This window comes from Euprymna scolopes, chromosome 30, assembly GCF_053919585.1.
Source record: "Euprymna scolopes isolate OS-2025 chromosome 30, ASM5391958v1, whole genome shotgun sequence".
Lineage (NCBI taxonomy): Eukaryota > Metazoa > Mollusca > Cephalopoda > Sepiida > Sepiolidae > Euprymna > Euprymna scolopes.
This window is the reverse complement of record NC_136511.1, coordinates 40041614-40113702: the sequence shown is the minus strand read 5'-3', so window position 1 is coordinate 40113702 and position 72089 is coordinate 40041614.

Here is a 72089-nt window from a genome sequence, read left to right as displayed (position 1 = left end):
AAGAAAAACAACTCCATGGCAGATTCATAAGATTGACAAAAGATGAGAATAACGAAAACACCTGAACATGGATGCGAAAAGGACATATAAACCGAGAAACTGAATCTCTAATAACTGCAGCACAAGATAACTCGATAAGAACCAACCATATCAAAGCAAAGATTGATAAAACACAAGAAAACAGCAAATGCAGACTCTGTGGACAAAGAGACGAAACGATAAACCATATAGTAAGTGAATGCAGCAAACTGGCATAAAAGGAATACAAAAACAGGCATGACCAAGTGTGGAGGGCGGTGCACTGGGAATTGTGCAAATGACTGCATTTTGAATGTACAGACAAATGGTACAAGCATAAACCCGCAACAGCACTCGAAAACGAGAACCACAAAATCCTATGGGACATAAACATACAGATGGACAAACCCATCCAAGCAAGAAGACCAGATGTCATAATAATTAACAAGAAAGAAAATCTTGTCAAATCGTAGACTTTGCTGTTCCAGCTGACCACAGAGTGAGTATGAAGGAAAAGGAGAAATGAAGCAAATACACAGAGCTAGCCTGAGAGTTAAAGGAGATTTGGATGATGAAGAAAATCAAAATAATACCGATAATAGTAGGAGCACTAGGAACAATTCTGAAAAACTTTGAAAAAAGAATGGCAGAAATTGGAATCAGAGGAATAGCTACAAAAATACAATGACTAACAATAATGAAAACGGCTGAAATATTAAAGAAAACCTTTGAATGCGGAGAATAATACAAGAATATAATATAACGAAGAAGCGTTACAGGGAATGAAGAACACCGAAGCTGCATATGTACAAGTTCTACACCCCCATCATGCACCCGCTTCCATTGTCTCATCATTCGTTCCTCCCAATAGAAAAGTGATATCAAAGAGCCAAAAAGGGTCAAGGAGGATGGAAAGACCAAGGAGAGAGCGCTGACCAGACCTCCGCTGGACAAGCACGAAGAGAACTGGGACCTTGGGAGGCTTAGTGCCACTTAAATTTCAGTATAGACCAATGGCCACTACCAGCGAGAAATTAATGGTAAGAGGCTGTTGCGATGACGCAAATTTATTTGCAAATGCTATCGAAGGAGGTGGAGAGAGCTGGACGTCTGGGGAGACTTGCTGTCACTCAACTTCCAGAGAACACCACAGGTTTCCAATCAGATCGTTTGCTGACTTGTATGAAAGGTTCATGTGAGCCAATAGTAATAAGAATTGTAGAATTAATAATAATAAAATAATAAAATAATAATAATAATAATAAAAATAATAATAATAATAATAATTTCTCCCATTTTTTTTCAACGGTTTCGGAATAATAATAATAATAATAATAATAATAATAATAATAATAATAATAATAACAACAACAATAATAATAATAATAATAATAATAATAACAATAATAAATAATAAATAATAATAATAATTATATAATAATAATAATAATAATAATAATAATAATAAAGTTAATCAAAATTCAGAAAATGTTAGTAATTCCCCCCCCCCAAAAAAAAAACAAGTAAATACAAAAGTCAAAATAAAGGAAGCAATCAATTTATGTAATGTGTTTTAATCAAAATTATTTATCGAAAAAAAAATGCAATCACATTATACCAAAGATAAAAAAACAAACTTAGAAAGACTTTTGGATTATACACAAAATATTAATAAAAGCAGAAACAAAAACAAAAGAAAATGATGCACACATATATAGTTAATACAACCTGAAGAAGATATTCAAAATTAGCAATACGGTGTTATGCAAGCATAGTTTTTATATTTATGCATACAAAGATGAACAAACGCACAAGTGCTATTCGGTTTGGCATAGTAGGAAAGCGGTATTGTAGGAAAATATATACTTTTGCAATATATATATATATATATATATATATATATATATATATATATATATATATATATGCATGTATATTCTATTCTTTAATTTGCAAATCTTTTTAGAATGGAAGCTCGATGATTGTCAACGTAAAACAACAGAGCATATATCAATAAACAACGTTAGACTACATTCTAGTGACCAAGATTTTATCAATTTTACTGATCATCTTTTCAAAACCAGAACTTCAATACATTTTTACGAACTGTTTCGTTTACAGAAGTACACGCAACATTACAAGGTCAATCTTGGATCTTTTACCTATGGCCTCCTCAGAGATCAAAATTTTATCCTTCAGAAAAATACATAGTGAAGCAGTAAAGCAAAAATCGCATGAAAATAAATAATTTACATCGATTAAATGTTTGCACAAGAATGCCTACTGGAGAGAACTTCAATGCTTACTAGACACTATCCTCGAATGTCCAAGGTCATGAAGGGAACCACCATCTGAATAGACTCAACCACAGTACATATATACCGAAACGTTTAACGATCCCAGGTATAGCTGTAGTTCCGGAGTTAACCTCATGTGCTCGGTGGAACGTAACACTCTTTTCATTTTGTAACCATTTGTTTGTCTTTCGTTAATCCACGTCTAAACTTACACCATTGTTCTGTTTTCATTGTGACGAATACCAAGCCATAACAGGTTTTTCTGTACAGGGGTGTGTCAGAACAACCTGACATGAGGATACCTTTCCCTACAAGTAAACTCTGGCTAAATATTCAAAACTCATTTGTAACCCAAATAAGATCTGCTTGCTATAATTAATCCGTACTGGCTTTTACGAGGAATGGTGCAGTCGTGCACCTTCTCCAAGTGATGTAACTTCAAGTAACAGCATGAAGCTGGATATTCCACCAGACTAAATGAATTCTTGTCCTGGAATCCAGTCAGATCAAAAGACCACATATTTAAATGGTCAATTAGGGAGAGGAAATTTATGTTCTCAACTTCTTTACTAATCAGTGTTTGAGAGATAAAGAAGAACTGTAATGGAATGTTCGAATATCTATGTATCTCATATAGAAATCAAGTGTTAGCCCCAAGAGTGGATCCCCTTGATTTCAGAGAACTTCGACTGAAGTAAAATGAAACAAAAGTAATCACTAATCAAAAAGCGCAGCCATTGTGATTGGCATACTAATGTTAGTTGTTTTTCTGTGAACGAAACGGTCCCTGAAAATGTAGCAATGTTCTGGTTTTGAAAAGATGATCACTATAATGAATCAAATCTTGGCCACTGGAATGCATCCTAATATTGTTCATATATCTATATTATATTTCTTTTAGTCTGTCTGTCCTTTCCACTTTTCATATGAAACTATTGCGCCGATATTTTGTATGGACCTTTGTTATGATAATGTGCAGCAAACTAAGTATTATCGTATCTGTTCAGAGCACAGTTAAGGATTAATAGGGATTGTTATTTCATTAAAAAATGAGCACAAATTTAACCATATTCAACCATCGATTTGGCATAAAGCACTCCAAGCCAACGGACTATTACTTTTGCTTTTAAACAGGCTAAAAATTTTAGTATATACATACATTTACACACACACACACACACACACACACACACACACACACACACACACACACACACACACACACACACATATATATACATATATGTACATATGTACATGTGCAATATATATATATATATATATATATATATATATATATATATATATATATATGTATAAATGGTGCCTGTGCACACACACACACACACCACACACACTCTTTTCATTCTGTAACCATTTGTTTGTCTTTCGTTAATACACGTCTAAACGTATATATATATATATATATATATATATATATATATATATATATATATATATATACTAGCAGGGCACCCCGCGTTGGCCTGTTGTAAAATATGCTTAAATATGATATTTTCATTCATGCAGAATTTGTATTTATTATCATAGAGTCAATTCTCTATTATTATTATTATTATTATTATTATTATTATTATTATTATTATTATTATTATTATTATTTATTGCACTAAATATATAGTAGTGATTTCAAAAAATAAAAATGAGTTGGGTGTCATCGACCCAAAACACAACTTTTCAATCTGATTCCTTAGCATGTATAAATAGTAAAAAAATAATGTTCTTTACGCTATGAATGTAGATTTGTACATGCAAACAGGTTTAGTCGACTACTCCTGCCAAGGTCAACTGTTTTGCTTTCAACTTTGATCCCTCAGCAACAATTTTTGCTGGGTAAAAATCGAAATGAAAGTGTACTACAAGTTCAAATACTCTCAACTCTGTGTACCAAATATTAAAGAGGAGTTTGGTAGAGAGTTTTCACACACACGCTCATTTTTCAAAGGAATATGTGAATTAGTTAATCTTCATGTAGTGGCTTGCATATCCATGACTGAATATATTGAATTGTTTGTTTTAATAGTTTTTAAATAGAAATAGTAGGCTTTTAATATTAATGTCAGAGTGAGAAAAAAAAACTCAACTTTTATGTATAAAAGTGACCTTGTCTGTATGCAGAACGGTATCTACCAAACTATTCTGACAATTTTTGGTCTGCAGACTTGAAACTTGATATATAGGGGATTCAGAACTATGGAATACATTCAATTTGATTTTTAATCAGTAAAAATAGCTGCTAAAGGATCAAAATGGAAAAAATCGGAACTTGGCAGGCGTAAGTCGACTAAACATGTTACTTCTACATTGTGCAGATATACAGGTATACCTTTAACAACGTTATTTTTGAAGTTTTTATATGTGTATGGACTTAACTCAGGCGGTAAGGAATAAGGCTAAAGAGTTACATGTTTTGATTTCAATTCTAGTTGATGGCACCAAGTCATATATACTTTTTCACTTCTGAAATCATTACTATATCTTGGGTACAATATAATTAAAATATATTTAAAAGTATTTTACCACCGTTAGTATATATATATATATATATATATATATATATATATATATATATATATATATATATATATATATACCACAGGCTCCTTCAGTTTAGTCGAACTATGGATAACCACCGTAGGAGTGCCTGCGCGTGAAATTTTTGTGGCAGGAGGTGCGCAATCTCCAGCCATGCCTCTCCTGAGTCGACATTGTTAAATACCAGTGGCAATAAAGTGCAGAACCACTAGAAACAAATGCCGAGATAAGCAAAGAGCACATATAGTGCCTAGAATTCCCAAATGGTTACCCATCTGGTACTAACCAGGCTCAACGTTGCTTGACTTTGGTGATCTGACAAGAACCCGTGTGTCAATGCGATCATGCCGTACTATGTATATATATATAGCAATTTATAAAATATATATGGCGATTAAGCTACACTGAATATTCGGCATTTCATCCACTCTAGGATTCGTCAGGCTTATGCGCGAATTCTGTGGTTGTTTCTCGTTTTTATATGGTCCTCTTCTGTTGAGGATTTTAGTTAGCCAATCAGCTTTCTAGTATCCATTGCGCCCCTTCCTATCAGCCAATGGGCACGCATTTTATCGAACAAAGGATCTGTTTTAGAACTAGGTTAGTGGTTTAAGGCAGCCATTTTCCTTCTTTTTTTTTTAATATATATAAATACACATATGTGTACATGCATATATGTACATATATATACATATATATATATACATACATATATGTGTGATCGTTTATGTATATTCATGTTTATTTATAAACAAATAAATAAATTAAATAAACATGAATACGGATACTATTCTTTCTAGTTTTACATTATCTCTATCTCGATCTTTTTTTTTTTTTTTTTTTTTTTTTTTTACAAAGGCATCACCACATTATCAAGGCCCAGAGGCCACTCAAGGATAAGGGTTAAAGAGTGTACAGTAGAAGTTGGTCAATATAGTAATCATTAGTAATGAAAATTTGGTAAATTTAATGACTTATATGGAACGGCTCATCAAGAACTTATTTACTTTAGACTTGAACAAAACCATATTGTAGTCAGCCGGAAAGCAGGAAAACGGAAGACAATTCCACAGGCGTGCAGTTCTAAGAAAGAAGCTTTGTTCATGGAATCTACGTTTAGGTTTAGGGACAGATAAAGAGTGGGGGAAATTATTGATAGTGTTTACAGCTAGACGAGTGTTTCTTGTGAAAGTTTGGCGAGGGGGGACCATAGATTGAAGCTCAGTTGAACACTTTCCATGAAAATAACGATACATCAGAGACAAACTCGCAACATCTCTTCTGTGAGATAGAGGTTGCAAGGAGGAGAAAAGGACATCTCCTACGAGGCTACGAAGTCTATTTTGAACTCTATCAAGGCAGGCCAAGTCCTTTCTAGCAGATCCTGCCCAGATGTGGCAACAGTATTCCATCCTTGGACGTACCTGGCTCTTATATAGATAGAGAATAGCATCAGCAGTGAGATATCTACTGGATCGATAGAAAGATCCCACCATTTTTCCAGCGGCCTTGGCAACAGATTTGATATACGTGTTCCATTTAAGATCAGGAGTAATGGTCAAGCCCAGAAGCTTGTCAAAACTTGAGGCCTCCTGAAGACGAGAGCCATTCATTTCAATTGATGACAAATGTGGATTAGAATGTTGATGATGTAAAGAGAGAAGCTTGGTTTTAGATGCATTAAAAGTAACCAGCCACTCCTTTCCCCATTGTACTACGTGCTCAAGATCAGAGGAGAGAGAATTGGAGAGAACTTGCTCGTTTACTGTCTTAGATGTGGTACCATAAATGGTAGTGTCGTCAGCATAAATGTCTACAAATGATGTAAGGATATGATTTGGAAGATCATTAATGTAGATCAGGAAAAGAGTTGGGCCCAGGATGGATCCCTGAGGGACACCGGCATTAATACTGTGAGCTTCTGATTTTTGCCCCTCAACTACTACTCTTATGAACCTATCAGAAAGAAATGATTTAATAATTGAGAAGACTTTTCCAGCTATACCATAGCTAGCGATCTTATGAAGTAAACCTTTATGCCATACCCTATCAAAGGCTTTAGATATGTCAAGAGCAATTGCCCTAGAAAGATTGCCACCGTCGAGAGATTTGCTAATCCTATGCGATATAACTGTAAGGACATCTGCTGTAGATCTAGCAGAACGGAAACCATATTGAGTGTCACTAAGAAGGTTATTTTTGTTGAGATGTTTGATTACTTCTGTATTTAATACAGATTCTAGCAACTTACTCATGACGCACAGGAGACTTATTGGCCTGTACTGAGAGGGGGATGAGCGATCACCTGAATTCTTAAATACAGGGCATACTGATGAGATTTTCCAGGGAGATGGGAAACTATTCTCCTTAAGACAACGTTTAAACAGTTTTGTAAGTATGGGCGCTAGTTCAGGTTGAAGTTTTTTGAGTACTATAATTGGAATACCATCAGGGCCAGTTGCTTTACTGGAATCAAGCTTTTTGATTAGCTTGGCAACATCACGTACAGATATACGTATATCACATAGCGTGTTTTCTGATACAAGAGGAAATATTGGGGGTTGGCGGTCTTGGTCGCAAAGGGTAGAATTAGCTGCAAAGTTCTTGACAAAGAGTTTGGCTTTGTCTGATGCTGACGAGATTACCTCAGGTCCATTGATAATAGTTGGGATGGAGCACACGCTTCTGTTCAGGATTCTGTTTGCTATTTGCCAAAACTGGTGGGAACCAAGCCGCTGCTCAGCTACTTTGGACTTAACAGATTGAGCATATAACTCTCTTGCGTTCCTTATTACTTTCTTACAATGGTTGCTGGCAGTCCTGAAAACGGCTTTAGTTTCCATACATCTATTACGTTTGAAGCAGTGGAAAAAGTGATTTCTGTGCGCAATGGCAGCAGCACATTCTGGAGAGAACCATGGCTGGCTGTTAGGTTTTTGCTGAAACTTTTTAGAGGGTATGAAATGGTCAATACCTACAATTAACCATTCAGTTAGGTCTAATACTATAGAGGACACATCCTTTTTAAACATGGAATGCAGAGGTAGATCAGATATAAATGTACGGAAGCTATCCCAGTCAGCCTTAGTGTATCTTTAACCCTCTCCTTTCCCTTTCATTCCTATATCTCAACACAGACCCTAATCTGCACTCCTATTGGGTCTTATTTACATACGACCAGATCTTATCTTTCAGAACATTTGACGAAATGTCCTAATATTTTCATTGCAAACTTTGCTTTAGTATAAGCTGTATCGCCTGAAGAGGTCTCTGATTACTGGTAACTAGCTGACCGAAACATGTTCATGACTATGTAGCAAAATATTATTGTTTATGTAAAAACAAATAAAGAGTATATATATATATATATATATATATATATATATATATATATATATATATATATATATATATATATATAATTTAATCACATAAATTAATATATGAAGATATACTTTTATGCGTAAATTTTCAGTATTTACTTCAACAGTGCTCGGTACATACGTAGAGCTAGGTAATAATTTATGACAATATATATGGTAATTAAACTACACAAAATATTTCGCGTTTCATTCTCGCGAGAATTCGTCAGGCATAAGCCTTTTCATAACTTACTATATATATATATATATATATATATATATATATATATATATATATATATATATATATATATATGAGCAAACAGTTAATAAAATATGTTAAAAACACTTTGAAATGAGTTAAAAACATATTTCTTATTTATATTTATGTTTCGGAAGTAGAGTGAAAAGCACATCTTATTTTTCTTTTATTAATATTATTGGAATCTTTTCTTTTTTCCTTGTACACATTTTTGTGAATTATTCCATGGATTTCTGCCTTTGGATTATTATGGACCATCTTCTTCTAATTACGGGATTTCCTTGGATTTCACTTGTACAAATGGAAATTCTTTTAACTTTCTTGAAGTTTTACATTTGGATTTTACCGTCACTGGATTTTTTATCTTCCACCAGACTATCCATTCATGTGTAATCACCTTTTTCTTCACCATATTCCCTCTGCTTCACTTTTTTTGTTTTCAAGTAAGATCTTTGACTTACTTGTTGTTTCATCAAATACTTCTGCATGCAAAATCCGATCCCGCATTTTGCTAATTCCTACCCTCTGATGAGAAGGAAAGTATTTCTTCGAAACTCCGCGGGTTAAGGACTATCCACTTATCTAGCGTTTCCTTTTCAGATTAAATATGTTTTTAACTCATGTCAAAGGGTTTTTTGACATATTTTATTAACTGTTTGCTCATATTATAAGCTCTATTTTCTATTTGGTTTTATCGAGCTTTTACATCTGGTTGAGATAATTTTATAAATATTAATTCTTTAATATTTATAATATACTTTAATTTTACCATCTTGGATCATTTTGGTAAATTTAATTGTAATATATATATATATATATATATATATATATATATATATATATATATATATATATATATATATATATATAATAAGTCTTGAATCTTTGTTTATAAATAATAAATTAAAAGAAAAAATGATATATGTATGTGAGTTTTTATTTTCGATTTTTTTTTCTTTTCGAGGAAGAGAATTGACTTTGGTGAATCAAATTTCGTTCTCGCAGCAACGGTTGTGTGCAAATTGTTTTGTATTGAAGGTGCTAAAGTGAACAAAAGAAATTTCCATAAAGATAACTGAATGATGCTTGCTGAATGGGTCTGAACGTGAACGCTGACGTGTCGTCTGTTGCCTTTTCATCGATATTGACAACACCTGTTGTTCAAACACACGTACACAAATACTTTGAAGTGTCGTCTGCAATTTGGCAAGGCCGACATGGCAATCGGAAATGATAACAGCCTTTCAATTAATACTACATTGATATGATTTAATAAACAACTAGCCTATATCTCCCCTCCCCATCGTTTCTCTCCATCCCTCTCTTTATTTTGTCGCTTTCTTTTCTTTTTCTATTTTCTTTCTCTTTCATTCTTTTTCTTTCTTTCTTTCCTTCTTTTTATTCGTCCCTTTCTTTTCTTTCTCTTTTTCTTTCTTTCTTTTTCTGTCTCTTTGTTTTCTATCCCTATTTCTTTTTTCTTTCATTTTCTCTTTTTCTTTCTTTCTTTGCTTTCTCGTTTTCTATTTCTCTGTTTCTTTCTTTCTTTCTTTCTTTCTTTCTTTCTTTCTTTCTTTCTCTCGTTATCTTTTAATTTATTTATTTCTCCTTCTCTCGTTCTCCTCCTCCTTTTCTTTTCGCCTCTCATTCTTTTCTTCTCTCTTTTTCTGTTTCTCTTTCTTTCTCTTTCTCGCTCTGTTTCTTTTTTCCTCTCTTTTTTCACTCTTTCACCCCTTTTCTCTTTTTCTCTTTCGTTTTTCTCTCTTTCACCCATTTCTCTCCTTTTTTTCTCCCTCTTTCTTTCTCTCTTTTTCTCCTCATTTTTCTATCTCTTTCTCTCACTTTCTCTCTATTTTTCTAAAATATCCTAACGTTATTCGAGCTAATAATTAGGTTTTGAGTTTCAGTTCCGAAAGAAATCATCACGCTAAATGATGAATTCATATTAAGTTTCTTCTTATAGTCAGTGCAGATCTAAATTTGGAAACACAATGTCAAGAAACAACTAGTCAACATGCACACACTACACAATGAACAATAAAATTATCACCATAGAAAAGACGACATGATTCCATTTCCGTTTGATGAAAACTGTTTTTTTTTTTTTTTGTTGCAGATCATCTACTAGTTGGCCAGTTGTGTACAAATCCCAAGAGCGATAGGAGTTTACTATCATGTCTAAAAGTGACACAATGTTCAACGAGCGAGATCGGAGATGCGTCGCTGTACAATTTATGTTCTCTACCGATCCAAGTTATGAACAAGACCAATTCCCAGCATCCTCAAAATGCATCGCTAGATTGCCTCAAATAAAAGGGACGTGCTCAAGGTGATGAAAACAAAGTTTCCGGCCACGATTATGGTCTTTGGTGTGGTTTCAAGTGATGCCCACATTATGTCACCTCACATCTTCGAAGTCGGCTTGAAAGTCAACACCAAAGTGTACCTGGATGTTCTCAAGAGTGTGGTGATCCCCTGATGCAATCAGGTGGTCGCTGACAGACCGTGAGTATGTCAGCAGGACTTGGCGTCAACCCACAAGTCCAAAGAGACCCAGGCTTGGCTTCAGAAAGAGTGCTACGACTTTGTACTCTTCTCTCATCCCCCACTCCTTCTTGAACCTGAACCCACTGGACTACTTCATTTGGTCAAAAACATCACAAACATGACCTCCCACAACACCAAAGCCAGCCTGATCACTGTCATCCACTGAGTATTCTCTGAGCTCCCACCGTGCTTGTGGAAAAGGCATGCTCCCAATTCCAGACCCATATCGAGGCGGTGATTGAGGCTGAAGGCGGCTACATTGAATAGATATTAGCTCTACTACATAATCAAGTTACCTGAAATGAATTTTTCAATGAAAAAAGTTTTAAAATAAAACGATAGCGTTGTTATCTTGAGGGCGACAACTTTATTGTTCCACCCTGTATATATATATATATATATATATATATATATATATATATATATATATATACACAAGGGGCATTCCAAAAATAATGCTCCCTATTTTTTCTTCCATCCGAATAGATCAGAGGAGTTTGCAAATTGTACTGTTTTGATGACTGAATTTGTGTATTCATGATTTGAAAGTTTCATTTCTCTGTTGCAGATATTGACGGTGCGAGACTCTAAGAAAGCAATCCCTGCCGTGAACGAACGTTAGAAGTAGAGATGCATCATTGAATTCCTGGGAAAAGTCACTCATTTTAACGGTAGTACTCCTGTCTTTTTTTTTTTTTTTTTACATTGGCATCACCACTTATCAAGGCCCAGAGACCACTCGAGGATAAGGGTTAAGAGTGTACAGTAGTCGATTGAACGATATAGTAATTGTTAGTAATAGAAATTAGGTAAATTTGTTAACTTAAGTGGAACGGCTCATCAAGTACTTGTTTACGTTGGACTTGAAGACAACCAGATTATAGACAGCTGGAAAGCAGGAGAATGGAAGACAGTTCCACAGGTGTGCAGTTCTAAGAAAGAAGCTTTTTTTCATGGAATCTACGTTTAGGTTTAGGCACAGATAAAGTGTGGGGGGAATTATTGATAGTGTTTTCAGCTAGACGAGTATTTCTTGTGAGCACTTGCCATGAAAATAAACAGAGACAAACTCGCAACATCTCTTCTATGAAATAGAGGTTGCAGAGAAGTCTATTTTGGACTCTATCAAGGCAGGACAAGTCTTTTCTGGTAGCTCCTGCCAAAATGTGGCAGCAGTACTCCATCCTTGGACGTACCTGGCTCTTATATAGATAGAGAATTGCATCAGCAGTAAGATATTTACTGGATCGATAGAAGAATCCCACCATTTTTCCAGCGGCCTTGTCGACAGATTTAATGTATGTGTTCCATTCCAGATCAGGAGTAAAGGTCAAGCCCAGGAGCTTATCAAAACATGAGGCCTCCCCAAGACGAGAAAATTCATTTCAATTGATGCCAGATGGCGATCAGAACGTTGATGATGTAAAGATAGAGTTTGGTTTTAGATGCATTAAAAGTAACCAGCCACTCCTTTCCCCATCGTACCACATGCTCAAGATCAGAGGAGAGAGAATTGGAGAGAATTTGGTCATTTACGATTTTAGATGTGCTACTATAGATAGTAGTGTCATCAGCATAAATGTCTACAAATGATGTAAGGAAGTTATTTGGAAGATCATTAATGTAGATCAGGAAGAGAGTTGGGCCCAGGATCGACCCCTGAAGGACTCCAGCATTAATACTATGAGCTTCTGATTTCTTCCCATTAACTACTACTCTTATGAACCTATCAGAAAGAAATGATTTAATAATTGAGAAGACATTTCCAGCTATACCATAGCTGGAGATTTTGTGAAGTAAACCTTTATGCCATACCTTATCAAAGGCCTTTGATATGTCAAGAGCAATTGTCCTAGAAAGGTTGCCTCTGTCGAGCAATTGGTTAATCCTATGAGATATAACTGTAAGCACATCTGCTGTAGATCTAGCAGAACGGAAACCATATTGAGTGTCACTAAGAAGGTTATTTTTGCTGAGATGGTTGATCATTTCTCTATTTAACACAGATTCCAGCAACTTACTCATGACGCACAGGAGACTTATTGGCCTGTACTGAGAGGGGGATGAGCGATCACCTGAATTCTTAAATACGGGGCATACTGATGAGATTGTAGCTTTTAAACTGTTTGAGTTAAAAAAAAGTAGGAGGCATTACTTTTGGAATGATCCTTGTATGACAAAGCATACTCCAGACGCTAATGGACAGCCATAGTTTATCGCTGGCAAAAGTGCATTGAGAATGGTGGTGACTATGTAGAAAAATAAATTCTGGAGCACAAAACATTGCTCGTTTTAATGGTATCACTCCTGTCTTCGTAGCTCTTCAACTTTTTTGAGTTAAAAAATAGGAGGCCTTACTTTTGGAACGACACTCATATATAACCAAAAGTTTTATAAAGATGCATTTTCTCTCTATATTAGAGCTGGATGGGACACTAGTGAAGTCAGTAGTCAGGCTTTTACACCTAAAAATCTCTGGCCACTTGGAGAAACTGTCCACTACTATGAGGTAGTATTGTCCATCAAGTGGTCCCACATAGTCCACGTGTATCTATGACCACAGGTAATCCACTTTGGGCCACGGGCTAAGTTGAATTGGTGGAGCTTTAGCAACTGCATGTTTTCACCTTTTCTTCAATATCCTTGTCCATGTTTCTCCAATACACATATGAACACATTAAACTTTTCATCCTGGTTCTTTTTCTTTTGGAGGGGGGGGGGTCGCTGGAACTCCTACTCTCTTCTGATATAATTATGTCTGATCGCATGTTGAGAAAAGCTCTGCTACTTGTTCATCAGTCTGCAGTTTTTCGTTGGTCTCTCTTATAAAAGTCGTCACTTTCAGCTTTTCCTTATATCGTCTAGGGTAACAGCGAGTTCTTTAACATGTTGCATAGGATCGAACTGTAATCTCTCTCTGATCATAGTGATGCGATCTAACTTCTTTGACAGAAGGAACTCCTTATCAAAGTCGTAATTCAATAGGACTGTTCCCCATCTTTGGAGTCTGTTTGCTGTATGTGTAGGCAACCATTTTTTTTGAGTCAAAGATAGAGATCAGTGGCTCGTGATCCGTTTGTAATTTGAAGTGTCATCCATGCAGGTATCTGCGGAATCTTGTTATCGCAAAAATGATACTTAAGGATTCTTTCTCTATTTGGGAATAATTCCTTTCCACATTCCACAGGTAGTAAGGGTTCTTGACACATGTGCTATAGCTTTTGTAGATCCGTCCAGCATTTTATGCAGTATACATGCTCCGATTCCATATATGTTCGCATCACTTGCGACGATAATGTCTAAATCTGGGTTGTAGTGAGTTAGCAATAGTTTCGATGTGAATGCCTCTTTCAGCTTTTCAAATGCCATCTTGCATTCTGTGGTCCAGTTCTAAATCTTGTCCTTCCTAAGTAATTCGTTTAAAGGTGCGCGTAATGTGTGCACATTGGGAATGAAGGATTTGTAGTAGTTCGCTAAGCCTAAAATCTTTCAATGTTGTTATGTATATATTATATAGCAATGGCCATAGACTCTTTATCTGAAAGTACATCTTTTAAACTCCTCGGCCTAACGTTCACAGGAAACATGAGTTGAAACAATTACATTGAGAGCATTGCCAGGACCACTGCGAAAAAGGTAGGTTCTCTCTACCGTGCTAGAAAGCTACTAACACCCGAAAGTATCCTGTACCTCTATAAGGCCACCATTCGCCTATGTATGGAGTATTATTGTCATATTTGGGCTGGTGCATCTGCTACTAGTCTCTCACTCCTAGACAAGGTTCAAAATAGAGTCGCCAATCTGATGTCCTGAGCCTCTGTCCCATCAACAAAATGTAGTATCTGTCTGCCTGTTCTATAAGTACTTTAACGGTGAACTGCAAGCACTTGTATCCCCTCAACGTAAATACCCCCAACAAACCCAACAAGCAGCAAAATCCCACGCCTTCACAGTAGAGATCTCTAGATGTAAGAAAGCCTTCTACTCCAGTAGTTTCTTCCCCAGAACCTCTAGACTTTGGAATTCCCTTCCGGGTTCCTGCTTCCCCAACTGTACTGACATGCAGAAGTTCAAGTGTAACGTGAACAGACATCTTGCTGCCCAACTCCCCACATAGTACCCCTGTAGCTTATGTCCGTGATAGTAGCCCCCTACATCAAAGTGGCAATGTGCCTTGTTTGGGGTGAAAATGTAATAATAATAAAAAAAATATTGTGTTGCTAAGGCATATTTTTTATTGCTATGGACCTTTCTGGATCGGATCTTTCTGGATTGGGCTATTATATGCCCTAGGTACGTTATTTTGTCGATTGTGTCCATTCAGTCTCGAAAGACAATGGATAATCCCTGTAATGAAATTGTGAGGCAACCGGAGCGCAATCTCCAACCACACCTCTCCTGAATCAGCACTGCTTGAGTCCCAAGCAGTGGCAAGAATTCCAGGACAACTGGAAACAATGCCGAGATAAGCAGAGAGCACATACAGCATCTGGAAGTCCCAAATGATTCCCCATTTTAGTACTGACAAAGTTCAACGCTGCTTAACTTCAGTGATCTGACGGGAACCGGTGTGTCGATGTGATTATACCGTACAAATGTTTATATTGATCAAATGATAATACAACATGGAATGTCGGATAAATAATCTCACTACTCCTCCAGACAACGCTGGGTAGCCTTTCTAATTACTAAATAAATAAATAAATAAATAAAAAAAGAAGAAGAAAAAAAGAAAAGCAAAATGAGCATAGACACTGACACAGATGAGTGTACTCTAACAATCGAGAAGAATTAAATAATTGCAGAAACTCAAAGCCAAACAAAAGGAAATTGTACTAAATTCACTTTGGCAGACGTTAAACGCCACATTTTCGTAATTCACCTTGCACGATCTAACTCGATTCCAAATTCCTATTTATAGGCTGTGAGACTTAGAAGGTTCTAGATGTACCTCTGACCCGTTGGGCCACAACCACTACCACTACCACTATTTATTCTGCTTTGCTTTCATCAAAAAAATTGGTAAACCTATGATATATTTAAAACATTCTTCTTGCATAGAAATGTGAGATTCACTTTTATATATTAGAAGTAAACGAAAAGGTTCAATTCAATTTATTTGGCAAAAAATAAAAAAATTGTACTTCAGTGCCATGTCGAGAAAAGGCGGTAAAAATTTACGCAGAAGAGGACACAGTAGTCAAGCACCTGTTTTAAGTTTACCTTAAATTATTGTGTTTTTGTTGCATTTGATAGTTAACTTGGAAGTTAATTCCAAGGACCAGGGGTTCTCATTCAGAACACATCCCTCTTTTGTTTCAATCGAAAGCCGTGGTAAAAAAGTTTCATGTACTGTTCATGCAGACCTCTTTCCGGTGCCGGAGTGAATAAAAGATTCTGAGATATAATGACCAGAGGAGATTGTAGACCAAAATCAGGTCACCACATAATCGTCGGCGCTCAAAGGAAGAAAAGGTTAAGCTTTTTGAGTTGGTTATCAAAGAGCAGATACGATGGACACTGCACCATTCGAGTAGCCAATCTTTGGATTCTCTCCAGATGATGGATATCATATATTAGAGTCCTGCACGCTATAGGCTAACAGTGGCCTGATGAGGCAGACATAAAGAGGGAGAAATATTTCAGGGGTGAGTTTGTAGAAAGAATGTTGTATAAGAAATAGGATACTCCTTGATTTATTAGCAGCCTGAATGCAACGTTACATGGGAAGAAAAACAAAACTCCTTTTAACACAACAACGAAAGGATTTATTTATATGGAAGAAAGTTGAACAGTGTCCAAGAGAAGAAAGAAAAGTTCTTTAGGCTGTCACAGGTCGGTTGGCAGTTATACCCAAGTGAAGATCGTCAATGAATCTGAGTTTTTCCTTGTTGCTCCTAGAGTTCTCTCTCTTCAGTGACCATAATTCTGCAAAGGGGCTGAAGTAGTTCGTCAGAGGACAGCTGAAATTAATGCATCCTGCAAGTTGATTGGTTGGTATTTAGCTCAATCGCCCTATGCCACGGCCCTGTCTACAAGGACCTGTGACGTAGTGGAAAGATTTGACAAATTACACCTGAATAAGGTCGGAGGTTACATCGACTGAAACGTTGTGGAAATAATACTAAAAATGAAAAAAATAGTCTGAAGAATCCAAATAATACAAATAATCAACCCTCATCTAAAAAAATTCAGAACTGCCCTTCTTTTGTTGAGATGAAATCGAAATCCAGCGTCGCTGGAAAGATGGTGGGATCCTTCTACCGCTCCAGAAGATATCTCACTACTGATGCAATTCTGTATCTATATAAAAGCCAAGTACGTCCAATGATGGAATACTGCTGCCATATATGGGCAGGAGCTGCTAAAAACAGCCTATTCTGTCTTGACAGAGTACAAAATAGACTTCGTGGCTTAGTGGGGGATGCCCTTTTCTCTACCCTGCAACCTCTCTCCCACAGAAGAGACGTTGCGAGCCTATCCTTGTTTTATCGTTATTTCCATGGCAGGTGCTCGTCTGAACTTCAATCTCTGGTCCTCCTCGCCAATCTTTCACGAAAAACACTCATCTAGCTGAATCCACTGTAAAAAATTTCCCCCACTATTTATCTGTGCCTAAATCAAAACGTGAATTCCATGAACAAAGCTTCTTTCTTAGAAGTGTACGCCTGTGGAACTCTGTTCCGTCTGCCTGCTTCCCACCTGACTACAACTTGGATGTCTTCAAGTCCGACGTTAACAAATTCCTAATGAACCGCCCCCTTAAGTAAACACTTCATCAAATCTCCACACTAACGTACTGTACTTGCAATAACCCTTATCCCTGAGTAGCTTCCGGCCTTGATAAGTGGGACCACTGTGTAAAAAAAAAAAAAAAATCTTTTGTATTTGACCGCAGAGATGCTGACTAAACGTTGATGTGAGAAACTCATCCAAACGTAGATTTGATTTCCTGTTTATATTGTTCTATGGCAGCAGAATCAGGTCTTTTCACACCTTTTGCTGCTCAAGTGAAGCTGGTCTTTAGAGGTAAGCGTGACGAGTCACATCATCATCATGATTTCCAACCATTTAACACTCTCCAATGTCTTCTTTGAGGATTTTTCAGATGCATTGCTATTTGGGTCTTCAAATATTTATTCATGATGCTTTTTTTTTTTAAACTGCATATCAACTTTTTTTTTTTTCATTTTTCTTAAACTTTTTCTTCTAGGGGATGGGACATCCAACCAGATGTCTGACATTTACCCCTATTTTAGTGAGTCCAACCAAGAGATCTTTTCAGGATTCTAGCCGTCCCTTTCAGTGCAATCGTTTGTATTTCACTTGCACTTGGTTCACCGGGTATGCTTGCTATGTACTTTTTAAAGTTCTTTTTCATAAGCCCAGTTGCTCCTATGATGACTGGTATAATTGAAGCGTCTTTTAATTTCCAATTTCGTTTCATATCATACATAAGTCCTTGATACTTTGTAATCTTTTCCCTCTCAACTCTGTTAAGCCCTGTATCATTGGGTACACTGACCTCTATTACGGTCGCTTTTTTGTTTGCTCTGTCCCAAATCACTATATCTGGTTTAACAGCTGCATTTTCAAGATATGTAGCAGTAGGGATTATGTAGTCATAGTGAATAGTGTAGTTGTCATTCCCAACTGTTCGTTCGGGTATATGTTCCCAGGAGTTTTTACTACACTGAATGTTGAGTTTCTTACATTTTGGCTTATTTAATGCTAGATCAAGTAATTTTAGAAAAAGTTTTAATGCTTCAAGTTCTTTATATCTTCAAATATTTATTCATGTGTCTTGTTTGTTTGTTTTTTGTTGTTGTTTTTTGCTTTTTATGGCATATCAATCCTTTTCAATCATTTTGGTAAAAGTTTTTCTGTTTCATGTTCTTTATATTTTCAAATATTTATTTATGATGTTTAGTTTGATTGTTTTGCAGAGGAAAATTGTTATCTTTGTTTTTGACTTTGCATTACATAATTCACTTTTGCATAAAGAATAATAATAATAATAATAATAATAATAATAATAATAATAATAATAATAATAATAATAATAATAATGCCAAAGTTTTGTGCATTTTAGGTCAGGAAGCCAGTATCTTCAGACAGCCTGATCTGGTAGCACCAGACTACAGATTGGAATTCCTTGGAAAGAAATTCGGGTAAAAAAGGAACGTTTTTTGTATTGGTGGTAGGAAGACAAGTTATTGCTGTGAATATCTTAGGAGGAGGAAATAAGAAATTGAAGCTTTAAAATCAGCTTTGTCAATTCCATGATTATCGCATATACCTGTTTTGCTATTCATGAGTCGTTGGAATGCGAAGCTAGTATTGATTTTTATTGATTGATTGTTTTTTTTTTTTTAGTTTTTGCTGATGCCAAAAGATGTTTAGAATTTACGTGGTGTTTATCTTTCATTTGATGCAAAATGTCAAAACATATCAACCATTCGCCATGTAATAAGTCTATGCGGCAGAATCCCATTAACACACTGGTTTTCATTAGATCATAAAAAGTTAAGCAATGTTGTAACTTGTCAATACCAAATGGATGACCATTTGGGAATGTCAGGTATAGTATACGGGGGAGGGGGGGACGACACCTCCTTGCAAAAACAAACAAAAATAAAAGCTACAAAAATGAATGCTGTCAAAATCATCTTCTCTGATTGAACTATTCATGTAACCAGGCATGTTGCAATATTTCATAATGGGGTAGATATTTATCTGCTGTCCACTGCAGCAAAATGTGGCACAAGGCTGGAAGGTGGAGAGTAGGCAAGCTCTCCTAAAGGAGGGGCACTCTTGCCTCATCAAAAATTGCCTGGACACTCCTGTTGGCATTCACTGGTAGGGGCGCCTCAAGCCGGGTAGCAAAGCCTGGGAGGGTGGACCTCCTAGGTGATTTCCAAGCGGTGTACCTCAGTCCAACAGGTGCCCGGCCGGTTCCTGGCCCCTCACCTCTCAGGCTGAGCGTCAAGAACGAATCCTTGATGAGTACTCTACCTTGTCTCCCTGCAGCCAAAGCCGCTAGGAGACATATCCCATCATAAGAGTTTCATAATAGGTTATGATCCCACACAGTCGGGCGATTCTATTTATAAACGATGCTGCTGGGAACTGACGAATTGAATTAATTCCCATTCTGCTACCAACCAATCAGAAATCAGAATTGCTCCATAAATATTAAATCTGTCTGTAGCAATTTCGCATATGTTTTCTTCGTGTCAACACGGGGAGAATTTTTTGCTCTGTGGATTCCAACTCGAGAACTGTCTACAGCGAACCAGTCACCTTCCAGGACTTGCATAGAACAACAAACCATCGGAAACTGTTCTGAAACTAAACATGGCTTACACTTCTAGATATACAAACTAAAATTTAGTTCTCTCCACTGTAATAACTTAGACACCAGAGTCGGAAAGTGGGATTAAGAAGTCAGCGCCTCGAGGAGGGGCAGTTTAACCTGCAAAAAGTGCCTGAGCAGCCCCTTCGACATACCCCAGCAAGGGCGTCTCAGGCGATTAGCAATAAACTAACTCCTTCTCAAAGAGAGAAGGCAAAGCCTGGAAGGTGGACCTCCTAGAACTGCACAGAACTAAACGCCCACCGCAAAATTAACAGGGACTGGATGATTAAAGGAATGGTCTAATCTCTGCTGATTTTGGGGTCCAAGGATTAAAATCTGTAGCTGAACGAACTAATGTGGTGATGTATGGAAATTAAACATGCCCAACGAGGGTTAGAGATATGTGTTGCATGCAGAGAAATGATATGAGAATAATATGATAGATATGTAAGTCTTAAGGACAGGCTTAGATCTGATGACATTTAAAAAAATTTTTTTTTTTTTAAAGAAATCGCTCTAGACAAGGCTGGTCGCAGGTGACGACTGACGTGGGTCGATAATCACCGGATGTAAAATGCTCTTTAAGTGTTAATAATAAAGTAATTTTATTTTTTTTTTATAAAAACGTCTTTGTTTGCTGTTTTGTACAAGCGTTCGATTTCAGCAAGCAGTCCCTGCAATCAACGACGATAGACTGCTGCCTGTAATTACGTTAAAAAGATCAACCAGTAGATGTAGCCGACGTTAAGTCAACCCTAATCATCCTAATGGTTCATCTTCGATGTTATCGTCCACATTTTATCGTTTATTCTCACGGGGAGCTGGTGTCATGCCAGGACGGAACAATCGTTCCAAAAACGTCTCCACGACACGGACACACCAAGTAACTAATTCCAAATAGTTTATTTTACACATATCCGGTTAGTAAATATCAATAAGATTGTATAAGGATCTACTTGGTAAATTAAACAAGCAAGAACCATAAATCAATACTAGACGTACCTGTTATCCGTTGGGTCACAAGAACTACCACTATTTATTCTAATTTGATTTTATTCGAAAATTCATAAACTTATGCCCCCCAAATTAAATATCTTTAAAACCCATAACTTCAGTTATGTAAATTCATCTTTTCACCATTGCCGTTTTTTTTTTCTTTTTTTTTTTACAATTTATTTATTGATTTGAAATGTTTTGAATACTTGTTAGTCCAATCAGTGAACTATTATCCCGGCAGGGGCTAAAGGTGACCCCTCTTGTAGACATAGGTCAGGATCCTGTTCAGACCTCGTTTTTCTCTCTATGGAACTTCTATGTTCCCAACCGTGTAGATAATTGTGAAACCTTTTCATTCAATAATTGTATTACCTACACAATCAATCTAGGAAAAGTGATAAAAAAAAAAAAAATAAAATAAAAAAAATGCGGATGCAAATTAAAATAGGGAAGAAATATTTTTTGAAGTCAATTGAGTTTTGGCTACTTTGTAAACACCGGAAATCGGTAAGTGTGTATATTACGAACCAGAGTTCTTGTAAATGTCTGCTCAATGTCGACTGGCGCCTGCCGTCGCCGCCGGAATATGTATAAGCCATTAAAAACGTTCAGAAACCCATTCAAATTATTGCTTTGCTTTTTTTTTAAAATAATATTTTCAAGTAAAATTCTATTTTTACGATATTTTTTTAAAATTAAATTGTTAGGTGAAAGTACAGAATAGTTACAAAACACCTTTCCCTCCACATGTTAAGAATGGCTTTCTAAATACTAACGTTATTTCAGCGCGGTAACATAGATGCACAAATACCCACCATTGTTGATCCAGCCATGGATATTTATGAGAAACCCGGTTTGCAATGTGCAACAGTAACGTAACGACATCCGGCCGTACAATGCACCAGTACTGAATTTTGATAACAGGGAAGTTCATTCCAGTTTGCAGAGGGAATCTAGCAACAGGTTCCCTCTCTTTTCTCTCACAGCATTATTCTGCCTATTTCACATTTCTGACATTCAAGAAAAGTTAACAAATCAGGCTATAAAGGTCATTTTTGATGGAAGTATCTGTCAATCAAACAGTTTGATAAACTAAAAGACACAGTGCAATCTTAAAATAATCAGCGAATGTGTAACAGTGCAGACACGCGTCTGGCGGCTGTATGCAAGGAAAAAGAATTCTATATATCTATAAAAGTGAGAATGTGTGTGTGTGTGTGTGTGTGTGTGTGTGTGTATGTGTGTGTGTGTGTGTCAGGGCACTTCTCCACCTACATAATCAACAAATTTTTGATCTACAGACTTGAAATTTAGTATATAGGGTATTCAGACATGTAGAAAGCGTTTAATTCTTTTTTTTTATCTCGAAAAATGTGCTGCTAAGCTACGGGGTCAAAACTGAAAATTTCTTACGTTGAAGTCATCGGATTTTTATTTGCTAACTGTTTCATGAATGTGCATGCGCGAATAGTTCACAATACGGATTACTTATGTTAAGAGTAACTAGTTTGAAAACATCTTTAAAAGAGCATGCCACGCTGGTGTAATGGTTATTGTACTTGATTCAGTCTTTAGGTTTCAGTTTCGATCTCAGCTCGAGTATTTTTTTACTTACAAGAAGTGAACTATTAAGAAAAAACATAATACTCGCATGCACATGTCTTAGTTTCTTTCCGGTTTTTACTACATTTTTTAAAAAGAAATTTGATATTATGTTTAATCCCGGGCAATGCCAGGCACATTTGTTAGTAGATTATAAAAAAGAAGAACGAACGTGTGCACAGAACAGAGATCACGATCACAATCACGATTATGGTTGAGATCATGTTAAAAAGGTGGAAATAAATGTCTGTTGTTTAAACCTGAAACAGCAAATTGAATTTATTTCCTATTTCTAGTCTTTCCCTCCTTTGTGACAGAATCTACAACGTATAGGGTCCCTATATGTTAACACGTGTGTAGACATATGTAATGTTACAAATGGATCAGAATCGTTCTTTGTGGTGTCTGGAAAATCTTAAACATAAATAACTTTTGCGCATTGATAACAAAAATGATGTGCAGTATTTGTTAAGTTTGTGAGAAAGTCATTAAAAAAAAAAACAGAATTATAATCTTGTTATATGTAAATACGTAGATGCCCCTACCCGACGTTGCCAAAGATGTGATAAAAATGAGAAGGAGGTTGATGTAACACAAGGGTCGGAAAGTGTGATTTGAAAAATCAGCACCATAGAGGAAGAGCACTCTGGCCTGCAAAAAATGCTTGGGCAACCCTGTTGATATTTTCCGGTAGAGGAGCTTCAGGTGATTTGCAATAAACTAACCCCTTCTCAAAGGAAGAAGGCAAAGCCTGGGATGGTGGACCTCTTAGAACTGCACAGGACCAGAGACATGCCCCAGTCAACATGGAACAAGCTATTTCAACAACGGCCTAGACTCTGTTGGCTTTTGTGTTGAGGAAAAATCTCTATGCTGAGAAGAGGCCATTAGAAGAAGGAACCAAAAGAAAAATAATGCAGTAATGTTACTTTTGACTTGACTTGAAGTGACATTCACCCAAGGTGGGTTGAGCCGGCTTTTTCCATAGAACATCCTGTGTCCCGAATGAACGTAGACCACACATGACAATGGCTAACATTAGTAGTGGGCTGCCAGTTACGGGACCAGTAGCTAACACTGTAGATATGTGAACCGGAGCTAGGTAAGTATAATGTCAACTTTGATGGTGTATAAGCACGTCTTTAGCTGGCCTCCTAGCCGTCTTTGTCAACCTTGGAGTGGTCCTGGATCTATTGCTTTGTGGATGTACTCACATACAGTGTAGCTAAACCAATAAAGTCTCTTCTTTAAAAGAGATTGGTTGAAGAAGATGATTCTGCATCACATCCCGATTTGGTTATTGGAGATGGGTGCCAGAATTTGTCAGAAGCAGTATAGGTCGAACATATTTAGTCTTTATTGTCACTGCTGGTTTAGTATATTAAACTGGGCTAATGTTAAGGAGAGATGGAAAAACATCCCAGATTATTACAGCAGGAGTAAAAAAGAAAATGACTGATATTTTTAAAAACATTTTTTTTACATGGAGTTCACCACTTATCAAGGCCCAACAGCCACTCGGGGATAAGGGTTATTGTGTGTACAGTAATCAATGGGATAGTGTAGCAATAGTATTGGAGAATTGATAAGGTGTCATTACTTAGGGGGGGCGGTTCATCAGGAATTTGTTTGTGTTGGACTTGAAGACATCCAGGTTGAAGTCGGGAGGGAAACAGGTAAGCAGAGCAGAGTTTCACAGGTGTGCACTTCTAAGAAAGAAGCTTTGTTCATGGAATCTACGTTTTGATTTTGGCACAGATAAGGAGTGGGGAAAATTATTGACGGTGGTTTCAGCTAGTCGGGTGTTTTTTGAAAAAGATTGGCGAGCGGGGACCAGAGAATGGAGCTCAGACGAGCACTTGCGATGGAAATAACGATAGAACAAAGACAGGCTTGCTACATCTCTTCTGTGGGAAAGAGGTTGCAGGGAAGAGAAAAGGGCATCCCCCACCAAGCCACAAAGTCTATTTTGTACTCTGTCAATGCAGGATAGGCTGTTTTTAGCAGCTCCTGCCCAGATGTGGCAGCAGTACTCCATCTTTGGACGTACTTGGCTCTTATATAGATAGAGAATTGCATCATTAGTGAGATATCTTCTGGAGCGGTAGAAGGATCCCACCATTTTCCCAGCGACCTTGGCCACAGACTTGATGTATGTGTTCCATTTAAGATCAGAAGTAAAGGTCAAACCCAGAAGCTTATCAAAACATGGGGCCTCCCCTAGACGAGAGCCATCCATTTCAATTGATGCCAGATGGGGATCAGAGAATTTATGATGTAGAGATGAGAGCTTGGTCTTAGATGCATTGAAGGTAACCAGACACCTCTTTCCCCACTGTACCACACGCTCAAGATCAGAGGAGAGAGAATCAGAGAGAATATCATCATTTACGGCCTTTGATGTGTTGCCGTAGATGGTCATGTCATCAGCATAGATGTCAACGAAAGATTTTAGTATGTGTTTTGGGAGATCATTGATGTAGATCAGGAAGAGAGTTGGGCGCAGTATGAACCCCTGAGGGACTCCAGCATTAATACTGTAGGCCTCCGATTTCTGCCCATCAACCACTACTCTTATAAGCCTATCAGAGAGAAATGATTTAATGATCGAGAAAACATTTCCAGTTATACCGTAGCTGGAAATCTTGTGCAGTAGGCCTTTATGCCAAAGCTTATCGAAGGCCTTTGATATGTCAAGAGCAATTGCCCTAGAAATGAAGCCTTTGTCGAGAGATTCACTAATCCTATGAGATATAACCGTTAGAACATCTGCTGTAGATCTAGCAGAACGGAAACCATATTGCGTGTCACTAAGAAGGTTATTTCTGCTGAGGTGGTTGACTACTTCTCTATTGTGGATTCCAGCAACTTACTCATGACACACAGGAGACTTATTGGCCTGTACTGAGAGGGGATGACTTATCACCTGAGTTCTTAAATACAGGGCATACTGATGAGGTTTTCCAGTGTGTTGTGAAGTACTTCTCCTTAAGGCAACGCTTAAACAGTTTGGTAAGTATGGGGGCAAGTTCTGGTTGTAATTTTTTAACACTATAATTGGAATACTGTCAGGACCAGTTGCTTTACTGGAGTCAAGGTTCTTGATTAACTTGGCGACCTCATGCACAGATATTTGTATGTTGCATAGCGTGTTGTCTGTTATAGGAGGGAATATGGGGAGTTGATGGCCTTCGTCGCACAGGGTAGAATTTGCCGCAAAGTTTTTGGCAAATAGTTTGGCCTTGTCGGATGCTGTCGAGATGACCTCTGGTCCATTGATAATGGTTGGGATAGAACGCACGTTTCTGTTCAGGATCCTATTTGCTATTTGCCATTGCTCAGCTACTTTGGATTTAACGAATTGAGCATATAGTTCTCTTGCATTTTTTATTACTCTTTTACAGTGGTTGCTGGCGGTCCTGAAAGCAGCTTTAGTTTCAGTGCATCTATTACGTTGGTAGCTATGGAAAAAGTGATTTCTGTGTGCGATGGCAGCAGCACATTCAGGGGAGAACCATGGCTGACTGTTAGGTTTTTGTTGAAATTTTTTGGATGGTATGAATTGGTCTATGCCTACAAGTAACCATTCGGTCAGGTCTGATACTATAGAGGACACATGCTTTTTAAACATGGAATGGAGAGGTAGATCAGATATGAATGTACAGAAGCTATCCCAGTCCGCCATAGAGTATCGGTATACAGTACGGTGGAGAGGTACGTCTGTAGACTTATTATATTTCATTTTTATCTTAGCTGATACGATGCAGTGGTCGGAGGATCCTAGAAGAGATAGAACGGAACATGAGCATAGCTCAGGGGAAGTGGATAGAAAAAGGTCTAGAAGACTTGCGTACTGACGTATCGACCACACAGGTGGGCTCGCGGACAATCTGAGTGAGCTCATAGGCAATGGCAAAATCATGACAGAACCTCACCTCATCATCTGTCTTATTTGAGTGGGTCAGCCATTCCACATTATGGACATTGAAGTCACCGCAAATGTGAATGTTAGCCGAGGGATGAGCAGACAGGATGTGGTCAGTTTTCTCTGATATACTCTTAAAGGCAGTAACTCCGCTGTTGTGGGGGCGATAGAGGGAAAATATAAATTCGGTGGTGTAAGCAAGTGCAACCCGCAAGCACATATAAGGTAGATTCGGGTCTTCTCTAGAGATATCCCTGCCACATGGGAAGCCATCTTTAATGTAGGCACATATTCCATGCCCGTGGCGATCTTGGGGGTCAGATTTAGATGTTAAGTTAGAGTATCCTTTAATTATGAACTCATCTAGGGAGGTGGTCGCCCCTATTCCAGTTTCGCTTAGAAAGAATATGTCAGGTTTCGTCTCCTGTAATTGGGTTTCAACCTCTGGAAAGTTAGAACATAGACCCCTGATGTTGGAGAAGGAGACATGGTAGTAGGGGTCTATGTTGGAGGATGGGGTTCTAGGTTTATTCGTGTTTTCTTTTTTGAGATATTTCATGTTGAGGATATTGGGATTTGTGGAACAGGTCAGCATACTTGGTTAGAGCAGAACAGAGAGGGGAAAGTAAGAGAGGAAAGACGGGAAAATTCTTTTTTTTTTTTTTTGTAGCACATAATAAGGTAAAGCCGTAACAATTATCCACTAGTATGGCATCGAGAGGCCCCACCAGAGACTACTGCATGGTCCAGAATCCATTCACCAAATGGCAATACAGCAGCCTCAGTACTTTGCACCTGCTGATAGGACAGCCTCCTTAGTGGTTATTCCAAGGTTCGGATCCCTGACTATCAGGCGGTTAACGTCAGCCCATATGAAAACGTTTACCTCCAGCACCCTTACTAGTGACATGGCCGCAAGGATAGACATAGAGACAGAAAATTTCCGACATCTCAGACTACTGTTCACGAAGTACTACCGACCTGGGAAGCAGCTTTTTCTTCACCCTTTGTCAGAAACATCACCCATTAGAAATGAGGACTGAGGGACAAAAAAGGAGAAGCGAGAGTTACTGGAGCTGCCGATAACACATCCACTGCAGTATCTACTCTGATATGTTTATGAAGAAATAAAAATGGAAATAAATTTTGACAGTAGCTTTTCTTTAATCTGTTTCATAAAGTAAAAGTGAATGACTCCACTCTAACAGTTTTCTTAGCTGGAATATGTATTTTCAGAAAAAAAAACAAAACATTGCAGTTTAATAACATATATATGTGCCAATGACATAGTGGCAGGAAACCCCGTCTATTTAAAATACAAAAATCATCATGTCAGATGGATTGCTATTTGGGTTTGACTTTGAAAATCCTACAAGATAACTTTATATGTTAGATTATTCAATATAATAATTAAATTGTATTGAATTTAGCCAAAACACAGATCCTGATTTATACCTATAGATGACATTTAATTGTTTTGGGGCCAATGTCGATAAAATCTAACATTTATACAGCTTTATAGAAAGGATAGAAGTCAAAAAGGCCGGGGTTAAATGGACATTCAGCAGTGACGTGCAGAGAACATTTTAGAAAAAAAAAACAAAGCAAAAAAAAACACAAATATATAGCAATGGTAGGGACCAGGCCTATAATATATTCCTCTAAAAAGGACATTTTCAAAATAGGAGTAAAAGAGGCAGGTACTTGGGCACCCCTAGAACCCTTCCCTCTTTGCACATCCGTCACAGGCAGACTACTTTTATATTATTTGGATTCTTCAGATTACTGTTCTTACGTTTTGGTCGATATAACCTCCGACCATCTTCACGTGTATATTATTGAACTCGGGAATCTTTCTGTCATACTTAGGAATCTGCATGGAATTTTGAATCAAAGGGGGTAGCATGTTCTCATTCCGTCAGCAATGACTGAGTAGAAGTCGTAATTGTATTTTGAGTATTGCCTGCAATAAGGCTTGAACCATCAACCTCCAGAAGAGTGTCAGTTACCACTGAGTTTTGCCAAGTACTTTATCCGTTACAACATGGGTCCTTGTGCAAGGATCTTTAATGTAATATTGTAAAAATAACACTCAAGATGAGAACAGTAGTCCGAATAATTCAAATAATACAAAAACATTAGTTGTGGTAAATACATGATATGACCCTAGCACCATTGTAAATTTTCCTTTTTTCTTCCATATACTTAACATCAAATAGAATTTCCATGGACAAAGTTTCTTTTCAAGAAATACTAATCTGTGGATCACATTACTACAAGACTGCTTCCCTGCATGGTCATCTTCAAACTGAATATCAACAAATATTTCACAAGTAATTAGATGTTTTTTCTATTTATCATTTTCGCTCTTCATCTCAATATATGATGGACGTTACAAAAGTAATGCCTCCTATTTTTTATTCCGCCCGAATGGATCAGAGGGGATTGCAAATTGCATTGTTATGATAATTAAACTTATGCCTTTATGACCTGAAAGTTTCATCTCTCTGTTGCAGATATTAACAGTGTGACACTCTACGAAAGTAACCCCTGTCATGGACATGTGTTAGAAGCAAAGATGTGTCATTGAATTCGTCCATGCAGAAAAAAATTGAACTGGTCAACATTCATTGACGCCCGGTAAACGTTTACGAAACCAATGCAGTTGATGTCAGCACAATTAGGAGATGAGTTTGTCGATTTCAGAGTGGTCACAAAGATATGAGTGACAAAGCATGCTGTGGACTTTTACGGCCTACATATCAAAAAAGACTGAAAAAAGTGAATGGTGGTGACTATGTAGTAAAATAAATTCTGGAGCACAAAAGGTTGCTCGTTTTAATGCTATCACTCCCGTCTTCATAGCTCTTTAAAATTTTAGTTTTTGAGTTAAAAATAGGAGGCTTTACTTTTGGAACGACTCTCATATAATTATCTATGGATTGGTTGAACTGCAAGAGACTCCAATGTGGCTGACCCCCAGACATGCAGCATCCAGGCCCACCGGCATGTGGATATGCCCTAGTGCCTATGAACTAACCACTAGCTATTGATAAATAGCTCCACTACCTTGTGGATGCTTTGGGAAAGGCAAACGCTAAAGGAGTAATCCCACACAAAAATCTGGTTTGGAGTCCTGATAGGCAAATGGTGAAGTCTGTAACACCTTTCCAGAAACTCCTGTAGCAGCACTGGCACTGACTGTATTGGTTTGACATTTTGAGAGGAGGACTCTGGAAACTGGACAAACTTAGGTCTCTTTATAACCTGCCTAGGCCTGCACCTGGAGCGATCAGCTTTGCTGTATCAGAGAAAAGAGAATCTGCTGCCCCCATCATCCCTACCACTGACTACACCTGCAGTAAGTACTAACAAGGCTGTGAATTTAAAATTGGACTATATAGTCACAGCAGATGCTGTAGTGCACCAGACTAGATGCAGAACGCCATTGTCTGACACGACAGAAGGCTGCCATCATCATTTTTTTCTACTCAATGACACAACGCATAATCATCATCATATTGTATGAATCCAAAGATTCTATTGTTACCATTGGTTTCCCCGATATTTTTCTAGCCATTGGTTTCCCCGATATTTTTCTAGCCAGAATTTTTTCTAGAAATGCATCAGATACTTACGAGAGGGACCACAAGAAATTTGCCAACATCCTAAGTGAAAGTGATTTTTGGAACGAACTGAATTCGAACTTGGAACATCCAGGTCGTCAGCCCATGTCACCTCCCACGGCAGATAAATATAAAAATAAAGAAAAAAACTGGCTAAATAATATTCACCCCCAAAATATTATCCCTCACAAAGCTAAAAATAAAGAGCATATTCTAGAAAGTAGTCAAACGTTCGTGTAGTGTATATTTGATGTGCGAATTAAGTATTTATTAAATTTAGCAATTACAATTACCGTTATCCAGTATATGTTATCTACTATATTAATAGTTTGGAATGTAAACGAACCGAACACTCTCTTTGACAAATGTTTCGCACTCATCACTTATAGTACTTCATGTTCTGTGGAATTATGCATACATTCCATCCACGTTTACAAACTATTACATTTAATCCAAACAAAATGCCCCTCTCAATCACATATTCGCATACAGAAGGTAGCAAACGGTTTTGCTCTCTATACATTAAGTCCTCTCACACCATTCACATCACCAGGTTACAATATTATCATGTATACTTATTTTAGTGTAACCTTTGCATCCACCAAGTACTTATAACACACTACAGCATATTAAGCACGTAAAGAATAGACGCTCCTTTTATACTGTAGTCACTATATATACCATCAGGCTGTTTTGCTGTATTATATCCCTCCAATGCAGCTACACTAACAGCCATCCCAAGCTAAGAATGGAACCTGAAACTATCTAGTTCTACTAACTGAGTCATGGAATCGACGCTTGTAAATGATGACTCCAATGTCACTTTTAAAGTGCTCCATTTGTTTATTTACAAACAAAAAAACTTGTTTCACTCTCTATACATTTAGTCCTCTCATACGACTCACATCACCGGATTGCAATATTAAAGGTATACTTATTTTTGTGTGACCGTTATTGTTTCCTTCTCATCCTCCAACTACTTATAACATATTACAAGATTAAGAACATTATTAATAGGCACTCCTTCCAATTCAAATAGAATCTATCTTGTGTCAGACTTGTATCTTACTATTTCAGTACAAACCTCTAACAATTACTAATACTTTCAGACATTATTCAGAATAGCAGAATGCTTTACACAGCACCCCTGATTGTATTCAAAATATCGTATATACTGACTGAAACATATTACCTTTTTCAAAAACAGTTTCGTTAAACAACTTACTTTGCATGTTGTGACTGTTATAGTGAATATATACTAATTAGGTTTGTTCCAGATTTCTTAACAGTGTTACTGATAGCAGGTAGAGAACTTGTGACTGTTATGGTGAAAGGCCCTTCCACTCCCTCTACAATATTGGTAATCAAAACAAAAAAATATGGTTAGATTACATATGAAATCAGATAAAATGGAATGCACATATTTTTTAAAGCGAAAATGAATGGCAAAACAGTTTTTTTTTGTGTGTGTGTCATGCTTGGAAGGACTGTACGATATTATTGACAATATATAGTGTTGCAATATTTTTTATATAATATAAGGGTATAATTCAAGAAAATTGCAAAGTTCTATTTAGAGACACTAGTGATAGGAACTGAACAATCAAATGGAGTCACGTTCTGCAACAAACCAGAAACTGGAATCGCTCCATAAAAATATTGGACAATGTAGAATTCTCGCACATCATTTTTCATGTTCACATAAAAAAGAGCTTTGCTTTTTTGTCTGCAAACTTTTAAACTTCAAGACTTATACAGATCAGCTACCCACCAAAAACTCGTTTTCATCTCCAGAAGTTATACAGATTAGCTACCCACCAAAAACCCGTTTTCATGTCCAGGACTTATACAGATTAGCTACCCACTGAAAATTGGTTTTCATTTCCAGGATTTATTTATTTAGCTACTTACCATAAACTTATTTTCATGTTCAGAACGTTTTTGTGTGCGGGGCGTTTGCTCAGTTGGTAGAGTGCTTGCCTCGCATGCAAGAGGTTCAGGTTTCGAATCCTGACTTTGGATATGTCGAACTGATTAGCCCAAATGAGGGCGAAACTCGAGTCTTGGACTCCTGGTTCGTTGACTGTCACAGCTCTTGTGGGCTGCGACATTGTTTGGCTGTAGAATTTATTATATATAATCTCTCACATTCTGAAAATCATATATATATATATATTCTCGACAATACAACAATTAGTTATCCACCGAAAACTTTTTTTCATCCCTAGGACATACAGATGAGCTACTCATCGGAAACTCTTTCAATTCAAAATACTGGGTGTCCCAAAAATCAACTATTCCGAAATATAAATATCAAAATAAACGATTAATTTTTAACCTGAACCCTGTCCATTTCATTCTCTTTTCCAGCATTATTTTATCCGGCTTTCTGTTGCGTGATTAAATTTTTGTTAAAATTATGCTTCGCCATGGAATTTCTATTGGTCATTTTAGCATAAGTTATTGATGTTCAGTTTTTCTTTGAGTCAGAAGCCTTTGCATACATGAATTTCCATCATCTGTGCAGACCACAACAATCATATTAGAAAATTCAGTGAGTTGCCAAAGTAAAATCCTCGTAGACATCATTGCAGATTTAACTGCGGCCCACATGAAACGTAGCTGGAACTTGGTAATGGATTTATGAATTCCTACAATTTCAACCCGAGCATAAATCAGTGTCTGAGTTTCGGTCGGTAAAATTAGATTGGCACCGTTCCAAAGTGCAAGAATGAGATTGGGTGAAGTTGGAACGAGAAAGGATAATCAAAACAGCTTAAAATGAAAGTGAAGCGATCCAGGCCTTTGATAACAAAAGTATGTACACACTCACCTCATCTCAAACATCAGATTTATATGCATTTACTTATAAGAAATCACATTTTTAAGCTATGAAAGGCCCTAATGATCTAAACATGATTTTGCTTTTGAAAATTGATTCATTAATGTCATTTTAGCTTAAAGCTTTTAAATTAAATAATAATGCCTAACTCATGAAGATATGGAAAAAAAGCTAAATACACACACACACACACACACACACACACACACACACACATATATATATATATATATATATATATATATATATATATATATATATATATATATATATATATCACCTGTTTGTTTAAATGTATGCATGTATATTTGTATATTTGCCTAAAACTTTTGACAGAAGCGACGGGGTTTCACGAGATCGGTATCGTTTTTAAGCTCGACCCTTCGGATGACAAATATCGAAAAATTGGTCAAAAACATTAATTCCTTCACCCTCAACTGAGCACTTTTCTACAAGAAAGGGTCGCCTTTTTTTTTTGCCAATATTTTCGAAGGCCTTTTCGATTGACTTGCTTTAATTCAAACTTTGCCATTTCCGGTTTGGCGATGGATGCAACGGTAAATATGTCACTTTTTTCCCCCTGTTCTTTTCATCTTATGCTGTACGGGTTCGAGCCTGCCTGCCTGCCTGCCTGCCTACTACCGCTTTTATTTATTTATTTATTTTTATTTTTTTTGCTCAACATACACCTCCAAACATCCCCGGCAACACCAGGCACCCAAGCTAGTGCATATATATATAACAGAGGAACTCATATTTTTAAAAGATTTAAGTAAAAATATGGATTATCTCCTGTAATAATAATCATAACTTACTTGTATGTGTATTTAAAAAAAAAAAAAAAGGCTACACACTGTTGGCTGTATGATTGGCAGTCATGTGACCAAGGTAGACTGTCGTCGTTTATATGCAAATGAGACAGGTGAATAAAAGCGGACATAAAGCGAACGAGGGGGGGGAGACAAGTTGGAAGAAACTATGCTATGTACGTAGTCGCGTGCAAGTCGACTTGAAAGAGTGTCGAGTTTTGGAGTTGGAAGCTTTAACAGCGTTTTTTAGGTCATTATTTAAAACTACCTTCATTGTAATAATTTTTTTTTTGTCAGAATGATTATTTTTGGAAAGAAAAAATAATCTTTTCCTTACGTCATCGGATCACATCTGTGTGTTTGAGACTTAAATTACACAATGCATTATTGTCATATTGATGGATCAAGGAACTAAAAGTGGTTGAGAAAATAATTAAGTAGTAAAAAAATGTCATAGAAACATAGATGAAATGGACTTTGGTTTTATGCCCGGGAAAAATGCCTTGGGTTAAATATAGCACTACTGATGCTATATTTAGTTGAAGACGAATGCAAGAGAAATACGAGGTGCCTTCAATAAGTTTCCGGACTTTTTTGCATGGTCACTTTTATTGATAGTGCACACATGAAACTCTAGTCCCCTTTGAAGTAATCTCCTCCGGCTGCAATGCACTTGTATCGTTCCAACAACTTCTGGAAAGCTCCATTGAAGTCCTCTTGTATTGAACTTTTAACTGTCAGGCTGAAGCATTAATTCTAAGTAGTCCAAGGAAGTCCATTCTCAGAGTCCTTTCTTCCCCTCTTTAGGGTAGAGTCTATTGCTTACTGTCTGAAGCACCTTGACCAGGGAATGCGGACAAGGCTGCTCAGGCAATTTTTAAAAGGCCAGAGTATTCCTTTTAGGAGCACTGGCTTGACCCTCCTCACCTTCTGATCTTGCGGTAGGAAGAAAGAAAATACTGCAATTCATGGCAATTTTAACCCTACAATCATGCAACATATCAGGTGCCGTCAATAAATTTCCAGACTTTCTCGTATGGGCACTTTTATTGACAGTACACACATGAAACTCTAGTCCATTTTGAAGTAATCTCCTCTGACTGCAATGCCCTTGTTGTACCATTCCAACAACTTCTGGAAGGCCGCATGGAAGTCCTCTTGTGTGAGCATGTCATTGATCTTCATTACAGCCTCTTTCATCTCCTCAACTCATAATAGCCTCTGAGATTTACCTTGAGCTTAGGGAATAACCAAAAGTCACAGGAAGCAAGGTCTGGACTATAGGGAGAGTGAAGAACTGTCTTGATGTCTATCTTGGTCAAATAGTCTGTGGCAAGGATGGAGTTGTGGACTGGTGCATTTGTGCAAATCTTCCGCATCTTCAGTTTCTCACAAATAATTGTATGTACAGTTCTCACACTGACATCAAAATGCACACTTATTGTCTTTATAGACACACGACAGTCCTTATCCATAAAATTCTTTATTTGGCCAATCAACTTTGGTGTTCTGACTTCCTTACTCCTCCCACTCCTCTCATCATTCCTGTCATCCTTTAATCTCTTATGCCACTAACAAAACAGATGCTTGATTCATGCAAAATGGTCTGGAAGCAGTTTGACGCATTCCATACGTTTCTGTATCATTTTTTCCAAGTTTAAAACAGAATTTTATTGTATACCGTTCTACTAAAGTGTTCTCACGTCTGGATTACATTTTTGAAATTCATAAGCTGTGACAATCAGGCTTTAGTAGGGTGTATTCTAATTCCTGCTGTAGCTGTTCATTTGAACCTAAAATCAAAAAATTGGTCAGTCATCTCATAAGATGTATAGCAATAACATACTGGATTTTCAAGAGTCTGCGATAATTTTAAATGCTTGTACAAAAAAGCTTGGAAACTTATTGAAGGCACCTCATATCTTAATCAAAAGATCCTGCGTTTTGTTTTTCTAGATCTAAACAAATTTTTGGACAAGAGAGGTTGTCTGGTAGGCATCGCATAAACTAGGGGAAAATAAGTGATTGGTGAATGTTGTTTAAGCAATGAGCAAAATGTCCCAAAATCATGTTAGAATTAATTCATTTTAACACTCAGACCCAACACGTTGTGTCTGAGACAGTCACAAGGAAACAAACAAAAGAAAGAAATTCGACTCGATTTTTTTTTCAGTTTCAACAAAAGGTGTTTATTATTGGTGCTTCCCAAAATAACGTATTGCATCTTGTTTTAAAAGTTCGTCATGTAGTTAACAAAACCCTGCTGTCTTGACATGGGCTAAAAATTCATTCACACCACCACTGAGTCACACGTCCATCTCACGCTGGCATGCACTTTGTCTGGTCTTCGACACATGGTGCATTTTTCTCTCTTTTTTTCTATCCCTTCTCTTCCTCCGCTGTGACGTCGCATTGCACATTGGCTTGGTCATTTGCATATGTGTCATATGGCTGCTACTGCTAACAAGCACCAGCGACTCTCTTATATCAATAGCATATTTAATGACAGCTTTAATGTTGAAGTAGGAGTACATCATGATTCTGTACTGAAGCTGTTGCTTTTCATTTGTGTCTTCAGGATATTTTTTTCAAGGAGTTTCGTACAGATTTTCCAATTTAGTACTTGACTAGTGAAACAATGGAAGACTTACATCTATCCCTTCTCTTCCTTCGCTATGATGTCGCATTGTACACTTGCTTGGTCATTTGCATATGTGTCATATTAAGTTAAAGACTTGGAGAAATGATATGGAAAGTAAAGGTCTGAAAATGAATGTCACCGAGATCACTTGATTTCTAAGCGCTCCATTGAACTTGCACACCATCCACCTGAGAATTAATTTTATTTGGTGTAAAATCGGGTACTTGTACAGTTTAGTAAAGACATTAAAAAAATGAAAATATTGAAAAAAGGTTTTATTGCACGTATCCGTTATGGAACAAAGTTCTCCGAAAACAAATTTCACTTAATTTCATCAAGTAGTTTTTATTTTTACAGCGAAAAAACAATTTGTTATGAAACCGAGCAAAAGGTTCGATTTTTAGGAAGAAAAGCTAGAATTAAAGATGGGGAGGGAGTATCGGTGCTTTATCTCCCCGTGGCATGTTCAGCAAATTTCACAATGGCTGACTTCAACGCGCTCTCATAAGAACATGTTTTTCCGCTATAAAAAAAAAACTACTCGATCAAATTAAATAAAAATTTTTTCGGAGATCTTAAGTCCAAAACAGATACGTACAATATAACCTTTTTCGATATTTTCATTTTTTTATGTCCTGACTAAACTGTACAAGTACATAAAATCGCAAATAACCAATGTGTGTTATGTCACAATCTTTTTCATCTGGTATTACTTTTACATCAATCAAAAATTTTCTATCTTTTCATCAAATCAACAAATAGTCTACTTGAGTATTTGCTGTCCCAGATTTATATATAACAGTCTTTTCTTTGATTTTAAATTTCTTTAATTCTGAAATTTAAACTGCTTGTCACTAGAATCTTTCCACATTGTTCGTTGCGTATAATATAATCCAAAAAAGTATAATCCATAAAGTGTTATGGGGTTAAATGGTAATAAACGAAAGGAACACAGGATTTTTAATAAACGAACATGTATTCACATAGATTACAGGCAAAGTGAGTTGAACACTACCATTCCTCAACGGTGGGGCGTTTGTACACGACCGGATTCATCGCGTACCAATCTCAGACTGCCGGGCACCGGTCTCGTTACCAGAAATGACGTCACTAGAGGAATTTCCATGGCAAGTGCTCGTCTGAGCTCCAATCTCTCGTGTCCCCTTGCCAATCTTTCACGTTTGGCTGAAACCACCGTCAATAATTTTCCCCACTTTTTATCTGTGTCCAAACGTAGATTCCATGAGCAGAGCTTCTTTCTCAGAAGTGCACGACTGTAGAACTCTCTTCCATTTGCCTGTTTCCCACCTGACTACAACTTGGATGTTTTCAAATCCAACATAAACAAATTCCTGACAAACCGCCCCCTTAAATAAGACACGCTGTCAAATCCCCAATACTAATGATTACTACAATACTATCTCATTGATTACTGTACACGCAATAACCCTTATCCCTAAGTGGCCTCCGGGCCTTGATAAGTGGTGACCCCCATGTTAAAAGAAAAAAGATAGCCCATTAATCCCATGGAGGGGCGTCTCCAACAAAAAGGTTAATATCTTTATTTAAATCTATTTTTTGTCGTTTACGTCAAAGTGATTGGCTCTGCGCATTGCAATATCGCTATTTCTGATTTTAAATTCAAGATGGTGACTGTAAGTCGACTTTTAGTTCCAAAGTTCAAAATGACTGCCATCCAAATATTTTTTTGAGTGATGCAAATAAAAGATGGTACATTTTTCATGATAATTCACTGGTGAACAAGATCAGGCTGTTCGAAGATACTGGCTATATGATCTAAAATGCACCAAACAACAATGTTATTTTTTCCCTTTCATTTTGCAAAAGTCAATCATGTTCTGAACAATTAAAAACAAAAAACACACAATTTTCCTCTACAAAACAACCAAACCAAATAACATGAATACATATTTGAAAATGTAAAGAGCATGGAGGTTTTTGACCAAAATTCCTGGATTCGATATTGAATAATCTGAAAATGTTGTGCTAGCAAAACTACGAAACCAAACACGATGAATAAATATTCAATGATGCTAAGCCTTTTTCCAAAATTACTGGATTCAGCATTAAATAACCTGAAAAGGGTTGGTATGTCATAAAAAAAACAAAAACAACCAAACCAAACCAAACCAAACACCATGAATAAATATTCGAAGATATAAAGAACTTGAAACACAGAGGCTTCTATCAAAATTGCTGGATTCAGTATCTAATAGTTTGGAAAGGACTGTTCAATGCCGTTACCTTTTTTTTATTTAAACTGTTTTTTTTTTTTTCACTCCAAACATAGCACAATGCCACTTGGACGTAAGGGGATACTATTTGAGATCAAATCTACAAGGACACTATATATAGGGAGTTTAGCAGAGAGATGTTTGTTTACATTACACTTGAATTTCTGAACTTGAAGCAGAAAACTTTTTCCAAAATTACTGGATTCTGAAAAACAATGTTGATTTTAAAAAATTTTTTTCACTCTTAAAAAGAACCAATCTCTAGTCTCAGTTTATAGATGACTAGCAAGTGGACATGACGTTGCCCGGGATTGATGATGATCAATGAATGTTTCACACTCCCATATTTTTATTGTCATTGAAATTGCTAATTTTTCAATCAAATCGATTGATTGGCTGCTCTAATTGGGGGTCTATCGCGGTGTCACACACCTCTCGCAGTGACTTAGTTCACATTACATTGTAGTCTACATTGCACTGTAGAGAACCTCCTGCTGATTTATAAAATTATTTTTATATAATGGCTTGAATTAAAGTTTAAAAGCAAAAGTCAAGTATCATGGTTCAATTGTGTTCTAAAACGAAACATTCATTTCGAATGTGTTCCGTCATATAAAAAAACCTACTGTTGATTTTATATGTTAGGCCTTTCAGCTTGTGTGATAATAAAACTTCTCAAATGCACTTTTACTGTTAGGCTGTGTAAGTGTTAACTTTTGTCAAAATCGCCAGTTTCTTCTTTCATCAGATTTATTTAATTATCGGTACTTATCGAAGATATTCCAATACAAACCTATTTAAAAACACAGTCAGGTACATAAAGTACCTTCATGTGAAATTTCATAAAAATCGACCTAGCCGTTTTCGGGACCATAGAGAATGAACGAACACACACACACACACACACACACACACACACACACACACACACACACACACAAAGTTCCTTTTATATAATAGTAGACACTAGCGAAACCTGTAGAAATTCTCCAGCAGACTCTTTCATGTGTAATATATTGATATTATTGTAGCTCTTTTGTAAAAATTATGAAAGTATTTATCTAACCTAGCAGGTAGCCCGGTCATAAAATACGCTTAAATATGATATTTTAATTTATGCAGATTTCGTATATATTATTATAGAGTCAATTGTCTATCGATTCTTATATATTATTAAGTTATAATTTCAAACTAAAAAAAATATATCCATCTGACTTGGGCGCATCAGCTTGAATCGAAACCAAAACCAAAACCAAAACTTATGGGACTGGTAATTTTGCGACGTCACCAAAGCAATCTTTATATTTTTCTTTTAATGTTTCTATGTCCGTCTTGTTTATTTCATACGTTCTTTTCATCAGTCCTAGCTCTTCCACTGTTTCTGCGCCAATTACTGCGTTTGCATTTGTATTCGCCACAATGAAATGCGAACTTATTTTTATATTTTTATTTTGTAATTGTATAACACAGCTCCCTATCGTGGGAATTTGCGTACAGTTGTAGGCGGTTGATTTTATAGACGTTTTCTTAAATTTTGGCTTTGGTTCAATAGTTTTATATATTTTTGCTGGTAATACGTTTACTTCAGCACCTGTATCGATTTTGAAGTTGATGAGTGTTTCGTTGCCTCGAATCTTTACTTTCCATTTGTTAGTTTGTAGTGCGTCTACATTTTTTTCAATATGGCGTCCATGTTAAAATGGTTTTGCTCCACGTGGTCTGAATTGTATGAATCTCCGACATTGTATAGTTTTTTCTTTTTCGTTTGACACATTCGAGCGAAATGTCCTTTTTTACCACAATTTGTGCAGTTTTTATTGTATGCTGGACAGTTTCCTTTCTGATGTGGCCTAGCGCAGTAGGTACATGTTTCAATCCATTGTTGTGTTTTGGCGGGCTCTTTGTCTTCACGTTTGAACATGACGTTGGAAGACAGCTTATTTTTTGGGGGATTGCGAATTGTTGAAATATTTTCTGTCTCGCATGTAGCCATTATCTTGGAGTGTCTCTTCGTTTCTTCAGCACTCAGGCCTGCTTGTATCGCCTTCTGTAAATCCAGTGAAGTTTCTCTGAGAATTCTTTCTCTTAACATGTTGTCGTTAACGCCACAAATTAGAATGTCTTTTATTAATCTTTCAGTGAGAACACCGAATTCACATTTGTTTGCCTTTTGTCATAATTCCGTGACGTACTCATCAAATTTCTGTGTTTCTTTCTGTTTGCATGTGAGAAATTGATATGTGAGAAACGTCAGGTTTTTTCTTGGTTGGCTGTGCGCGTCAAATTTTTCTATTACTTTTTTCAAGTTTAGCTTCTCGTCGTCATTTTCAAAGTTGAACGTATAATATATTTTCTTCCCTCGTTTCCTATACAGGTCAGCAATATTGAAGTTTTCACATTCTCCGGTTTCTTGTCCGACTCTGTAGCTTGCAGGAACAATTGAAATTGGTTTTTCCAAGTTTCCCATTCCTGTCCGAGATTATCCGAAGAAAAATTTAATTCGTTTGGATGTGGTAAAAATTCCATTTTTTTTTCGAGAAGATATTGATATACGGCTGTGAGTGTTGACGGTTCGATGTTTTATCCTGACACCATTTTATATTATGGGTTGATACAGGTGAATATTAGTTAGAATCATGTTAGTAATTTGTTAGTGAAACATTCATTGAAAAGACGAAACGCACATGGTATCGTAACGAGGAATTTATTTACACTGAATAGAAACAAAGCAGTTTACTACTAAAAAGAGTGTCACTCAACGGTAGTGGAAGGTTGCAGTCAAGAGTGACGGTGGCAGTTACTAAGTCAAAGGGAGATAACTCGTGTTTACTCCATATGTAACAAATGAAAACAGTTTTCGAACACAATTAGGGAAAATTGTTTTGCTAAATTGTCCGAAGATTTCAAAGTTTTCAGAAAATAACTACTTCCCTAGTTATGATTTGAACGCTTCAGTTTTTTTCCAGCAAAACTCAATTTTCGCTATTTGTTTTCGAAAATTGTTTTCATTAATAATTAATTAATTTTCTGAAAATAGTTTTACAGCCTATGAGACTTTAATGAAGATAACCCCCCCCCCCCCGAATAAATCTTTTATTTTTCTCGCATGAATTCAAACTTGATCAAGTATAATATCTGAAATCTCTCTTTAATTAATTTTCTACTTTATCGTTTTTCATAATTTTTGGATCTATTAATTACTGTAACATGACAATTAAGAAGAAGACATTGGTTTTACTTGGAATTTAATATTTCAATTTTCGAATTTCGCTATTATAATGAAGAAGCACTTGCAAAAACCTGCAACTCGGAGTGACCTCAATTAACTTACGCGATTCTTTTTCGTTGATTAGCATACAGAGGGAAGAGTGTTCATGTGTTTTTCTTTTTCTTTCTCAGTTTCACAAAAAGAGAGAAGTCAACAAAATGAGGGAGGAATGATTGCTCTTTGCCAGCATGCGATAAATTTAATAATGCATAACAGAGGGTGGAACGATAAAATTGTCCCCTAGAAAAGACGACATGATTTCATTTCCTTTTGATGAAGACCGGTTTTCTCTTTTTATTGCAGACCATCTATTAGTTGGCCAGTTGTGTACAAATTTCCAGAGCATTCTATCATATCTGAAACGGATACAATGTTCAATGAGCAAGATCGGAGATGCACCGCTATTCGACTCATGCTCTCTATCGATCCATGTTATGACAAAAGGACCATGGCCAGCACTCTCAAAATGCATCGCTAGATTGCCATGAATGACAGGGACATGCCCAAGGTGATGAAAACATAATTTCCGGCCACGGTTATGGTCTTTGGTGTGGTTTCAAGTGAGGGCCACATCATGCCACCTCACATTTTCGAAGGCAGCTTGAAAATCAACACTAAAGTGTATCTGGATATGCTGAAGAGTGTGGTTATTCCATGGAGCAATCAGGTGGCCGCTGGCAGACCCTTGGTGTGGCAGCAGGACTCGATGCCGGTCCACAAGTCCAAAGAGACCCAGGCTTGGCTTCAGAAGGAGTGCTACGACTTTGTACTCTTCTTTCACTGGCACTCCTCCTCTCTCGACCTGAACCTGCTGAACTACTTTGTTTAGTCATACGTCGAGAACATCACCAACATGACCTCCCACAACAGCCTGATCGCCGCCATTTGCCGAATATTTGCCGAGCTTCTGCTGGCATTTGTGGAAAAGGCAAGCTCTCAATTCCGGACTCGTATTGAGGCGTTGATTGAGGGTGAAGGCGGCTACATTAAATAGATGTCAGCTCTACTACATGACCAAATTACCTGAATTGATTTTTTCAATAAAAGTTTTGAAATAAAGTTGTTTTCTTTAGGGCAAAAACTTTACTGTTCCACTCTGTAATGACAATACATTTTACAAAAAATGCTATAAAAATTACATAACGAACTTGACACAAGTCCAAATTGGGTGGGATGAGATGATGGTCGTGTGTCATCCTTATGGTCTATTCCCTTAAACTAGTTCCACTCACTAAAATACCGCATCTACACTATGGTTAAGTTTTATATGTTAGAACATTTCTTTTTTTTATATAGGCATAACCACTTATCAAGACCCAGAGACCACTCGAGGATAAGGGTTAAGCGTGTACAGTAGGTAATTGGACAATATAGTAATCGTGAGTAATGGAAATTCGATAAATTTGTTAACAAGTGGGACGGCTCATCAAGAACTTGTTTACGTTGGACTTGAAGACAGCCATATTGTAGTCAGCTGGAAAGCAGAAAAACGGAAGACATTTCCACAGGCGTGCAGTTCTAAGAAAGAAACTTTGTTCATGGAATCTACGTTTAGGTACATACAAATAATATAAAGCTAGGCAAACAAGGAACATTTAAAGCTTGAAATAACTTTAATACATGATAAAATTTTGACTTGAATGTGAGTGTTCAAAAGTTCCGTTTTATGTGTCGTGAGTAATATGCTTAGAATGAAAGAAAAAGATTAGAATTGAAAAAGAAATGTTTATAAGTGTACTCCTTTTTTTTTTTTTTTTTTTTTTTTTTTAGAGGAGCGAGATCTCATAAGTTTGATACAGTACAAGTATTTGGGAATTTCTTGTGCCTTCTTTTTATCTTTGTTGAGGCAACCGAGTGTTCAGAAAATTCTGGCGGACACAACTCAGGATGAGCACAGTTCAGGGCGTGTTATTAGAAAAGGATCTAGAAGAATTCCAAATTGTCCAAATCTTCCTTTCGTTTAATGGTTATAATAGTACTTCACTGCTATAACGGTAACCAGTGTATCAGCGAGATTATGCCGTACAACTATATACAACAATATAACTATTAAAACCAGCCATTTTGATTAAGAAATAACCTAAGTAAAAAAAGATCTTCAGCTATGGTATTGCTGGAAATGTCTTCTCAATTATTAAATCATTTCTCTCTGATAGGTTCATAAGAGTAGTAGTTGATGGGCAAAAATCAGAAGCTCACAGCATAAATGCTGGAGTCCCTCAGGGGTCGATCCTGGGCCCAACTCTTTTCCTGATCTACATTAATGATCTTCCAAATCACATCCTTACATCATTCGTAGACATTTTTGCTGATGACACTACCATCTATGGTAGCACATCTAAGACAGTAAACGACCAAGTTCTCTCCGATTCTCTCTCCTCTGATCTTGATCACGTTGTACAATGGGGAAAGGAGTGGCTGGTTACTTTTAATGCATCTAAAACCAAGTTTCTATCTTTACATCATCAACGTTCTGATCCCCATCTGGCATCAATTGAAATGAATGGCTCTCGTCTCAGGGAGGCCTCAAGTTTTGACAGGCTTCTGGGCTTGACCTTTACTCCTGATCTTAAATGGAATACGTACATCAAATCTGTTGCCAAGGCCACTGGAAAAATGGTCGGATCCTTCTATCGATCCAGTAGATATCTCACTGCTGATGCAATTCTCTATCTATATAAGAGCCAGATACGTCCAAGGATGGAGTACTGTTGCCACATATGGGCAGGAGCTGCTAGAAAAGACTTGTCCTGCCTTGATAGGGTTCAAAATAGACTTCAGAGCCTGGTGGAAGATGTCCTTTTCTCTTCGCTGCAACCTCTGCGAGTTTGTCTCTGCTTTATCGTTATTTTCATGGAAAGTGTTCGACTGAGCTTCAATCTATGGTCCCCCCTCGCCAAACTTTCACAAAAAACACTAGACTAGCTGAAAACATTATCAATAATTTTCCCCACTCTTTATCTGTACCTAAACCTAAACATAAACATTCCATGATCAAAGCTTCTTCCTTAGAACTGCACGCCTGTGGAATTGTCTTCCGTTTTCCTGCTTTCCAGCTTTCTATAATATGGTTGTCTTCAAGTCCAACGTGAACAAGTTTCTGATGAGCCGTTCCACTTAAGTTAACAAATTTACCGAACTTCCATTACTATCGATTACTATATTGTCCTTTTGACTACTCTACACTCTTTAACCCTTATCCTTGAGTGGCCCCTATCGGCCTTGATAAGTGGTGACGTCTATGTAAAAAAAAAAAGTTTTAGTCAGACAAAAGGTGAGGTAGTAATAATAATAATAATAATAATGATAATAACAACAACAACAACAATAATAATAATAATAACAATAATAATAATAACAATAATAATAACAATAATAATAATAACAATAATAATAATAATAATAATAACAATAATAATAATATTAACAATAATAATAACAACAATAATAATAATAACAATAATAATAATAATAATAACAATAATAATAATAACAACAAAAACAATAATAATAATAACAACAATAATAATAATAATAATAACAATAATAATAACAACAATAATAATAATAACAATAATAATAATAACAATAATAGTAATAATAACAATAATAATTACAATAACAATAATAATAATAACAACAATAATAATAATAACAATAATAATAACAATAATAATAATAATAATAACAATAATAATAATAATAATAACAATAATGATAATAATAACAATAACAACAATAATAATAATAACAATAATAATGATAATAACAATAACAATAATAATAATAATAATAATAACAATAATAATAATAATAATGACAATAATAATAATAATAATAACAACAGTAATAATAATAATAATAACAATAATAATAATAATAACAACAATAATAATAACAATAACAATAATAATAATAACAATAATAATGATAATAACAATAATAATAATAACACTAATAATAATAACAATAATGATAATTACAATAATAATAAAAACAATAATATCAATAATAATAATGATAATAATAATGATAATTCATACATACATACATACATACATACATACATACATACATACATACATACATACATACATACTTGGCAATCTACGCCATTCGTTTTTTTTTACTTCCTTTTGGATATCGCGCAATGCATGGAGGCTTATAGTACATTTTTACCGATACCAGTTCAGCTTCCATTACCTCTTCCTTTTCATGGCCAGAAAATACTTCCGGTTTTTTCATTGCTTTAAGCTTAGTACACACACACACACACACACACACACACACACACACACACACACACACACACACACACACACACACACACACACACACATATATATATATACACGTAGTTTTTGTTGTTGATGTTTTAAACGATATTAAGGTTAAGGTCTCCGCCTCGGAGATCCGATGTTTTTCTTAGAAAGTCGCCCATTTTTTTATTTGGACGTATTTTTTATTTATTTATTTGGAGAAAAGTAGGGCCTTGAAACACGCGTGTCCGTAGATTACTGTTTAATATATATATATATATATATATATATATATATATATATATATATATATATATATATATATATATATATATTATTATTATTATTATTATTATTACAGCTAACATTAAATGTATACAACACGCTGATGTAATACGCCACTACATTGATTATTAAAATTAAAATTATTATCAAAATTAAAAATAAGTTGAAATATAAAAATCGTAAAACAAAATCTTGGTCGAATAGTAACCTCCCTTGCTAAATACTATGACTTCCAAAAATAAAAAATTAAACAAAAAAATGTAAACACACATTTCATTTCATTCTCGGATTATATAATACGATATACATTACGACGAGTATATACAGAATAATCACGTTGATACTGATTCCAGCTATGAAATGTTACAATTATGAAATGTTACAATTATGAAATGTTACAATTATGAAATGCTACAATTATGAAATGTTAAAATTATGAAATATTACAATTATGAAATGTTACAATTATGAAATGATGCAATTATGAAATATTACAATTATGAAATGTTAAAATTATGAAATGTTACAATTATGAAATGTTACAATTATGAAATGTTAAAATTATGAAATGTTACAATATGAAATGTTACAATTATGAAATGTTACAATTATGAAATGTTGCAATTATGAAATGTTACAATTATTAAATGTTACAATTATAAAATGTTGCAATTATGAAATATTACAATTATAAAATGTTGCAATTATGAAATGTTGCAATTATGAAATGTTACAATTATGAAATGTTACAATTATCAAATGTTGCAATTATGAAATGTTACAATTATGAAATGTTACAATTATCAAATGTTTCAATTATGAAATATTACAATTATGAAATGTTGCAATTATGAAATGTTACAATGATGAAATGTTGCAATTATGAAATGTTACAATGATGAAATGTTACAATTATGAAATGTTTCAATATGAGATAAGAGATGTTGGATATTGTACTTTGTTTGGAAAGCATTTTGGTCAAGTTTAATTCATGTAAGAAAAATAAACAGATTTCATCGTTTTTTTTGTTTGTTTTTCATTTTTTTTTTTATCTCACAGGCCGTAAAACTGTTTTCAGAAAATAAAACCTGCAAACTGACAACAGAGATCGAAATCGGTCACGATTTTTTGAACAACGAGATAAATCATAAAGAATAACTAAACATTGTCTTTTGTTATTGCTTATGTGGCAAATTCTCATTGGTTGGACTGTGAAATTAAATTTGTATATATATATATATATATATATATATATATATATATATATATATATATATATATATATATATATATCTTATTTATAGTCTTTTAAAGAGAAAAGCAACTTTATAACAACCACAGCTGTTCGAATATATTTTCAAGCAAAATATCAACTAATTCTGGAAAATTTGCAAACAATGTATCGATTTTATCGATTTTATCGATTTTATTGATTATTTGTGTCATTAATTATTATTCAAGAAAACTTTAAAAATCACACAAGAATAGATGTTTTAAAGAAATTATCTACATCCATTTTATTTAGATTATCTCACTTACAGTGTTCTCTGTCTGATATAGGGTGCAAAATCTGCGCCCATTGTAAATTTTTTATGTCAAACAAATCATTTGCACAAGAAACACGTGGAAACATTTTATATCATACCTATCATTTGCACAAGAAACACGGGGAAACATTTTATATCATACCTATCATTTGCACAAGAAACACGGGGAAACATTTTATATCATACCTATCATTTGCACAAGAAACACGGGGAAACATTTTATATCATACCTATCATTTGCACAAGAAACACGGGGAAACATTTTATATCATACCTATCATTTGCACAAGAAACACGGGGAAACATTTTATATCATACCTATCATTTGCACAAGAAACACGGGGAAACATTTTATATCATACCTATCATTTGCACAAGAAACACGGGGAAACATTTTATATCATACCTATCATTTGCACAAGAAACACGGGGAAACATTTTATATCATACCTATCATTTGCACAAGAAACACGGGGAAACATTTTATATCATACCTATCATTTGCACAAGAAACACGGGGAAACATTTTATATCATACCTATCATTTGCACAAGAAACACGGGGAAACATTTTATATCATACCTATCATTTGCACAAGAAACATGGGGAAACATTTTATATCATACCTATCATTTGCACAAGAAACACGGGGAAACATTTTATATCATACCTATCATTTGCACAAGAAACACGTAGGGTGCATATGTGCATTATTGCCAGTGAGTGATTAAGAAATAATTAACAAAACAATGTATTTTTTACATACATGCACGGTCGCTGGTCTTTTATTCTTATCGTCGCTTTCCGTATGTGAGCCACAATCCTCTTGTGGTTGTCCAGTTTCTGTTTATGATTAAACTTACAATTTATCTGGTAAATTCGACACTCTGTTGCCAAAACTTGCAACTCAAAAGCTCGACACTTTTCAAGTTGACTTGTACACGACTACGTAGTAGCACGCCTTCTCTCAACTCGTCCTCTGTTTGCTTCATGTTCGTTTTATTAACCTGTCTCATTTGCATAGAAACGGCGATAGTCTGCATCGCTCACGTGACCGTCAAACATAAAACCATCTGGGTGTCGCTATTTTAGCCTTTCTTTCTTTTCTTTCTTTCGACCGATCCTCTGAAGCACGCATAGATGCTAGCCAAGTAAGTTACGATTTTCCCTACACTGTTTAACTCAAAACTAATCTATTTATGCATGGAAACATAATGGAGACTTGCTGAAGTTTCAAAGGTTTTATTCAGAAAGTTTACTCTTTGGAGGAGAGACCAGGTAAATCATTTCTTACTTAATATTCTTACTTAGTCTTAAGACAATCGACACACGGGCAGAGAATCGAGGAAATTTTAATTTAGATTCTTTCTACATTTATTTAGATGAATATCGTTTTCTTCACTTCCAAGCTCTAACTGTCTAGAAACTCTGTTTCCTTTTCCCGAATATGTGACGTAATCTCGATGTCATATCATTCGACACCGGCATTTCTACTTCGATCATGCTAGCTGCAGGTGGTCTATTTCCGTTTGCTGCCAGGTCATCATGACATGTACTTATGTAACCCTTGCTAAAATTCATATTAGTTAACATAATCTCTACTTACTCACGTAAGGCCTCAATATATGACACAATGAGTATAATCTTAATTTTTAGCGTCATAAACCACAAAAAAACGCACTGACTTGAAGTAATGTTCATATTCCTATACGATGTAACACTGCATAAAAATATAATCTTTTGTTTAAATCTATGCAAAAGATTTTTGTTGATTTCAAATTTCATTTTGAAAATGGAAAAATGTGATTTTGAAAATCTTTATTCATGACAACAATGACCTTTGCTCTCTATAATTTGATTCCATCTGTCAACGAGATTATAAATGCCCTGCTTGTAAAATTCAAAAAACAAAAACTTTAAGTTTTAAATATATTTCAAAGAAATAAATTATGCCCAGTGCTAAAATATTGAATTCATCGATCGATTTAGTTAAAAAAAAAAAGATAACAACAACAATATCAACAAAAACAAACAAAAAAACTGTCATGAAAACTGCTTCTTACTATAAAATATTTGGAAATACTCAATGAAAAGTTTTATTATTCATTATTAGACTGAATAATATTCTTATATAAAAATTGTTTGTTTTACAGTTTAAAAAATAAATAAAATATAATATTCGACTTTCTTCGATAAACATATAAGAAAAGCTCAAAAACAAGTTCACTTACTGCTATATTTTGTTAGATTAAAATTATCCTAATGCGCAATTATATAATTATCCAAATGGAGAATTGTTCTTTCTGTTGAGGGAAGAAAATACATGCACGTTTGGACTACCTTCATAAATTACCACATCAATTCTGTAAGGCAACGAAAAACATTTTTTATGCCTATTAGCGTGGCCATATGGTTGAACACAGGAAACTTTAGGCAACCTTTATCTACATGTCGATCTGGCAATGACACCGCACTGTCATGTTCACTGGCTCCCTTCTCTCTCGAAACGTGTTCTTTTATGTATATTAAATAGTGTATTTCACTGTCTGAAGAGAGGCCGTTTTTGGGAATATTTTCGAGTGACATAATATTTGAAATTGTCCGAATGGTGGCGAAAGCATTGTAACGAATATGAAAATACACAACTTGCCGCTCTCATTTTGATCTGTTAAATAGAAAGGGGCTCATATTGAGAGACATGTATAACGGGGATGATAACAGAGATAACGACGATGATGACAATTCTAAGGGGTCTTCATATATAACAGTTCTTTGTACATCATGACGACTGTGATGATAAATACGGAGAGAGACATTTATAACAGACTGGGATGATTCTTGTTAACACATATAGAGGGGAGAAGATACATTATTGATTATGGTAGGGAGAACACATAATACTTGTAAGGGGTTTATACAAGAGTTCGTTTATAGATGAATATACAAAACATATTTACCTTTTTGGTTGTAAAGACAACACGAAGACAACATTTACAAAATTATTGATGATTTCTTTATTCCTCAACCGGCCGATTGTTGATGTCAGGAATTCAAGCCTTTTCGACTACATGGTCTACTCTTCTCTCTTCACCTCTAAGGTGCTCCCACTCTCCAACTGACTCTAGCACCGTGTGTGATCCGCCCCGATTATCTGATCTCTCTAACTGATTGACTTCGAACTCTCCATTGATATATTGAGAAATCTTCTTTGTTTATGACGTCAGAAATGTGGTTCCCAACGTGACTAACTTTCACGTGGATTTACATATGTCTGTCCAAACACACTTTTGGTAACAAAGAATTCCCAATTCTAATTGTATAATATCTAACCTATTTTTAAACAATATTTTTTTAACTCGCATTGTCCATTATTTGAACTGACATATTTAATATCCAGTTATTCTAAAAAATGGATACTCGCCTTTTTCCCGACATAAATAATATTTAGCTAAACGAATTAACAATAGACTGCATGCCTAGGATTAATTATCCACTTGCCTACAGGGTTCGAGTCTAGCCTTTTCCTAATATAATTTTCACTTATCTAGTCTGCTTTCTTACTTATATGAGAAAGCCCTTCTTATCTAACAGATCTTTATTGCCTTGATTTTGTGAAAATATTATATGAATGCTCGATTATAAAAACTGATAATTTTGAAGCTTACTAATTGAGTCAATTTTATTTTGACTTAAATTTTATTGATATATGAGTAATTACCGAAATTTTGATATATTTTAATATATTAACATTGTTTCACTATTACAAGTGTAGCAAACCTGAATGGGTGCCATGTGTATAGTTGTTCATATTTTACGAAAGGATTTGAAATTGAATAATGCCTAACGGTTTTGATTTTGAAAATGATTTTCCAGATTTTTGTTTTCCCTGGGTAAAAAGAAAACAAACTTTTCTCAGATCCTTTTACGTAATGTGCTCTGATGACTTTATTGCACTTGTGCCTTCTGAACAAATCGTTTAGCAACAAAATCACACCCCTTCACTATTGAAGTCCCTAAATGCCTGAAAGCTTTCTACCTTAATAGCTTCTTCCCTCGAACAGCTGGACTTTGGAATTCCCTTATAGCATGCAAATACTTTCTTTTATTTTTGAAATCACGAAATCTGGACAAATTAAAATATCATATTTAAGCAAATTTTACGGTCGCGCAAAGCCGGGCGTCCCCCACTTCTGCTAATATATATATATATATATATATATATATATATATATATATATATATATATATATACTAGCAGAAGTACCGTCGTGCGTCCCCCACTTTTGCTAATATATATATATATACTAGCAGAAGTACCGTCGTTAACTGGGTTCAAAAACAGCCTACAGAAAATGGACTGTGATTGATGAAAGTATGATAGGTTATGAAAAGGAGGGGGTTGTAAAGAGATAGGTTTTGATACTCAAAATTTTTACCCTAAGCAAAATATGATTTTTTTTTTTTTTTGATGATGAAAGTAAAGATAATTTTTGCGAAAATATATTTTTTATATCAAATTTTTTTCCATTCATAGCCAAGAGTGACCAACAAAATGATGTTTCCTTACAAAGAGAAAATGGTATATATATAATAATACAAATATACAAGAAATAAATGTTACCATAGTCAATAAAGGTTACTTTTATGGTAGAAAAGTTCATTGGTTTCTATTTTTAAGTAGTTTGTAAAAAAATTTTTTTCTTTATTCACGAACCGGTTTTAAAAAATCAAAATGGCAGCGACTTTGAAATGGAGAGCCCTGTTTTCAATTTGAAGGAGGGGCACTTGAGCATTCTGTGTTAATAATTTAAGAGAGTTCCGTCAACGTAAGGAATATTTATAAGCATATTTTAATGTTTTCCGTTATTTTGTGCTTGAGGAATATTCGATTATGGCATGTGTAGTTTATATAAAAATTCATTAAAGTAGTTATTGCCTCAAATTTCATTTTAATTTCGGTTCGCTGAAATTATTTCAAGTAAAGAGCATTAAAAACTATTTCAAAACAAAAAAAAAACTGAACTGAACTTTTATTAACTATGGTAACATTTATTTTTTTGTATATTTATTTTTTCGGGTAGTGTTTGTTGGCTTTTCTGCTAAACACTAAATAATATCGACAAAATATCGAAAAACAAAGAAACAAAAACAGTTTTGAAAAATAATGAAGGTTTACTTATTTTAGTAAAATAATCTGAAACAGCAAAATGGGATATTTAAAAAGTAAACACGTAATTACTTTAGTTTTTTAAAGCAAAGAATCGATATAAATATGAATAAGAAGAAAATGGTGCCCCTTTCAAGCAGAACAGCTTCGTTTCAGTTTTACAGTATTGAATGGTATAGTATTGCGCCGTCAGATTCAGGGTTGTGCTATTGTAATGTAAAGAACACGCAGAAAGGGTTGTAATCAACCGAATTCCTTCTAGTACACTGACAAAAAAAGCTTAAACAGATACATAAATAAAAATTTAAAAAAAAGAACGTAATCACGTGAGCAGGATTTTTTCCTTCTTTTGATACGATAACAAGTAACATTCTTATTTTTTATTATTTATCTATTTATCTCTTTTCGAAAGAGTGCCGCGTGCAAGTGGAGAAGGAAAAAACAGAGTTATGCAAAATTTGTGTCGAGAATTGTCTAAATTTCTGACTTTTTTTTTTGCTTTCACTTTAATAAGAACGTGAATTTATGAGGTGAATTTATTCGACACAATATGATTCAAAAATAAATAAAAGCTAACCTGAATTAAGATTAAAGTTAAGGTGTTATTGTGGACCCTTACCCCTTTTTAAAAACTTTGTTAAACTTTGTGACATATTTACATTCTATGGAGGTCAGGCGTGAACGAACACCCAATAATTTTATTATACCATATTTCTTCAAACTGAAACATAATTATCAAAGTATACTTACGCAAATAGACATGAAAAGTCTTTGTTAAAGTTTGTGCCATATTTCCATGGAGTACAGGCGCGAACGCAGACCCCACAATTTTATTATACCATCCCTATTTAAGTTGAAACATACTTATCAAAGTATTATTATGTACCTTATGTACATCTATATGAAAAACCCTTGAAAACGTTTCTTTTTTCACTTTTTATTTCCATACATTGGGGGCCAGGCGTGAACGCAGACCCTACAATTTTTATGAACCACCGTTCTGCCAGATCAAACATACCCATTCCTGATCCTCGATACATCTTCTATCATTATATGTAATCAGTTTTTTAGAATAGTCAACCATATAGGAGCCTATTCGTGACCACACACACACACACACACACACACACACACACACACACACACACACACACACATTCAGCTTTATATATATATATATATATATATATATATATATATATATATATTCCGTCTTTCGGTTTTTGGAATAATAAATAATGGCACATATTCTCTGGAGGTGGAAACTCACTTCCAGTGAGCTTAGTACTTGTTACAATTCCAAATATAATTTATGGAATATATACTTCAATAGTATGTACTTTCTTATAATTTTAATTATATATACTAGCTGGACGCTCGACGTTGCCCCGCTGTTGTACAATACGCTTAAACATGATATTTCAATTTATGCAGATTGCATATGAATTGTTATAGAATCAATCCTCTATTGATTTTTATATATTACGAGGAATAATTTGCTCGCTGGACTAATTCGCACCCCCCCCCAAAAAAAAACAAACAAAAACAAAAACAACGAAAAATGAAAATTATGATAAAATCGTTGATTATATTCTGCCTGTGTTTGTATTTTTTACGGACCTTGACTTGGGCTTGACTATGAATGCCCTGGAAAATTCACTTCTGATTAATGTTTAGTTTTAAAATATGCAAATGAAGAAATGATTTGCAGCGATTTTAAATGGTACCTTTTTTTATTGCAAATTGAACTGATTAATAAAAAATAAATAAATAAAACAAAATAGTGAGGGACAACCGGGCTTGAACAGGGGATTATTCGATCTGTAGTTGAATATTCTACCACTGAGATATATCTCCAGATGACAATAAGTCTGCTTTCTTTTTAAGAAGAAATGATTTGTTGAGATTTATTATTTCCCTGGCCGGTGTAACGTAAAATATTCCCCTGTAAAAATTCTCCTTTTTTATTTGGTTGGTTGGTTGGTTGGTTGTTTTTGTTTTACGGCATATCAACCTTTTTCAGGTTATTTAATGCCGAATCTAGTTATTTTGAGGAACGATTTTTAATGGAGTATATATATTTTTTTTAAGTCAGATTCTATTTAACCCATAGTTGGGACCCTTTTTTATTTAAGAGAGAAAGACTATTTTTTAGATCGGATTTTAAAATTTTCAGTACTTATCAGATGAATTTCTGTACAAAACATATCTAAGAACACTGCCAGATATATAAATTAGCTTTGTGTGAAATTTGCAAAAGATAGGCTCAGTCATTTCGGAACCTATGGGGAAGGAACACACACACACACACACACACACACACACACGCGCAAAGTGACTTTTATATAATAGTAGATATATGTATTTGTTTTTATTTAATTTCAAGTAAACAATTCACATAGTTACGACAATAACTTATGCTACTGTTTTGGTCAACTGACCTCATCAAGTAACCCTAACTTCTGGTTCACATTGGAACATAATCTTTTAAGGATAAAAGGATTATTTTCCGATGTCAACTGGAAGTCTAGGTTGCCTGATGAGGTCACGAAACAGTAGCATTTTTATTGTCGTATTGTAACGTTGCAAATCGTTTACTTGAAATTAAATAAAAACATATCTTGCGCTTTTTATTCATCACTATTGAGGGTTGTCTTTTTTCTGTTGTTCTTGGCCTACGGGCCGGGGTCAAAGTGTAGTATCTGTTCTGCAGATGCTGCACTTAAGATAATTTGTACCAGTCAATGGAGGGGAAACCCTCTATACTGGGACAATTATTATTTTTGGTCAGAACCAGAGTGCCTCCCTTTTTACCCTACTTTTAGGGGAGCTGGTTCCCCCCCCCCCTCCACATTAAAAACGGCTTTGTGCCTAATTTGCTTTCATGGGGAAGCAAATAAATACCATAACCTTGTTAATTTCATTGGTTTATATCTTTGTAATTCTTTAAACCTGAATATATATATATATATATATATATATATATATATATATATATATATATATATATATATATATAGCCATCCACATAGAGTACTGCTTTGTTTCACAGCTCATCAGTGCGGCTAGAAAAGAAACTACCTCAAGCCAGAATCTAAATCTGATCACCCAAACGAGAGTCAGAGCTTCTAACCATTGCGCTATACGGCTGCTACTATGCGGTCAGTGAATTAACAATGTTTTGACATTGTCCAAATACCTAAGCTCAATTTGTTTACACAAAGAGCATCGCTTCATACGCTAATGGTCATTTATATATCACTTCTCAATATGCTTAATCTAAGATAGGGAGCATTATAAACATCAAAATACAGTACTGTTTCGCTGTTTCACCGTTCATCATTGCGGCTAGACAAGCAACTACCTTGAGCCAGGATCAAAACCCGATCACCCAAACGACAGCTGGAGTTTCTAACCCTTTCACTTTATGGCTGCTGCTATGCGGGCAGTGAATTAACAATGTTTTGACATTGTCCAAATACCTAAACCTAATTTTTTTATACCAAAAGCATGGCTTCATACGCTAATGGTAATTTGTATATCACTTCCCAATATGCTCAACCTAAGATAGGGGGCATTATATATATATATATTTTTTTTTTTTGTTTTTTGTTTTTAAATCCCCGAAACAGTGTTTCATGGTAAGCAACTGATGATCCCTTGAAAAATAAATTATTGGTATTATAGTAAATTCGAGAGCGAATTGATGCAGTGATTGCAGGTGATTAAATAACTTACTGACTAGATGGTTTTCTAACGAATGATAAAAAATACTTTTTTGTATAGTTTTAAAGGTTAAAAACTTCAAAGACTACATATATATATATATATATATATATATATATATATATATATGTGTGTGTGTGTGTGTGTGTGTGTGTGTGTGAGTATATATATATATATAAGGAGAAAAAGATTCAAGTTACATTAGATCTTTATGACATATATATTTTTTCTCCTAATATATATATATATACATATATATATATATATGAACAAATGATTAATAAAACATGTTAAAAGACATCTTGAAAAAGATTTAAAAACATATTTAATTTAAAAAAGGAAGCACAAGATAAGTGGATAGTCCTTAATCCGCGGAGTTTCGAAGAAATACTCTCCTTCTCATCAGAGGGCAGGAATTAGCAAAATGCGGGATCGGATTTATATATATATATATATATATATATATATATATATATATATATATAATGTGTTACCATTGCTCTTTCTAATTTCGTCTGGCAAAAATCTGAAATCTATTTGTGGATAGAAATCTATAAACCAACTCTCATCTCTAAACAGTTTTTTTTTTTTTTTGCAAAATAAAAATAAAAATAACGAAAGTTGAATAAAAATAGCGTTTGAATGGACTAGCTCTGTTTCCATTGGAATTTGCATTAAAAATCAATTAATTTGCATAAAAGGTTTCTATAAACGTTATAATAAGATTGAAAATCTAGAAAAGAATGACTTATATTAATCTACTTTATTATTTGCTTGATTGCTTATACAATCCCATAATTCCATTTCCCCTTCGTTAGAAATACGAGTCAACTATGTTTATTTTGCCCCACTGATTTACTTATTGCATCTTTTGGCTTCTGCTATTCAAGGAGATAACAAAGCAGAGAAACCTTCTCTCTCTCTCTCTCTCTCTCTCTCTTTCTCTCTCTCTCTCTCTCTCTCTCTCTCTCACACACACACACACACACACATACATATATAAATATATATATAAATAAAAATCGGTTGGATTCTTAAAATCAGGACTAAAAACATTACCTGTCAAATTTGGTTCTTCTTGACAAGTGAATTACAGAATTGTTCAATTCGTATCATTTAGGTAATGAAACAGGAATTCCAGTCTATTTCATCGATTGCATATTCTAACCGGTCATATAATTATTTCAGTAGAATACATCACACAAGATTGACTGTTTCCAACAAATGGAAAGGATAGGTTTCTCACAACATAAGGTAGCCAAATGGCTTGGCTCTATTTTGGAATCAGTTTTGGCAAACTACTGTTCATTTTGACTATTAAACAGATTCATGGGTTCTCCTCAGCATCTGGCATTGGATATTCTCATTTTATTCAAGTGTAATGTGAACAGACATCTCGCTGCTCAACTCCATAAATAGTATCCATGCAAATCTGGTCCAAAATAGAAGCCTCTCACGACTAAGTGCCTTGTTTGAGGTGAACTGACAATAATAGAAATAAAACAATGATTTATTTTGATCTAAATGATGGAATTAAATTCATCACTAAGACCCTTTCCAACAATGACTATCCATTAAACTTTATTCGATCTACTATCAAAAATAAAATTGGTGCTTCTTCATGATGAAGAAACTTGAATTTTGCTAAAAATAAAGAAACCAGAGCGTTCAAATAGTAACAGGGGAGGTAATTATTTTCTGAAAACTTTGAAAATCCTTGGCCAATTTAGCAAAACTCAATTTTTGGTAATTGTCTTCGAAAACTATTTACATTAACAATTAATTTTGTACTTCATTGTTTTTCATGATTTTTGGATATGTTCCTTGCTGTGACATGACAATTAAGTAGATATTATTGGTTTTACTTGAAATTCAATATTTCGATTTTCGAATTTCGCTCTCATAACAAAGAAACGCATTAAAAATTTCGAAATTCTGTAAAGGTAAACAAGTTTAAGTTGACAAATATTCTCTCTCCTACCATACTAATTCTATTAATTATTCATCTAAATGTAATTGCGGTTTGCATTACATTGGAAGCACGTCACAATGATTAGACATATGAATAAAACAACACATACCCTCAAAACTTTGTTTACCGTTGGATATTCTGAACAATACATATGGGCCATTCATCACTGAACATCTAATAAATAACTGAATTATTCTTCATTTTAAGTAAGTCCCTTTCCTCTGAAGATTCTGGAAACTATTCACATTAATCTTCTCTGACTTATTTTATTGAAAAGAAAAAGGACTTTCTCTCTCACTGTCCAAGACTCGAATTTCGCCCTAATTTTGGGCTCATCAGTTAGACATATCCGAACTGATGAACCCAAAATGAGGGCGAAACTCGTCTTGGACTTCCGTTTTGTTGGCTATCATGACTTTTGCAAGCTGCAACGTTGTTTGGCTGTGGAAATAATTATATAATCGCTGACATTCTGAATGTATATATACAGAATATATCTGTATCTCTCTCTCTCTCTCTCTTTATATATATATATATATATATATATATATATATATACATGATATACAGATATACATGAGATATATATATATATATATATATATATATATATATATATATATATATACGAGGCGCTTGCAATAAGTAATGCCCCTGACCCACTTCCAGTTGTCTGATGTAGCTGAAATTTTGCATGTGCAATGGTTTATATCTCTACGGGTTATGTGGCAAATTGCATTTGTTGACATCTATGCTGATGACACGACCATCTACGGCAACAAATCACAGGTTGTAAACGACAAAGTTCTCTCGGATTCTCTCTCCTCTGATCTCGAGAGCGTGGTTCAGTGGGGGAAGACGTCGCTGGTTACCTTTAATGCATCCAAAACCAAACTTCTATCCTTACATCATCAACGCTCTGATCCCCATCTGGCATCAATTGTGATGGATGGCTCTCCTCTGGGTGAGGCCCCGTGTTTTGAAAAGCTTCTGGGTTTGACCTTTACTCCTGATCTGAAATGGAACACATACATCAGGTCTGTTGCCAAGATCGCTGGAAAGATGGTGGGATCCTTCTACCGCTCCAGAAGATATCTCACTACTGATGCAATTCTCTATCTATATAAAACCCAAGTACGTCCAAGGATGGAGTACTGTTGCCATATCTGGGCAGGAGCTGCTAAAAACAGCCTATCCTGCCTTGACAGGGTACAAAATAGACTTCGTGGCTTAGTGGGGGATGCCCTTTTCTCTACTCTGCAACCTCTCTCCCACAGAAGAGACGTTGCGAGCCTATCCTTGTTTTATCGTTATTTCCATGGCAGGTGCTCGTCTGAACTCCAATCTCTGGTCCCCCCTCGCCAATCTTTCACGAAAAACACCCGTCTGTGAAAAATTTCCCCCACTGTTTATCTGTGCCAAAACCAAAACGTAGATTCCATGAACAAAGCTTCTTTCTTAGAAGTGCACGCCTGTGAAACTCTGTTCCGTTTGCCTGTTTCCCACCTGACTACAACTTGGATGTCTTCAAGTTCAACATAAACAAATTCCTGATAAACTGCCCCCTTAAGTAAGACACTTTATCAAATCTCTAATACTAACGATTACTACGATACTATCCCATTGATTACTGTACACGCAATAACCCTTATCCCCGAGTGGCTTCTGAGCCTTGATAAGTGGTGACCTACATGTAAAAAAAAAATAGTGAAGTGTGTCGTGTGCAAAAAAAAAAAAAGTTTTAAGAACGTGGCTAAAATAAATGTACAATGTTTTAAAATATTTACAAAATTTTATGAAATTTACATTTTTTTAAATTTATTAATTTATAAATTTAACTTACCACATATATATATAGAGAGAGATATAGATATGTTACTATATATACACATATACACATATATATTTATATATACATACTAGCAAAAGTACCCGTCGTTGACTGGGTTCAAAAACAACCTACAGAAAATGGACTCTGATTTATGAAAGTATGATAGGTTATGAAAAGGAAGGGTGGTAAAGAGATAGCTTCGAATTTGGGGGTATCAAAACCAAAGCAAAATATGATGAAAGTAAAAATAAAATAGATAAACCCCATAATTTGTTATACCATACCTGTTCACAATGAAACACTTACCACAATATTCTGTGGATCTATATTAAAATACCTTGTTAAACATTGTGATATATTTCCATTCTATGGAGGTCAGGGGCGAACGAACAACCAATAATTTTATTATACCATATTTCTTCAAACTGAAACATAATTATCAAAATATACTTATGCAGATAGATACGAAAAGTCTTTATTAAAGTTTGTGCCTATTTCCATTCTATGGAGGCCAGGCGCGAACGCAGACCCCACAATTTTATTATACCATTCCTATTTAAGTTAAAACATACTTATCAAAGTATTATTATGTACATCTATATCAAAAACTCTTGTTACGGTTTTTTTTTTTAATTTTTAAATTTTTTATTTCCATACTTTGTGGACCAGGCGTGTACGCAGACCCCACAATTTTAATGAATCATCATTATGCCAGATCAAACATACCTATTCCTGTGTCTCGATACATCTTCTATCATTATATGTGATCAGTTTTCTATAATAGTCAACCATATAGGAGCCTGTTCGTGACCAAACACACACACAGACGTTCAGCTTTATATATAGATATTGGATGGTTATGTAAGCATCCACATTTCAAACGAAACAGTAATCAAAAATATATATAATACACTCGTGTAAAAACAAACTCGGATTTATTCTCGAGGAAAATATAGCTGACATTTGAAATGTGGCTATATCTTTGGGAATCTGCTACGACTGACTTTTGTAAAACAGTTTGGCTTCGTTTCAAATACTTTTGGAGGGAGAGTGCATCATTTTTATCGCATTGTTTCCTTTTTTTGGACAATTCTATTCATTCTGACAAAACTACGACTGTCATATTTTTGGCTTTGCATAACGTTATAAAACTTTACATTTTTTATTTTTTTATTTATACTCTGACGAGTGTTCTTATCGTGACTCCTTACTTTTTTTTGGGGAGGGGGGTTGTTTGCTTTGGACATTCACTTTTTTTTTTTTTTTTTTTAACTCAGGCTGTTTTCTTCAGGTGTCTTTCTGAGGAAACCGGCCTGGCTATATAAAATAGAAATTCAATAACAATAAGTTACTCCATGTTGACACATTGAAGCCAAGAACCAGTGTCATAATGGATAAAGTAATAGGTAAACCTCAGTTGTTAGTCACACTCTTCTGGAGGTTGAAGGTTCAATCCTCAGTGCAGGCAATATTACGAATATAATCATGAATTACTTAAGACTTCTATCCGGTCATGGCTGATGGAGCAAGAATATGTTACCCCAGTGGATTAAATAAAGAGTTCCATTGAAATTCAATACAAGTTTCTAATTTTGACAGAAAGATTTCCTAGAAACGTAAAAGAATTCTTTTAATATTTGGAACTAAATACATTTAGATTATTTAGATTCTTCGGAATACTGTTCTCATCTTGAGTGTTATTTTCAAAACGTTTTAACCGATGTAACCCTGGCGTAACAGATAAATTAATAGGTTTGGAAGTGACACTCTTCTAGAGACTACAGGTTCAATCCTCAGTGCAGACGACATTAAGAATACAATTGTGAATTAGTTAAGACTTCTTGCTGGCAGAATGAGAGCATTCTAGCCTTGTGGATTAAATAAATCTGTACAGTTTCACTCATCCATTTTATGTCTGTCTGTCTGTCTGTCTCTCTCTCTCTCTCTCTCTCTCACTCTTTCTTCTTTCTCTGTTAGAATGCTTTCTGGTACAAAAATCTGTTTTTCCCCATTTAATGGGCCGTACGGGACTAAGATACGAGATGGAAAAAATTAAAAACAAACAAACAAACAAAAAAACCCAGAAAACGTAGCCTTGTCAAGTTTACAGAACCACGTCACTATAAAAAGGCATACAACATAATTCTGCAAGGACCCGTGGGATAGTGGATAATGTACTTGGTCAAAATTCACTTGTAAGTCATACACTTCTGAGGTGTAAGGTCACACCCTCCGAGTAGGCGACACTCAAAAGTACAATTGTGAATTTCTTAGGACCTCTACCCAATCATGGCTGATGGAACAAGAGCATGCTACCCCTATGGATTAAACAAAAGGTTCCGGTTGAAATTCTGTGCAAATTTTGAAGTTGGAGAGAAAGATTCCTGAGTGTGACAAAATACATCTGATGAAGGTCGGTTTCATCGTCCGAAACACTCTTATCATAAGAACAGTAATCTGAACAATCGAAATAATTCATTTTTTTTAACGATTAAAAATAATGTACTTATATCATTACAATGAAACAGCATTGCAAATAGTTCTGCTAAAAAATAAGTTATCTTCTATGAAATGATAGAAATGGTAAGTAGAAATAAAAGAAGAGTAAACAGGAATGTCTTTCGTAAAGGTTTTATCAACTTAAAAGTATACACGTGTTTTCGAGAAATCAATATGGCGGAATCCTTAATTCCGGCCAAGGGGAATAACTATGATCCTTTATTTTCGGAAGAGTCAAAGCAATTTATTCTAACATTTTCCCCTTCAACAATAATTAATTATGAAATTGCAGAAGTTAAATTTAGTCTGTTCAGTACTAGGTTAAGAAGTCCTCATATTTACTTGGAAATCGTTGCATTCTGGCACTGACTCACAGGGATTTTGGTCCTCAGCATCCACATCTTGGGAAGCATGGATATTTTCAGGATCAGGTAAGGGATTCTTCTCCTTCAACGTAGGTATTGTCTTCGTCAGTTGGCGGTTCTTTAAGGGCTTCAGGGCTTGCAGGATTGTTTTCATTGTGTTGTTCTTCTTGATTTGAGGAGTTAGGAGCCAGGACAGTAGTTTCAGCACCAGAGGGTAGTCGTACGTGAGCATAGTATGATATGGGTTGATGTCTAATAGGGTAGCAGGGGTTACCGGAGAGTCGAGCTTAATAGACTTAGTATGGTTTCTAACATATATTGGTGCCTGGTTTCACTTAAGTGGGAACAGAAATTCCGGAGGAAGATTTACGACTATATTTGAACATTCTGTCATGAGGAGTCGTATTAGTGACAGTGCATAGTAACGAACTAATTGAATGCAGAGCGTTTGGTAGTATGTCTTCCCAATGGGGCAGTTTCATGTTCCTAGAGCGTAAGGTCGTTTGGATGGCCTTCCATAAAGTTCCATTGAGTTTCTCAACTTGCCCATTACCCTCAGGGTGGTATCTACTTGTTTTAGAGGTGGCGATACCTTTGCCATGTAAGTGATCTTTGATTTCTCCTGCAAAGAAGTCGGCAGCCCAGTCAGTGTGTATCGTATCAAGCATACCAAAAATTGAAAATAGTTGGTTTAGGCAGTGGATCATGGTTTTGTTAGTCATATCCTTACAGGGGAAGGCAAAGGGAAAGCGAGTATATTCATCAATTATAGTGAGTAAGTATTTGTTACCACGCACAGAAGTAGGTAAAGGGCCTTTAAAGTCGATGTTTAATAGCTGGAAAGGTAGTATAGCCTGTATGAGTGTTCCTTTGTTACAACTGGCAAATTTAGGTTTCAGATACTGACAGGAGGAGCACGAGTCTGTTATATTTTTAATTTGTTCTAAAGAGAAAGGAAGGTTTCCTGTCCTGATGGATCATTTATTGAATAATGCAACACAGGCAAAATTTGGGAGATAGAAGGGACTCTTTATGCCACTTTAAATTTCTTGAAGTTCGATTATAAAGGCCATCAAATTTATGTTTATATAGACAAGCCAGGCCTAGAAAGTTGAATACACTGTAATTAACAGTAATTTTGAATTTAATTTTATCACAACTATTGGCAACATTATATTTAATGTTTAATTTTACTGTTTACTTTTAATTTTACGTTTATTTTTATTTAATTTATTTTATTTTATTTATTTATTTTTTTAATATTCAATTTTACATCTAATTTATTTTCAGCTTTATTATTACTACTATTATTATAATTTTCATTATTATCTTTCGTACTATTATAATTACCCTAATATTATTTGGTATATTTTTTACCACTCTCATAAGTAGCTATGGTTTCCTTACTCCCCCACTTTAACATCAATATGTATACTTAACCTTTTGCATCAAGTTATACGCACTCATAGTAATTGCCACCCTAATCTCCGACCGCTCTCTTATGATCATGCTCCCTATATCATAACAGTAGAAACTTAGAAATATATTGCCGCATATTACCTTTCAGTTTTACAACCTTGCATGCCACCCCCAAATTAATAAAAATTACCCACTCCATAGAAAATAGACACCCCACAAACCGTTAAAATAAATTACCATCCAGCAACAATACACCACCTATTTAACCATAATACATATACCCCTTAATCTCAACACTATGTTAAAGACCATATATATTATTATATATCATACTATATATAATAAGCTTCTCCTTATTTATTTAGAATTCAATAAAGCTTCCCCCAACATTCTATAATTCCTCTTAATCTTTTTCATCCCTAATGAACCTTACGCTAGACGCCGCATCTCCCCGATGCTACCTAGCACCTTCTCTACTCTTCTGATGAGAAGTAATAGGCTTCGAAATTCCCTGGCATAAAGAGTCCCTTCCATCCCCAAACTTTGCCTGTATTCCATTATTCAATAAACTAGCGGGGGGTACCCGGCGTTGCCCAAGTGTTTGTTTCCGGGACGGGGGGGGGGGAGTTTTAAAAAATGTTATGGTAGGTAAGTAGGAAGGATCAAACCCGGAGTCATGAGTAAAAGTAGGAAAATAAAGTGTGAAAAAAAAACAAAAAAACATCTGCAACGTTAACAGTTCGGCCACCAAGAAAAGTCCATTCCAGTTGTTTAGGAAAAAAAAAAAAAACGACTACGATAGGTCGGCGCGAACGTGAAAATATAATGTGAATTGTCCAGCACGCTAACCACTACGCCACAGATCACTGAAGCTTAGTTTAGTGATTTTAAATAACTTTGCATGAAAGAACTACGAAGCCAAACCGGTGTTCTCTTCTCAACTGTTCCTTGTGAACGATCCCCAAACAGTGTTAAGTGGTGACAGGGGGAGGAGGAATTTATAAGAGAGAAAATATTTTACCACTTCCATTGATCTTAACCGATTTTGGCCGTGACTTCTCAGCAGAAAAAGTATAGAAATCTAAGATTATCGAGGAATTTGAGAAATAATAAGCCTATAACACACCTCAGATATTGTTCTGCCGTTTGTGCATATTATATTTGCATGAAATACCTTGATTTTTAATCCTATTAAGGTCAAAATCAGACGGGAAAAAATGTGTTCATTTTATTTATATAGAGATGATCCATTCTATATCTATCAATATATAGTTTTGTGTCTTCATTTCATACTCTTGTTTTCCTATTGTATAAGCTTCAATAATTATTGTTGAGCTTGGCATTATCCGGATAAGTCTCCTTTTGTGGAATTGATCTGTCTCTTTTCCTTTTACACTAGCGAGGGGTACCCGGCGTTGCCCGGGTGTTTGGAGGTGTGTGTGGGGGGGGGGTAAAAAAAGTAAGTTTGAGGATCGAACCCAAACCGTTGAGGCAAAGTTGTAATTTAAAGTGTGTAAAAAAACAATTTTGACGTTAACCATTGCCCCACCGCGAGATGCTAAGGAAAACACGTTTGAATTTATTTAATTACTTGGATTTAGCAGGTGCCCGTTTTAATGAGTTAATGAGGTCAAGTTTGACTGCGGGATTGTATTCATTTACTGCTAAACGCTTTCCCCCCCCTCCCCAAGATGTTATAGGAAAAAGACTAACACACATGCGGCGAGCGACAAATATTGAATATTTATCTTACCGAAATCGAGCAAATTAAATAGACAGGCGAGCTTCGTTGTTAACTGTGAGATATTACGATTTATATGTGATATAAAAAGTTTTAAAAAGTTGTGAAGCGAGCGACCGCTTCTCTAAAAAAGCCTTTTGTTGACATACAGAAAAAGCGAACACACACACACACACATACATACATACATTTTCACTTATATATATATATAAATTAAGCTCTCTCTCTCTCTCTCTCTCTCTCTCTCTCTCTCTCTCTATATATATATATATATATATATATATATATATATATATATATATATATATATATATATATATAGGGACGGACAGTGAAAGTGTAACGTTGCCGTTACAAACAAAGGAAATAAAATCCCAGTCGGCATTATTTTCTTTTTTACAAAACGTTTTTAGTAAATTCCAGCAGTGGCAGACTGAGGTTCTAATCGTTGAATGTTTGAGTTACAGAAAAATGAGAATGATTTTCAGATCGCCAAGTTCACCGTGTCGAAGCACATGTAACAAAAATTTGTTCTGTTCCCTATTCGACGTTATCGCAAACAAGCTTTTTTCAACTGACACCAGATTGCAAAGTACACCGAACCGACGTCGAGCCGACAAAAAAGAATCGTTCCCAATTGAAGAACTGCTGGCTTTTTATATTGTCAAGCCCGAACGCGTCTCAATTTGCATGACACGTTTTTGTCTCATGTTTGTCAGGTTTCGAGTTTAAGACTTTTTTCTCTTTCTTTTCTTAAGCGAATGACATCTGTGCTAATCATGCACTCATGCAGTGCACACTACAATTTCCATACATTTCCCTTCAACAGTTTGCACTTTGGAGACGGAACTCTTTTCGAGATAAGTCGCTGCTATATTAATTTTACTTTTATCTTTTTAGATTCAAATGTTAATAACTACATTTTATTTCAGTATTTAATTTATATTTTTATTTTTTGATTGTTTTATTTAATAATAGCGTTTCTCGTCCATAAATATTTATTTTACCTACCTAGTTGATTGCATAAATAGATTAGGCAATTGTATTTATTTTCAGTTCGTGAGAGGGGAATCTCTCACCATACTTTCCATTAAACATTCCAATCGGACTCTCATTAAGTACAATACTTAATAGAATGTTTTTTTTTATTTGGAGAGTAGAGAACGCATTGTGGATGAGTTATCGGTAGTTCCCGTTATCCTCGCTTCTTTTTATTTGTCTTTCATTTTTTTTAATGAATGATTTTTCTGACAAAGGGAGAAAAAAAAGCTGTATTCTAGGGTGACAGTATTTTGCGCAAACAGTCGCTAGAGATGTCGGAAATTTTCTGTTTCTATGTCTATCCTTGTAGCCATGTAATTAGTAAGGGTGCTGGAGGTAAACGTTTTATTTGGGCTGACGTTATCCGACTGATAGTCAGGGACTCAAACCTTGGATTAACCACTAAGGAGGCTGTCCTATCAGCAGGTACAAAGTACGGGGGCTGCTGTATTGCGATATGGTGAATGGATTCTGGGCTATGCAGCAGCTTCTGGTGGGGCCTCTCGGTGCCATATTAGTGGGTAATTGTTACGACTTTACCTTATCATGTTCTACAAAAAAAAAAAAAAAAAATTCTTCGGTTCTTTTTCTCTCTTAGTTTCCCTTTCTGTCCTACTCTAAGCAAGTCTGACGACCTAGTCCACAAATTCCAAAACTCCATCATGATAAGTTTCAAGAAAAAATACACGATTAAATCCGTATCTCCACTACCATGTCTCCTTCTCCAACATCAGGGGTCTACGTTCTAACCTTCCAGAGGTTGAAACCCAATTACAGGAGACTAAACCAGACATATTATTTCTAAGCGAAACTGACATTGGACAGACCATTTCCCTAGATGAGTTTGTAATTAAAGGATACTCTAACTTCCAAATCTGACCCCCAAGATCGCCATGGGCATGGAATATGTGCCTATATTAAAGATGGCTTTCCATGTGGTAGGGACATCTCCAGAGAAGATCCTAACTTACCCTATATGTGCTTCCGGGTTGCACTAGCTCACACTACTGCATTTATATTTACTCTCTATCGCCCCCACAACAGCGGAGTTACAATCTTTAAAAGAATATCTGAGAAAATTGACCACGTCCTATCTGCTTATCCTTCAGCTAACATTCACATATGTGGAGATTTCAATGTTCATGACGTGGAATGGTTGATCCATTCAAACAAGACCGATGATGAGGGGAGGTTCCAGCAACCTTTGTAAGAAAGTAATAAAGAACGCAAGAGAGTTGTAGCTGAGCTGCGGCTTGGCTCCCACCAGTTTTGGCAAATAGCAAACAGGATCCTGAACAGAAGCGTGTGCTCTATCTCAACTATCATCAATGGACCTGAAGTCATTTCGTCAACATCAGACAAAGCCAATCTCTTTGCCAAGAACTCTGCAGCTAATTCTACCCTATGCAACCAAATTTCCTCCTATATCAGACAACATGCTATGCAATATACAAATATCTATGCATGATGTCGCCAAGCTAATCAATAATAATCCAATTATAGTGTTGAAAAAGTTTCAACTAGAACTTGTCTCCATACTTACAAAACTCTTTAAGCATTGTCTTAAGGAGAAGTGCTTCCCAACACCCTGAAAAACCTCATCAGTATGTCTTGTATTTATGAATTCAGGTGATAGCTCATCTCCGTCTCAGACCAATAAGTCTCTTGCGTGTCATGAGTAAGTTGCTGGAATCCATATTAAATAAAGAAGTAGTCAATCACCTCAGCAGAAATAACCTTCTTAGTGACATGCAATATGGTTTGTGTTCTGCTAGATCCACAGCAGATGTGCTTACAGTTATATCTCATAGGATTAGTGAATCTCTCGATGCAGGCTACCTTTCTAGGAAAACTGCTCTTGACATATCAAAGGCCTTTGATAGCATATGGCATAAAGGTTTACTTCACAAGATCTCCAGCTATGGTATAGCTGGAAATTTCTTTCGATTATAATATCATTTCTCTCTGATAGGTTCATAAGAGTAGTAGTTGATGGGCAAAAATCAGAGGCTCACAGTATTAATGCTGGAGTCCCTCAGAGGTCCATTCTGGGCCCAACTCTCTTCCTGATCTACAATAATGATCTTCCAAATTGCATCCTTACATCATTTGTAGACATTTATGCTGATGGCACTACCATCTATGGTATCTATGGTAGCACATCTAAGACCGTAAACGACCAAGTTCTTTCCAATTCTCTCTCCTCTGATCTTGAGCACGTGGTACAATGGGGAAAGGAGTGGCTGGTTACTTTCAATGCATCTAAAACCAAGCTTCTATCTTTACATCATCAACGTTCTAATCCCCATCCGACATCAATTGAAATGAATGGCTCTCATCTTGGGGAGGCCTCGTGTTTTGAAAAGCTTCTGGCTGGCCTTTACTCCTGATCTTAAATGGAACATGTACATCAAATCTGTTGCCAAAGTCGCTGGGAAAATGGTGGGATCCTTCTATCGATCCAGTAGATATCTCACTGCTAATGCAATTCTCTATCTATATCAGAACCAGGTACGTCCAAGGATGGAGTACTGTTGCCACATTTGGGCAGGAGCTGCTAAAAGGGACTTGTCCTTCCTTGATAGAGTTTAAAATAGACTTCATAGCCTCGTAGGAGATGTTCTTTTCTCTTCCCTACAACCTCTATCTCACAGAAGAGATGTGAGTTTGTCTTTGCTTTATCATTATTTTCATGGAAAGTGTTCGACTGAGCTTCAATCCATGGTCCTCCCTCGCCAAACTTTCACAAGAAACACTCGTTTAGCTGAAAACACTATCAATAATTCCCCCCACTCTTTATCTGTGCCTAAATCAAAATGTAGATTCCATGAACAAAGGTTCTTTCTTAGAACTGCACGCCTGTAGAATTGTCTTCCGTTGTCCTGCTTTCCAGCTGACTACAATATGGTTGTCTTCAAGTCTAATGTAAACAAGTTCTTGATGAGCCATTCCACTTAAGTTAACAAATTTACCAAATTTCCATTAATAACGATTACTATATTGTCCAGTTGACTACTGTACACTCTTAACCCTTATGCTCGAGTGGCCTCTTGGCCTTGATAAGTGGTTATGTCATGTAAAAAAAAATACATTTCCCTTAAGGCCTTTTACGTCTACTATTATATTAAATGAACTTTGTGCGTGTGTGTGTGTGTGTGAGAGAGAGAGAGAGAGAGAGAGAGAGAGAGAGAGAGAGAGAGAGAGAGAGAGTTCCCTATGCAATCGGAAACGGCTGGGCCGATTCTTTCGAAATTTCATATGAAGGTACTTGATGCGTCTGGGAATGTTCTTATGTAGGTTTTGTATTGGAATGCATCTGATAAGAACTAAAAATCGATAACCAAATAAATCCAATTAAAGAAGAAGTCCGATTTTGAGTATGGGAGGGTGGAACATTTATTGATCCTTATTCCATCCCGGGCAACGTTGGGTCTCCCTGCTAGTCATATATATTTTAATCACACAAATAATCTAAACTGAGTTAAATGGATGACCCAACCGGTCACATCTTTTTTCTAGTCTCGAAAGTGTCTCAAAATGTATCGAAATGCATCTGCATCTGATAAGTACTGAAAATCGATAACCAAAAAAACTCCAATGAAAGAAGGAAGTCCGATTTTGAGTATGATCATTCCATTTCGGACAACGTTGGGCCTCCCTGCTAGTCATATATATTTTAATCACACAAACAATCTAAATTGACTTCAGTGGATGACTCAACCGGTCACATTTTTTTCTAGTAATATTATATGTCTCAGAGTCAATCTATTGTAAAATATGTATTTTGTGGCAGCGGTGATGGCGACCAGGTATCACTGGCAATGCTAATAATAATATTCAGATTGTCGACGTTTTGAAGATTTCCTCCCCAAAGAT